At 36.7% G+C, this 72,089-nt stretch overlaps 3 protein-coding genes and 1 long non-coding RNA gene across 4 annotated transcripts; 2 read left to right on the top strand and 2 right to left on the bottom strand.

Moving 5' to 3' along the window:
• The first annotated feature begins 7,291 nt into the window (after positions 1 to 7,291).
• Positions 7,292 to 8,587, top strand: LOC114533099. The gene is made up of 3 exons (XM_028554680.1): positions 7,292 to 7,475; positions 7,610 to 7,698; positions 8,150 to 8,587. Exons 1-3 carry the CDS (start codon positions 7,329 to 7,331, stop codon positions 8,571 to 8,573), a joined length of 660 nt encoding a protein of 219 aa, XP_028410481.1. The 5' UTR covers positions 7,292 to 7,328; the 3' UTR covers positions 8,574 to 8,587.
• LOC114533098 lies at positions 8,501 to 11,151 on the bottom strand. Its single transcript, XM_028554679.1, has 7 exons — positions 11,100 to 11,151; positions 10,746 to 10,909; positions 10,376 to 10,455; positions 10,010 to 10,191; positions 9,478 to 9,776; positions 9,325 to 9,399; positions 8,501 to 9,136 (listed from the first exon to the last, which is right to left on the bottom strand). The coding sequence occupies exons 1-7, from the start codon at positions 11,110 to 11,112 to the stop codon at positions 8,777 to 8,779; spliced, it is 1,173 nt and encodes a 390-aa protein (XP_028410480.1). The 5' UTR covers positions 11,113 to 11,151; the 3' UTR covers positions 8,501 to 8,776.
• A 19,474-nt stretch (positions 11,152 to 30,625) lies between these two features.
• Positions 30,626 to 31,725, top strand: LOC114533072 (CTD kinase subunit alpha-like). The gene is made up of 2 exons (XM_028554658.1): positions 30,626 to 30,730; positions 31,102 to 31,725. The coding sequence occupies exons 1-2, from the start codon at positions 30,626 to 30,628 to the stop codon at positions 31,723 to 31,725; spliced, it is 729 nt and encodes a 242-aa protein (XP_028410459.1).
• Positions 31,726 to 47,392: 15,667 nt separating this feature from the next.
• LOC114533065 lies at positions 47,393 to 48,128 on the bottom strand. The gene is made up of 2 exons (XR_003688024.1): positions 47,940 to 48,128; positions 47,393 to 47,678 (listed from the first exon to the last, which is right to left on the bottom strand). It is a non-coding gene; the product is annotated as an uncharacterized LOC114533065 (long non-coding RNA).
• Positions 48,129 to 72,089: the final 23,961 nt, after the last annotated feature.

Below are 72,089 nucleotides of genomic sequence, written 5' to 3' on the forward strand. Positions count from 1 at the left end.
GTTCTCTTGGTATGTTCAAAGCAAGAGACAGAAGGGCAATGAATCGTATTTTCCTTTTCATACATTGGTTTTCAATCTTTGTAACCATATTTCTGTGCTTTTTTTTACATCTTACCATTTTACTTATCGGTTCAAATTCTCTCTTATTGCAGAATTTTCGAGTATAATATAGAATTTAAATCCTGTCAATTTGGGCTGCCATATTGCTTCTGACCACAGATCAGTGCTTCTGACCAGTGCTTCTGACTGATCATGCGCAGTCCAAGATTTTACGGTGCTCGGCACAGACAGAGGTTTTTGACACGGCACGGAGAGAAGTCAAGTGTAAACGTGCCTTGCCGTGCCAAAATTCAACTTGTTTGTTCTGTGACAACAAGTATTGTATTTAACCGAGTTTCTGATAAAGGGTTGTCCGATTCTGGTCCACAGCGAAATCTGAAGGATTGCAATGTTTGTCAGTTGATGGATACCAATTCTCTGGAATTGGAGGCAATTCGAAGCCGGTATATAATACTTGTTGCCAAGCTGTTGTTTGAACATTTCCCATGTTTTGCAATGTTCAGACCAGATGTCCCTGGAAGCACTGATTGTGCTTATGCAAATGATATGGCAAAGAAGTCTGAAGTTCTGACAATGCCTGTAATAATGAAAAATGAAAAGAAATATGCTGATGTTGTGTCTGGATCAGCTTGAAAATTGGACACATGAGATTTATAGAGCTGCTGGAATGTGTTCAGACCAACCTGGCTCACATGTTCCACCTGCTGTTTTAGAGAATGATCCATTAAGTGGTGTAAGGATTCCTTGCTATCGTGATCAACTTACTCGAGTTCATTTTGCTGGAGGAAGAGATCTTAGAACTGGCTGTCATTCAGCGAAGAAAAGATTAGACCACCTGTACCCTTTCTGTATTGTTGATTGGCATAGCAAGAGAAATTTCTTGAAGGTATTTTATAAGTTCATTTGATTTTTTGTGCCAATTTGTATAATTATTAAATTAAATCAAGTAATGCAAAACGTTCTGTGGAAAGTAAAAGCAGATTTCAAGGGATTGGAGTTTTATTATGTAGTAGGGTGGTATAAGTAGGGCCATATAGAAAAAAAAGGCAAAAGGGACCATTTGACCATTGAACTGCACCTTATTATATTTGCACTGTCCCTTGGCATAGTAACATTTCGTTAAACCTGGTTACACAGAACATTCTTGTCATGATAGGGTTATGAAGATGTGGGTATATGATGTATATGCCCAGATATAGTAAGAACATTTGTAACAAATCTATCATTTCGATACCCGTTCAGCTTTAGTAAAAAGTTATATTTTCGAATTGTTCATTTAAAGGATGTACATTTTAGAGCGGTTACAATTTAGAATAATACATATTATAATGATGTTTTAATTTGTTTAGACTGTATTCAAAAAACTTTACAAAAACTCGGGACGAGAAAAAGGAACCATCTGGTTTTTCAGGGAAAAGCTTAATCGAAGACATATCACAGCTGATGTCAAAACACTATGAGGACTGTGAGCAACTGTTCTTCAGTGTTGGTAAGTGTTTTGTTATCAAAGCCCTGCTGGAATTTTTTCAAATGGACGATACAAAACACAAACCAACGGCGAATTGTCCTCATAGTGTTTATGTCCCAAAAGCGGACTACCGCAAAACATACATATTGGACATTATCAACAAATTCCTGGATGAGTATGTTTTCGTTGGTGGAGATGAGGTGTCAGATAGTGTTTGGTGCTATGGGGTTAACAATGTAGTGTACAATAATAAATCAAATTTTGGTCGGCTCTCACCTTCTCTTTCTCAACATGATTAGTAATCTTCTTCTTCAAGTGTAAAGGTGATTCATCATGTAGCAAGTTGAGGTGGCATTCTAATTCTCGACCCAAGTGGCAATTTTGCATCAGTGAATAATTTGTCCAAATTATCTGGACTTAGCAATTTTAGACTAAGTCTCAAAGTAAAATTGTTTGCGACTAGCACTTCCTTTATTTTGGTTGCCATGCTAGCCATTTCCGTAAAATTTCCTGCACTTAAACCCTCACAAAATTTAATTTCTGATATAGGTTTCTTTCCAACTGCTTTGCATTCCGCAATATGTTTCCTGTACAAATGTAATATGCTATCTTTAAGCAACACATAACAATAAGGTATTATGTGGGTGATGAATGAAGTTGATAACAAATGCTAGATCTTCAAGTTGAATACAAAACCCCTTAATTCCTTTGACATTTGTTGGCGTACCTTCTGGACCACATATCAATGCGTGCTTGCGGGCTTCTGTTAGCTCGTAGTCCAAACAGGGAATTGACTTTTTCAGTTCTTTATTTTTGAAATATGGAGCTAATGCACTTTAAAGCTGTATTTGCCTGATGATCGGACATTTGGCAGAGCCGAAATTTTGTCAGCCTGATCGGTGCAAACTGGCTTCAACTTTCAGATAAATTAATTGCAGAAATGGTATTTTATTGGTATTTCATTGATTATTCTTATGTCTACTTTGTTATGACTGTATCCAACTAGCAAACTAGCCCATTTTTGCCTTTGCGTATGGCATTAGAACGTAAAACTAAGCATCATTGATTTCCCGGCCATCATTGCAGCTTGTCATTTGACATTGAACAAAGCTTGAAAATCTTTGCCAATGCTTTGGAGGCTACCCACATGTATGCATTGCATACCTATTTTTTACTTGTGAAACAGTTTTATTTTGAAAATCATTAGGATTTCATGGCTCTTGTGGTATAATAGTGTAATATAAATCATCAGGGTATTCTGGTCGGGTGATATGGATATTTTTATTAGAAAACAAGTAAGGTATGTGTCATGTGTTTCATTGTGTTTATTTTGAAAAGTGTAACTTCACTGCTCATTTTCGTCTTTTTACACAAAAGATAAGATAGTGTATATATGTTCCTTTACATCTATATTATGTGATGGAGTTCATCTCTGATCATAGCAGCCGAAACCAATCTTATTTGATTGTACGAAACATGTGCGATGGTGTCTTTTATTTGTTGAAGGCTAGGTGTACCATCTTCGATCAAGCAAGCAATTCTATCAATTTCGGGTCTATGCAGATTCAGCTCATTCACAATTTTTTCAACCGATATAGGTGCTCCGGCACAATAAGGGCCGATAATGTAGACTTCGGCTGTAGGAACTTCTTGCCCTTGCATGCACTTTATATCCGAATGACTTTTTCCAAACATATTGCTTACTTGGATCTTCTTTGGATGCTCTTTTTTTTTCATACAATCCTTTCAAACTTTTATGCTGCCGTATGAAGTAATTGAAAATACTTCATCTAGTGGCGGTGGGGCGTAGGTATACTCTGTGAATCTTTGATACGCTACAGACATTAGGAAATTACCTTTGGCCGCTTTTCTGAATTTGAAAAGTCCTCCATTACAATAGTTTGAAAAGTCCTCCATTACAAAAATATGCTTTTTGATTTCGTTGAAAAGCATATGCGCTAATTTGGGCACCTTTCCACCTGAAACATCTCCTTCTACATCATTGGTAATGGCACTGTAGATGTCAGCAGAGCTCACTGCAATGGTTTGGCGTTGACCGTTGACAACTGGGCAAACCATGATCGCTTGATTAGTTAGTCTACTCGGTGTAGACTTATTGCAAGTCGCGAAATAATGTAGAGGCAGTTTTGTTGACAACAAAGGTGTACAGAGGTACGAGCTAACCTCACAGTTACACCAAACATCAGTACATGCCAAGACATCATTAAATTGTTTGCAACTGTGTAAAAACTCTCCCACATCAGAACCAGTAAAAGCACCTGTGGCTACCATGGTTTCATAGTGCACGCCAGCGGATTTTTTCTTTACCACGGTCTGTGCGTTTCTTGCACTCGCGATCACACTAAAACAGTCAATTGCATTTCTACGTAATAACATCATAAAGAACCTGGTAAATACTCTTTACTCTTAAATAAGTAAAAACACAAAAATTACCCTCCAAGCCCCTTTTTAGCCACACTTGCTGGGTTTGTTGTATCTGTCTTTGTAGGCCTTTTGCTTTTAATGTAGTTAAAACAAGTCTCGCATCTCAACACTGACAAAGCCCCTTGATCAACATCACCACAAAAGAATCTAATGTGCTTGCACAGCAGAACAAGGTCTAGGATGTTTTTTACTTCTGGCCATTTTAGTAACATGTCAGCAACTTCTCTGCTATCAATCGAGGACACAACCACAGATGGACGTGCAGGAAGTGCTCTTTAAAAAACCTTTATCTTGCAAAGGTATGGAGGATGATATGCATGCCTGCTCTCCTGTCACTAGTGTTGATTGTAGCTTAGGCAGGCCTGAATTAGTACTGGACATGAATACCTCAGGCTCATTAGTGGTGGTGCTTGTGGGCATAATTTGTTTTCTTCTTGGCTCTGCCTCTATGTTCATCCAGGCATCCTTTACAAATTTTTTTTGTTGAGAAGTATGTCAACATCCTTTGTAGATCGTCCAGGGTGGGGTTGTGCAATGTGTCTTACTACTTACTTACTACATTCGGACATGGGGTATTGGTATGTGCACATTTTAGAAAATAATAGTCATAGATGGTAGCTACTAAACATGAAACATTGCAATATAGACTACCTTGGTAATTCAGAAACACACCTGGTCCAGTTTTACGCTTTATATGCCTCCAGTCCGACCAGTCGTTGTCACTAAAGTAACAAAAATTTATGGGTGTCAAATAACTTCACAACTATGAAAAATGTTATACAGCTAAGATTTAATGGCTACGGCTCTGGTGCCATAATTATTTTACTACACCAACTTTACCTGTCTCCTTAGAAGTTGCACTGTTTAAACATAAGTTACAAGTTACTGGAGCACCATGACCCTCTTCCACTCCTTCTGGTTGCTTTCCGCATATTGCATGCACAACGTTGTTGCACTCCAGGCATTTGTGAGCATTTGACGAAGGCTCATCACAAACATAACATTTAAACTCTGCAATAAAACAGATTACTACTCACTATAACTGATTCTTGCCTTTATTTGTGGTGCTCAGAGACTCAGAGTAGGTGCAACTGCTTGCAATGTATTAGTAATAGTTTAAATAGTCCTCAGTTTTCTTCGTTCATTAATCATTGTTCATTTACTCATTCTTTATACTTTTAAAACAGCCTTAAGGCTTAAACAGGCCGCAATTTAATACTGTGTTGCCGCATTGCCGGCATCGGGTCATATCATATGCATATCATGTGGTATTAATTGTCTTGACATAAATGGATAGCTAAGGGTTAAGGGGGATGACTAATTGCAATAAGTTGATCAAAAAGTTACAGTAAACCCTTATTATAAACACACATTCGCTTTCTGTAATTTAGAATATATGCTTGCTGGAACATTGAAAAAAGTTGGTCATTAAAGTCAGGGACGGATCTAGGATTTTTCGCACGTTAGTCAAAGTTATTGGAAGTGAAAATGGGGAGGTGGGTTAATTGCCTTCCCCTGGGATAATGAAATTTCAAAAATTACTAGAAATACATGCATGCAGCAACCCCTCGCCATTTTAAATGAAGCAAAATATTTTGTGCACTACCCAGACCTAACTTTCTACTAGCATTATGAAATAACTCGTGCAATTTTTTTAGAAACGAAGACAGTCGTAAAGGTGAAGAGAAATCACCTGTTTGCCTGCTGCATTATGTTGCAGTTTAAGTGAATGTTAAACTTTTCTATAGCTAAACCTTCAAAACATCAAAACAGTGTCAAAACAGTCCTTGTGAAACGACATACCAAGCTTGTGCTTGTCAAAATAACAATGCATTCTTACAGCAAACACTGAATAAGCAAAATATAGACACCTACCACTTCAAAGATTATAAACTACGAGTCGTTCCTGTGCTGTGATGATCTTTAAATCCTATTGTTTTTTATTTAACTCCATGATTTCATTTTATATTTTTAAAAAATACTTTGCAAAATGACAGTTAAAATCTCACGCTCTCATTCATGCTCTCTTTTTGTCTTAGCCAATCAGCAAGTTGTAGACAACCGTTCTTTCTTCGTTCAAATTTCGTGGATGCGCACAACTACCATGACCATTGAACGTCCATGACATTTGGGCAACTTTGGATTCGCCTATGATCTGTCACAACACCCGGGTGTAATTCCTAATCTCCGGGCGGGATTAGTACCCTCGCATGGCGCTTAATTCGTGACGGCTCGGGGATTAACCTATCATCTACACCCGAAATTTAAACAAAAATTGTGTGTGAAAAGAATGCATTAAAAATGTTTAAAAGTTTACTGAGCTTTCAGTTTTAATAGCAGAAACAAGTGTGTCAAAATAACGGGAATTAATAGGAAATTATATCCATGGAATAAAAACATGTAAGCCTGAATAATATTCATAACTGTTACAGCATAAGCTTGTATTGCTCCAGGCTATGCCAGATATGCCAAATATTATGTGCTTAATGCCGCTTACACTTTACAGTATCACAGTAGGGCAATATTATATATTAATGCGCTATAATTGCCATATTGGTTTGGTGGGTAATCATGATTAAGTTGTACTGTTTGACATAAACATGGATTACATGATTTTACAAATATATAAATCTTCTTTACACACCTAGATCTAGTATTATGCATAGCCTGTTTGTTAGATGTAAATTCATACAGTAAATTTTGCTTGATACCTGATACAAATAAACAATACAATAATCGACCTTATGACCGAACGATGATGGGTGAATGCAAATATATACTAATACAGAACCACGCTCAAATAAACATAGCAAATTATGGGACTATAGTTTAGACGTAAATCCATACAATAAATCTTGGGTGATACTTGATACAAATAAACAATACAATAATCAACCTTATGACCACCAAGCAACCACAGGCAAATGCAAATATATGTTAATACAGCCACCATGCTCAAATATACAGTTAACATTGCAAAATATGGGACTGTAGTTTAGATGTAAATTCATACAATAAATCTTAGGTTATACTGGATACAAATAAACAATACAATAATCGACCTTATGACCAAACGACCACATGCAAATATATGCTAATACAATATACAGTTAACATGGCAAATTATGGGACTATAGTTTATACAAACTTATAGGAGTATTTTTTTTATGAACATTGACATGAATCTTTACCTTATTGCAGTAGATTTCTCATTTTGACGAGCACACAAAGTAAAAGAATTATCCATATTACTCCATCGCTAGAAATCGCGGACATTTAAATCCCGATACATCCCTTAAGTCTATACTGGTTATTATCCCTTTCGATCCCCAGGCCTCCTTATTCTCATTTCAAAATGGCGTCCGCCGCACGAAGAGCTAATCCAGTTGATTATGTAAATTTGAACAATTTATCGTCGGAAGTTATGTATGAAAGCGGAAAGAAGCCAAAAGGAAAGTTTTTTCCAGTTGATAGACTTATTTCTCGAAAGCAAATTGATCATGTAAGTTTATTTATGCTAAATTTTATCCATTTCTAATTTGCATTTCATAATGTAGGTCTTCTACTGTTGTATAAATTCATTAAAATGTATGTTGACGGGCTAAAGATAGGCATACTTTTAAATCTATTTTAAAGACTTGGCATTATTTGGTAAAGTGGTCTGGATGGCCTTTGCCTGCATCAAGTTGGGAGCCCTACGATCATTTGAATCCAGCGCTTTTACGGTACGTACTGGTTTATTTAAATACGATACTGCCAAAAATGCATTTAGTTCTTCTCAGAAAGTACTTATACATAACATGCATCTACTCCAGAATTGCAATGCAAGTGGCAAAGAAAATTGCATCGTGTAACATAGCCTTAAAAAAAAGTTCTTTAAGCAACTATTTCTTATGTTGCTTACAAGGTGCACCTAATGTATTTTGATTTTATAAATCACAGAAAACTTTTAAAACACAAACAGCAATTATTTCAACATGGATGATCCAATGCTGTTTGCATGTAAAATTGTCAGCACAGACACAACTTTAATGTTTTTCGATAACAAGTTCTCTAATTTTGATGTTGTTTACCATTCAATAATACATGATTACACTGTACTAGTGCATTAATTCATGTAGCAAAATGCTTGCGTTCAGTAATGTATGTTGTCTTTTTCTCTTCATGCATTTTTAGGAGCTATGAAAATCCATCAAAGCCAGATCAAGGCAGAATTGAGCAAGCTAGTAGAAGTTTTTATGATGCCATAGCAAGGGCTCTTAAAGCGAAATCTGCTACTCCTGTAGATGCTCAGATTGACCTTGATTTACAAAGATGGCTTTGGAAAGGAAAGGGAGTTCAATCTGAACATCTTGGTTATAAATTGTATGAGAAACATGAGTTTTGCAATTTGAATCTACAGGAAACATGGTGGTATTACCTTGATAGCAATGGCGAGGGCAGAGCAATAAACTTTCCAATTAAAATAAAACCTCTATTATTGTGGTCACCAAAACGTTACATTGTTCAAAATGGAGAACTGATTCAAGCAAAGAGAATGCCCATTGAGAAAGCTAAAATTCATTTCTCAAGACGAGCATGTAGTGCCGAGACACTTTAAAATATAGTTGTACACTTGTACTTGTACTTAGGTGCATGCAGCACCCAAAATGGTGCTTTTTAAAAGTTCCTTCAATTTGTCAAGCTTTCGTAGTTTTGTTTTTATTTTCATTTCTTTTAGTTTTTCTTTCACTTCACATAAACTCATGCTGTCTACATCCTGTGGGGTTAATTGATCTTGATCGTTCTCGTCTTCTCTTGGATCTACACAAAGACGCGGTTTTTTCTTCTCTGCTCAAATATTTCATTTGACCAATAGGTATTGTCTTGTTTCTTGTATTGGTGTGGGATTCGTTCAAAATTCTGAAGATTATCAATTCTTCGAAGCGCCAGTATTGCCTCTTTGCAAGCATCATGCCGGTTGCTTTTGTTATGATAAATTGCCCGAACCACATCATTAATCTTTTCAATTCCTTGCCCAGTAAATGATTTCAAAGATTTTTCATCTTTGATGAATCTGGGTACATGATAAAGCAATATGTGTATATATGGTGTTATTCTAGCCTTTTCATAGCCCATCACTTTTCCACCAAGAGACAGGAATAGCTCTACCCAGTTCTTGGCCTATGAAAAATCAATGAAAAAAAACACCTTCACCATTTACATGCACATATAAAATGTCTCAGTACAGTCACACACAACAGTTATTTTAGTACAATTAATATATTGTAAATGTAAGGTACCATAGTACCTGTACTATGCACAGGGTAAACCCTACTCATGTGAGTAACACAAGACAATGTATTACTTGCCTTCCCAAAAAATCCATCTATATCTGCCTCAGAAGGCTTCCATGATGATAGTATTCCATATAGTTCACGAAATTCCTAGGAAATGAATAAATACAGTACATACATGTATATCAAGAAATAAGTTGTTGAGAAATATGTAATTTATGTACACACCTGCCATATTTCTGTAATTGTATCACAATGGTTTGGTTCGAGAATGTTTGGGAACTGTGCAGGCAGCTTTGCAAGAACTTTTTTCTTCTCATTGCCAACCATGCTTGTCCAGTCATGCATTCCACTGTCAGTCCCATCGGCGTTCTTCTTTTTCCATACACTAAAGCTTACACCACAGTTATTGATGGCTTCAACAACATTTTGTAGGTGTTTATTTTCCCTGTCTGATGGTGCTCTATTAAGGTTCTCTTCAACATCACGCTCAATTGCATCGTTTATTATGTTACGTTCTAAAATATCTGAAAAAGGAAAAGGAGTCATTACTGCCATGAAGAGTCAGCCCAAGGACATTCTCAATGTATTGTTGCCAGTTACAGTAACATGTGCAGTATGTTGTAGAATTCATTATCTGTCTGTGAGTTAGGAACAAAGAAGTCTACATTATGTTATGAGCCTGCGTTCCTTTTGGGCTGTTCCAGGAACGTCACCAGTTAATATCCACATACCAATTTACAATTGAATAGTGCCGTACCAGTTATCCTGAGAAGCAAATGAAGTTCGTCGATTCTGACATTCTGAATTGGGATACTGAGCAATGGCTTTCTGATGCAACCATAGTTCGATGAGGACTTGCAGGCCATGGTTCTGTTGCTACTAAGTGTTCTTGTATTCTTACTATTATGGTAGTAATCCTCTACTTTTGATGTATCCCACCTGCATCAGCAAAGATGCTTTCAACCCATTAGTAAATAATAAATAACAAAGTAGATTGCATCAGAGTGCATTGAATCTATGTTTCAATGCATATACAGATAAAGATTTATAAAATTTGCAAATACTGGTACGGTATGGTAATTTAAAATTAAGATACATGTATTGAACTAAATTTTGCTTGTACCTTTCATTTTTGTGGACCAAGCAGTAAATGCATGCATAATCAGATATTGCGTTGTTCATTCCAAGAACCAGAAGAAGAAACTTGGAGATATAGAAGAATGCATTATTTTTGTATGATATGTAGTTCATCCTAGAAAGGGTACAACTGCCAGTTCATGTACCGTAATAGACCTTATGCAGAATGACGTCACAAGGCGTTATGCCTGCTGAAAATTCTAGACTTAGTGTCATTCATAGTTTTGAATGTTTGATGTTTCCTGCTGTGTTGACTACTAAAACCAGAATTCCGTGCAGGCATCACAGCTTGTGACATCATTATGCACAAGGTCTATTATTGATTTTGAAGTTAGGGTGAAAGCATGTTACTGAACCTTATAATCACCAGACAGATAAAATTCCAGAGGTATTTGATGGCCATCCACCTCAATTTCACCATGCTCAACCAGATCATTGATTTCAGCAAAGATTTCTCTGCAAGAAACTTTTAGTACGTCGTAATCCTCACTTCCGGAAACTATTCCCACAGTATGGTTGCCTGTATGATGTGTACAATCAGGAATTACTGTACTGTAGGTTTTGAGACAAGAAAGAACTAATTCAAGATCTAAGGCCAATTATTCCAGTATATCTGTGTCTCAGATATTATTAACTGGACTGTTTTTATGCTTTTCAAAAACTTGATAGTTTTTATGGATGGCATGGTCTTATCAAGAGCATTCTCTTACCTTTCCAAGACATTACTTTTTCTTCATCAGAAAGGAGAGCAAATGACAGCACAATAAATTAGCTATGCGGGACATTTTTGCACCATCACCTGCAATCCTGATCTTTTGCTTTCCAACATCTCCAAGCTGTATCTACAAAGTTGATAAAAATAGTACATATATTTATCATTACAATCTATAAAATAACTAAATTTAGGCCTCACCAAAGCAAGTGCACATGTTTTCTGGCAAGAAATGGTGGTAGGAAATATTACCTTCTTTCTAATTTGTTCCCTTAGTTCTTCTTTAAAACTCATCTGAGCCCCTGGGTGTTTTCCTGGTGTGCGAGTGATATGACTGATTGAATTTAGTGTGTTTCTACACTGCTTAATTAAATAGCTCCTTGGGAGACCATCAACCAGCATTGACATTTCATGATAAGCTGTATCGCCCACACAACACTTATCCATAATATATAGTAGAGCTCTAATAGTTGTTTTATCATTCTCTGGTAACTGTTGAAAATTAGTCTTACTACTGCAACCATTCTCACAATAGTTCATTTCTGTTACTTTGCCATCCAGATCTTCAATCTTGATAGAGTCCAATTTAAACCCAAACGATTCCATGAACCAAAGTGCTTGCTCACTTCTCGACTTCAGCTCCTTTACTTTTCTTCTCTTTTGTCGTTCCCCAACTTTGCCAACTGGTTTCCCTGTGTTCTCCAGATTTGAACTACAGCTACTACACACAGTTGTTTCTTCAATAAAGTCCAGGTATTCTTTTAGCTCTTGGTTCTCCAGTAAGGCATGATCTCTCTCCATTTCAACAGTTTTTGTCTTGTCTTTCTCCTTTGAAAGATCTTGCAAAAGTTCATCACATCTGCTGTCGACATCCTGGAGTTGTTGTCGAAGATTGTTGTTTTCTTCTTCCAACTTTTCAAAGTCTTTCTGAAGACTGCTGACATTCAGTAACTCATCAAAAAAAACATGAAATGATTTTGTCTTCTCAAGAAAGTTTTTCCTGGTCAGGCCTCTTAGTCCTCTACTTTTGGTGTATGCTTGACATGCCATAACCCTTATACTTTCGTCAATTCTGTTCACACCAGGTTTGATTTTAATCGGTAATTTGGACGCACTCAGAGCCAGTAACTCTTGGTAGGAGATGTCTGGAAATTTGATTTTTAATTCCCGCCATTTTAACAAAACTTTTATCGAAATTTTTAGAACAACACATTTCCCTGACCTTTGATATCCAACGTAGCGTAAGCAAGAATAATCCTCACTAAGCTGTATTTCATATTTAAGTTTTAGTTGCTCCTGCCAAGTAAGGTTGTCTGACATTGTCTTTTTATATATAGTACAGCAAAATACAGTAGAACAAGTAAATAAATAGCAATACTCGCAATAATCGCATATTCTACTTTTTGACAAATGTGTTCGGCTCAGTGCACGGAGCAATATCAGTGGTATATAAACAAAGTTTCCTAAACGGGGAGTTACCGCTGACTAAAAGGATTGCCAGATGTAAACAAAGTACAAGAAAAGAGCTATCAAATGATATATTTTGAGCAATTTTTTGTGTGAAAAGTCATTGTCAAAGTGCAAGATTAGTATATGATGATTGTATCAAATAAATGTACCTTCGATTTTATGCAAACTACTTGGAATTAAACAAATAATCATTGCCGCCACAGATTAAGGTATGCGAACAATTGTTTTGGCTACTAATATGTGTATATTTTTTATATTTCACCCCACATTTTTAACTTCATCGATCATTAGACCGTGGCATAACTTTGTAAAAGGTGGATTTTTGCCATTTCGGAAAATTAGTTACAAATCCTGCCTGTACAGTTATTCCGTTGTTGCCCAGTTTTACGTATAGTAAATAATCATGACATTTTATGATTGGTTTTAATTATTTTTCTTATTTGCTTGATTAGTTCACGGAATTTTGTTTCAGCAGTGCACAATTTTAATTTGTTATGATTCTTTACCGATATTTGATGTAAAATTTGTATAACCATCTACATTCCTTATTAAATTTGAATGCATGAGTGGACAGGGGGACTGGGCCGAAAATGCACTCTGTATTCAAAATGTCCGCGATTTCTAGCGATGGACAAGACAACAACTGAAAGCTACTCGACATATTCGCTATTTGTGGCGTCAATTTCCTAACAAAGATCTGCATTGGGCTCTTTGGGAACCTCAAATCATTGCAATAAAATGCCATTTTGTAAAATAAAAATACGAATTTGTATAAATGGCGGGATCAAGCAGTAGAATCCAACAGATTTTCCAACAGATCAAACATGCAACAGATCAAACATCCAGAAATTTTTCAATATTTCTTATTTACTTGAGAAGGATATATTTAAGTAAAATAAAGCAGCAAACCAATAAGAAATCAATATTTTTCTTTCACCAGCCAATCCGAAAGCTTAAATTTCGCGAATGAGTCAGACTCCCGCAAAGATAAGCAAAGCGAATGAAGAACCAGTATTAGCCCTCCACCAGCCAATCAGAAACGCTTAAATTGTGCAAATGAGTCAGGCGCCCGCAAAGATGAGTCATACTTCTTCTAAGCCAATCAAATGCCTAGAATCAGAAGTCAATGAGGCAAAATGATTAAAAAGGGGTATTCGCTAATATGACTCATTTGCAGAGAGCTCAAAAGTCAGTGACCAGCAACTGCATGAAGCTTAACTTTTAACTGGACTGTTAATTAATTGCATGACTAATTTCGCTGACTGAAGTTTAAATATTTCGACCTGGACTTGTGTAATTTTTGACTTAGTGGCATGACTCATCTGACAACCCCTAGATCTGCCCCTGATCAGTCTTCCTTTTTTGTGGGATGATGCAAAGAATTTTTCTGTTCTGGACAATTTGTTGTTGCGAATTATAATAAGGTAAGCAATGTCTGGATTATTCTAATTTGCATAAGCCAGGTATATGATTATGACTCATAAACTAGCTAAAAATGAAATAGATTGAGATACTGAAATTGAAAGCTTATGTCCTCAAGACTTCAAAATGTATCTTGGTAACTCCAATTTCCCGTTAACGCTGTGATTCACTCGATCATCAGTTGTCTGACACTTTACAAAAAAAATTATATTTATTAATAATACTTTAAAAGATATAATTATCCATATCTTTATAATCAAGAACAGCTATGACTCCCGGCCTTCATTGAGCCTAAAAGAGGAAGACAGTGGTTTCATTGGTGAAACTAAAATAGACATCAATGTGCGGGCACAGTGCAGTTACGTTCTTTTTTACATGAGGATTAAGGAGTATAAAACAAATATCTGTCTGTTACCTGTCAATTTATTATAGTTTAGGTAATAATAATTTCACAATTTTGGTCACTAATAATGCTGAAAGTGGTCTACATACAATGTAAACTGTCTTACACATACACTTTCCCTCATATATAGTGTTGAGTTTCAATAGAAAATACCTAATGAATACAATGAATGCTAATGCTTTGGTTAGCTTTACTGTTGTTGACTTCATTTGACTTTATCATTGACTTAAGGGTTGATTCTACAACTGTGAAATGCGAAAATCTTGACGCGGTAACAGAATTATGCGAAAATTTTCTGTCCTCAGTGATTTCCATGGTCAAAACAAAGGTGTTAAGTTTGAAAAAAATAAAAACAATATGGTTGCGAAAGAAAAAATATCGATGCTCTTGCTTATTCTTTATTGTAGACAAAAACGTTGCCAAAGTAAAAAAAAGTCAAGTAAGTAATCAAGTCAAGAAATCATAGTAAGAAAACTGTTGTAATCATAATCATAAATTTAATCATAAAGACCATATACAAAATGGTCGGCGTTAGATCATATCGAACTAACGTACATGACGTCATAAAATTTTCAATAACCCTAACCATAATTAAGGTAAAGCCAGAGATACTATTACATAAGTATATGATCACTCCTATACTGGGTATGAGGGTAACAGACATTTACACTTTCGTGTACATTTATAAATGTATATATATAAATGTATCATCATTCATCGCCATTTTTATTTTATCATTTTTATGAACCAGCTCTAGAAAGACTTCATGTAAGACTTCTGTTATTATACTTCCGTTATTGCAAAATTTATGACTTCATGTATGTTAGTTCGATATGATCTAACGCCGACCATACAAAATGGCTTTATTCTACTTAAAACTACTGTACGATTATGCTGCAGTTCAAAATGGCAGACACGAAAATGACCAAAAGTCCCACAGGCTCAAGTGCCACAATACGCCATAATTATTATAACATAAAGTTCATATCATTCTGCCTCCCTAAGAGTTAGAACCTACTACAAAATATACTAACATAATACTATAATATAATAATAACTAAGATAATATAACTACTATAATACAATGCGAAAATCATGCTAATTAATAAAAGTTTCAAAGATTGTTCTATCGTCCATAGCGAGATGGTGATTTAGTTTGACGAGTCTAATGTCTAAGACCAAGCGCCTCGGCCACAGGAGGATGTTGATCATTGGAAGTTGGTGTTAATGATGTTTCACACATTGTTGCAGGCAATGCATCTCTTCTTTCACTACTAGGTGCATTTCTTTCCTCATTATGTGGTGCAGTTCTCTGGTTGTTTAGCGAAGGTGGGAGTAAGAGGACAAGGAGCCAAATCTGAAAATGAGATGGAAGATTCCCTTTCATTAGGGTACTCAATATGTGCATAGGTTGGATTTGCATCTAGTTAGTTCTAACAAAACGCCTGAGAAGAACTGGTCCGGGTTGCTGCAACCAAGATGGTAGTGACGATCCAAGAGACGAACGCCGTTAGAAGTTGAATAATCCACACACAGTCTCTTTTTATGTCGGTTAGAGGGATCCTTGGTTAGAGGGATCCTTAGAAACAACAACTTGCGCCCTCCATGATGACATTGCTTGGCTCGATAATTCCTTGTGCAAGAAGTTTTGAAATCTCTTGGTCAATAAACTTTTGATCTTCTTTGCTAAAGCATCTAGATTTCGTTGCTATAGGCTTAGCATCAGGTAAGAGATTACCAAATAATAGTGGCTCTTCAATTGAGGCAACTGATAATGAACAAATAGGCGGATAATTGGGAATTATCAGATCTGGTTTATTGCCCCCAAGTTCAATTATTACTTGTTTGTGTTCTCTTTGGAAATCCTGGCTCAAAATAATATCACTGCTAAGGTTTTCTAGGCTTCTCAATCGGGTGGATGAGTAGACTAGGTGAATTGATCAATTATATCAGCGAGGCACTGGCCAAGGACACAAGTCTTAATAGAAGTTAGAGCCATAGATATCTCCTGTTTTGATGGATTGATCTTAAGACCTAGTTTCTTTGCTGAAGCTTGACTAATGAAACTATCAGAGCTACCAGAGTCAATGAGTGCAAACAAAGCAATCCCACTAATGGAAACCTTTACAGAGGCTTGTGAAAGTCTTTCTGGACATGCATTTATTGTGTGCTGAGATTAGTGGATATTTTTCGCCTCATTTGGATGCTGTATTCATAAGCGTAAGTATTTCAAAGTCGTTCATTTTGTGCTTATAGAAAAAAGTTGTTGTGGCATTTGTATACAAATAGTTTATTACAAATATAGCAAATTATCAAGATTTTGTTAGGGTGTGTTGAAATTCTGTTGCGCGACACTTGATACTTAAATATTCGTACTCGATTCCACTCCAAGTTTCGAGTAATGAGTCAATTCGAGTGGTGATTTGACATGCATACTCGCGAGTAACGAGTGCTAACGAGTACTTGTTTGACTCGCGAGTACTCAATACTCGCTAGTGGATGTACCCTTCCTCGCGAGCGGTACTGTAAATATCTATACTATATCTATTAAAAATCTATACTATAAAATGTAAAAATCTCAAAAATAGATATGCCTATACAGGGTGTATAAAAAAAAGTTAGACAATTTTGAAAGTGCTCTCAATTCCACAAATCTGCTCATGAAACTTAATTTTTTATATGTATGGATGGTTTTAGTACTTGAAATATAAAAAATATTAGAAAAATCCAAAATAGTAAATTTTTCAAAGAAGGGGCAACCCCCCTGCTTGCTCAGCTAAACGTGGCTTGCGCACAGAATTGCTAAACGCTATTTTTTATTTGATTTTATGTATGAAAAGGTCAACATTTGTTTCATTTATGATGAAATTTTGGCGACATTTAACCGAATGTAATCCTCCGAATAGCCTATTAAAACGTTGCATGTTTCTTCGCTGGTGCTTTTCCTGCTTTGTTATAAACGCATAAATTTACATAATTTGCATTGAATTAATAAATTGCATTGAATTAATTAGAGCATTTCAAGCAAAGAACATTTGAAATCTCACATGTACTGGTAGTTAAATTACACTTTTACATAAAAACAGTTATTTAACATCTGAATTGTAAAAACAGGTAAATTTTACAATTCAAAAGTAACGAATTGCTCTTAGTCTTCAACGTGTCCTCCATTTCTTTCTGTGCAAACTTGCGCACGTCTAACCATGTCATAAACAGCACGGCGTATCATTTCTCGATCTTGTCTAATCACATCCATTTCTTCACGGATTCGTCGTTCAAGTTCGTCGAGATTTTCTGGTGGCGTTATGAAAACTTTGCTTTTAAGATAACCCCAAAGAAAAAAGTCAAGCGGATTAAGATCTGGGGATCTGGCAGGCCATTCCACGGGACGATTCAGTGCGATTATCCGGTTTGCAAAAAGTTCGGTTAATCGAGCAGTTACCTCTCTTCTTCTGTGAGGAGGAGCACCGTCCTGTGCCCACCATACTCGTCGAAATGGGGCATTACGCCTGTTGCGATAACGGGGCAACCGCCGTAAGGCAGGGACAATTTCGTCATTGATTAACTCCAAGTAGTCCAACCCGTCAATGTTGTTTCGAAAGAAAAAGGGACCAATAACAGTTCCATTTCCCATTAATCCAACCCAAATCGTCAACTTATGTCGGTCGTCATTTCGCTGATACTCGAAATCTATCGGTTTTTCGCCTCGTGGTTGGTATTCTCGAATGTTGAAAATCTATCGGTTTTTCGCCTCGTGGTTGGTATTCTCGAATGTTGCGGGTGTTGACCGAAGCATTCAGTGCAAATCCTGATTCGTCGCCGATGAGCAAATCGTCAAGAAAACGGTCGTTCCGATCACGTAGCCACTGGCAAAACTGTACTCGCCGCAGATTATCACCGGGAAGAAGTTGGTGGCGTTTAATCATTTGATAGGGATGGAATCTCAAATCTAAACGTGTTATGCGGTTGAAAGTTGCCGATGACAAACCAAGTCTGTTTCGACGACAGCTTAATCGCGGCCTTTCACCATTCAAAACCTCTCCATTGGCTTCCTCAATAACATTGCGTACAGCTTCAATGTTCTCAGCACTTCTTGCTGTTCTTAGACGACCCGAATTACCTCTGTTTAGGTTACGGCTCGTCCCGTTATCACGATATTTCTTAACATTGTAATAAATGATTGCACGTGAAGGCATTCGGACATCTGGATATTCGTTCCTGAAACTTTGGCCAACCAAGTTTATGTTGTTGCTACGGAGGAACTCTGACACCATAAAAGCTCTCTGCTGTGGCGTAAATTGTGGCATTGCCATTTCAAAATCTAGCGGGTGTTATACGAGAACATGCGTTTCAGAAAAAACAACTTGAACAACAAATCCATAGAAATTCCACGGAAGTTCCATGGGAGTAAAACAAATTGGCCAAATGCAAATTTATGAATTCATAATAAACCAAGAACAGCACCAACGGAGAAATATGCGACGTTTTAATAGGCTATTTGGAGGATTTACATTCGGTTAAATCCCGCCAAAACTCTATCATAAATGAGACGAATGTCGAACATTTCATACATAAAATCAAATAAAAAATAACGTTTAGCATTTCTGTGCGCAAGCCACTTTTAGCTCAGCAAAAGTTTACAACTCCCCTGCTTTGAAAAATTTACCATTTTCGATTTTTTTTATATTTTCTATATCTCAAGTACAAACATACATATACAGAGACAAACCATACATATAAAAAATTTAATTTCATGAACAGATTTGTGGAATTGAGAGCACTTTCAAAATTGTCTAACTTTTTTTGATACACCCTGTATATACAATCGACTCTTTAAACCAGCTTAAAAGCTGAAAAAGAATCGCTCTAAAAGGATGCTATATTAAATCTACTCTTGTAATCTGTTTATTGCCATCGCGGATGATAAGACATGTGTTTAAAAACTGTTCGTATTCACATTGGGAATTATTAACTCAGGATGACTTCTCAAAGAGTGGGACTGGACCATTCGCATTGGAAGTAGGTTATGAAGTTTATGATCCGTACTGTTTTCGATGCTTTTAAACAGCTTCAGACAGGCTTCCTCTCATCTAGCATGAAGAGTTTGTAGGTTGCTATACTGTAAACAATCTTGAAGATATTTGGGCAATGCATAGTAAAAGACCTCAGAACTATATTCAAGGATTGGTCTTATACAAGTGCAGTAGAAGAGCAGTATTTCTGGTATTGGGATTTTTGCTCGTTTAAGCTGGATGATAAAATATATCCTCTTGTTGGCTTTTTTGACGATATTACAGACATGCTGGTTCCACTTTAAATTGTTGCTAATTGTTAGGCCCTGGATTTTAGCGTGATAAGTTATTTCTAAGTTGCAACTGTTAATATGGATGTTTGGGAAGTCTAGTTCTTCCTTTCCAAAATAATGAATTCTCAATTCTTCACATTTGGTGCAATTGAGTTGGAAACAGTTCTCCATTGATAATTGTTGTATATAGTCCAGGGGGTGGAGTGGGTGTGTCTCTTAACTACTTCAGAGATCATTGTGTTGTCAATATATTTCCAGTAGTCCGTAGAGCATAGTTTAAGGTCATTAATTATTAAGATAAACAACCAAGGTCCCAGTTTAGTTCCTTGGGGAACTCCAGATGGGACCCCGCCCCACTCTGAGAAACAGTCACGTGACAATTTTACCCTTTGTTCTCTATTCATCAGAAAGTCAATAATCCATTTCTTTACTGAAAGTGGAATATAAAGTTGAAACACTTTTTGTGCAAGAATTCGGTGATCAATAAGATCAAATGCTTTTCGGTAATCAAGCAAACTACTCAAATTGCATCCCCTGTACCGTCTGTAGCCTTATTCCATTCATGAACCATGTTGATAAGAGCTAGAGTGGCTGAGGACTGAGGAATCCCTCCGAATTGCTGTGGATCAACAATGCTCAAGATAGCTGGCGCAATATAATTTTCAACAATGAAGTCTTTGGCAAATTTGGATAGGGTACAAGTTAATGATATTGGCCTAAGATGTTTGGTTATGTCAGTAAATGGCTTCTCTTTTGGAATGGAGGTGATATTTGCTCGCTTCCAGGCTACTGGCAGTTTTTGCTCGTTATATAAAGCATTTGATAAATTGGAAATGGGCAAAGACAAAATATTTGCTTACTCTTTTAGAATCCAGTTTGCTATATCATCTGGCCCAGGGGCTTTGCCGCTGTTCAATGATTTTAATTTACTGTATGCTGATTCCAGCGTGGTCTTCCTCATGTCAGCATGTGAGATATAATGCGTGGTGTCTATTAATGTTTGTAAATCAAGGTCATTGAGAGGATTATATTCTTTCATTGGATCCAGAAAGCTATTAAATCATATTTGCAATATCAGTTGGAGCCATCTGGTCAAGATTATGAATTTGCAACTGTGACACCAAATTGTCGATACTTGAAGATGACGTCGTTTCACAAATGCCTTTAACTTTTTTCCACCATTCTTTCAAGTTAGTCTGTTTAAGATGGCTGACTTTAAAAGTGTAATAGTTGCTAAGACATCTCTTTCTCATTCTGTTTACCTTATTACGATAAAATTTAAAGGCTGTAGTATTGCCAGTTGCAAAAGCTTTTTGGCGTTTTTGGACCAAGCACTTTAAAATCCTTGTTGATGCAGGGTCGTAATGATAAAGTTTGATCACTTTTTCTGGCATGATAAGTTTTAGTGCAGTAGATATTACTTCAGTGAATACTTTTTTTTTTCACATGTATCATGTACATCTAGAATACTCCAGTCAATTTTGCTCAAATATCTACCAAATTCCATCTTTCGAGAGTTTCTCATATCTCTTTTATAAATAAAACGATCTTTTGGGTGTGTGATCTTTCATGTGGATGAATAACAAAAGGTGGATAACTGTCAATAGAGCTTGCGCAGTAGAATTTGTGCAGATTAGTTATTACAAGATCGAGGATGGCACAGTACTCTGGGTTGGTACATTCACCAGCTTCTTAAACTTAAATTGGCGACAAAAGTACTTTAGATTGTTAAAGTCATCTGCCATGACAATTCCATATGCTGGTAACATTCCTTCCACTTTGCTAATTGATGTTGTTAGATACTGTAACATGTCTTTATCATTCGAACTTGGGGGATGGTAAATAGTTGCTATAACTAAACAATGAAAACCGCGGGGGAGGCGCCTAGGCGTTGTATGAACCCACAGAACTTCAAAGTTATCATCCTCTGGGTCGGTTAAAGGATGGAATTTGATATTATTGACCATATAGAGACAAACACCTCTGTGCATGCTCTGAGTGCGATCTCGTCTTAGTACATTATAACTAGGAATTGTGATTTGATTATCCTGAATTGTGTTCCTCATCCACGTTTCAGTTAAAAAAATTAAACCTGGGCTTATTTGTGATGTGAGAAGTCAAATTTCGTCAATTTTGGGCACAAGGGATCTCACATTGGCGTAAAGCATTCTTGGGACATTTTCATACTTTTTCATCTTTGGCGATTTAGGTAGTATCTTCGGTGAGGTGGGTATGTTGGAATTTCTATCAAAGAACTCAGTTGTAGGTAAACTGGCCACGGTGTTGCAAGGGGAACTCACGTGTTGTAACTTTGGTGAAATTATAATTGGTTTAATTAAATTCTTTTGATTGACAGATGAGGGAAAGAGGGTTGACATAACGTTTCAATTAAAAGTAAAATTATTACAGTTTAAAACCAACCCTTGCCAATGAGGGGGAGGAAAGCGATATTCTTTGATCGGTCGGGTTGTAATTCGAACAGGAATTGGCCAACTTGAGAATGATTCACTGGTTTCGTTATTCGATGGACCAGTTCCAAGTGATCCAACCACTCCTGCATTGGACGTTTGAGATTTGACAGAGATCACTGACAGAGAAACTGATTTTTCTGAAAAGTCAATAATCAGCTTATCCGATTATTAGGTGTTACTGAAGTGAAACGACCTCGAGAATGAGCAACTGCATTAGCTGTCTGTTTGTTGCGAGGTTGGCTAAAACTTACTGTTTGTCTATCATTAACACTGCTTCTACGATTCGGAGTACTCACTAAAGATTGACAAGGATTGTTTTTGGCAAATACATATATATCAATTAGTGGTGATCGAGCAAAAGGCAGTGGTTGAATATTAGTCGCAGATCTAGTTGAACTTGGGGATTCGCCAACCTTAGAATTCGCATTGGTGATTAAAGTTTTGTTCGCATTAGACAAATCATCCTTAAATACTAAGCTATTGCTCAACGCTTGAGATGTATCTCCCCTAAAAACATCATTTCCACTTTGTGTATGAATATCGCCCACGTTTTCTGCCATTTTTCAACTTCCTGATTGAAAGAGATTATCATCATTTCCACCTTGTTCATGAATATCGCCTATGTTTTGCGCAGTTGTATTAGAGCCTTTAGAAATGTTGTCAAGGGAAACAATACGTCCTGCTAAATTAGTTGATTCACATGATACAAGATTTTCATTGTTAATTGTACTGTTAGCCAATTTGGTATTCAAATTTCGATTTCCTAATTGAAAGAGTTTATCCATGATGGACTGTAGTTTGAGTTCTATTTCCCATCTTTTCTCCCTTTCTTGAGAAAGCTCCTCATTAAGATGTGTAATTTCGGATAACAAAACATCTTCAGAATTGGAAATGTTTTGCGTATTAGGCAACGACTGCAAAGCATCGACCTGTGATTGCAAAATTTCCAAACTCAATTTAACATCTTGCAGGCCGGCCAAATCCTGTTCACACAAGCTCAAACAAACACAATCTCTAACCCCACTCTGAGACAGGCTACTATTTACTAATTTCTCTTGCGAACGTCCCGGGAGTTCAGCACTAACACAATCATTAACCAGCACCATAGTGCGTAACACCGTAGAGCGTACACACGAATAATTAGGCAGGCATGTTCTAGCAGCAAGATTTAATGGCAAAGTTCTCGTGAAACAACACATTGTATGAGAACTTCAGCGTGGTGTTCACTTCATTCATTAGCTGTCTTTAGTACAAATAACTCCATAGCATCCTGTTGGCAAATTAATATTGCAATAATTGCACGATTTCTCTGAAGAGATTTGAGAATATTTCAAATATATCTTAATCAGTAAGTGAAAATGTTTGCTTTTGTTTTAAGTTTTTTTCTTTCAAAATCGTACTTTCGTGTGCTCAGGTACATTAATGCCTGGCTCCCAGTAGCATATTTAGGGAAAATAAACAAAAAATCATTAAAAAATAAGTATGGCCTTAATTATTACCATTCAAGTTTTATATGTTTTGTCTAAGTAGTTTCTAAAATTTAACCTACTTTTTGTTGTCATGGCAACGATCGCGTGATGTATATTTCGAAAAACAACACAAAAAAATATACGTTATATTCAGAGGCTCTGCAGCAGTATAATTCGTGATTGAAAGGACGCAGAATTGCCATAATCATTCATATATGATGTCAGTGTTTGTTGAATGAATCGGGAAAGTTGACAATTAGGCTTCATTTCAATATTTTATGAGGCTATATTACGATGATCGGCATCGAACGAATGTTAATTGCGTCATTAAATGTTATTTCCAAATAAATGTACGATTTTCCAATAAACATAGGAAACTTTCCCCCCTTAATGTTAATGTTTTTAGTTAATGAAATAGTGAAAAATCTGCCAAATTATCATGCTGCAAGTCGAATGCGTTTTTTGTGTGACATTAAATAATAATAGTCGCCATCATGAAATTGCGCCAGCGTAATATTGACATCAATGCAGCGGCTACACATAATAATATGGTTATTTCCATGGTGATTTAGCATTTAACAACATGGAGGCCATTTTCAAATGAATATGACTGAAAAATGTTCACTTTCTAGGGCGATATTTGTATTTTGAAAACAATATAGCGTGTTATAAAAATCATATTTGTACTAATGATAGACAAAAGTACTTATAATTAGCATGTATATATACTATTTTCTTCTGCAATAGAATTAAAAGCCCTTTATACCCGCGCGATATATGTTCGCCAAATGTACATAAACACTGCGAAGAAAGTTATGTATTTTTGGCGACAAAACGCAGGAAAATTTATATGGCTAGGTTACATAATATGTGAAGTTATCACAAGACCAGTGACGCAGTTCCGCAAGTTTTAAATTTACGCGCAAATTTCAAAACGTTCCACTGCAGTAAAGAACGCAATCGTTGGCGCAGCAAAATATATTTGCACTATTGCTATACAATCGATATTATAAATTATAGTGTAGCTCATTTATTTGAGACAATACATTTCTGAATGTCTGGGACATTCATTCATCCTTTAACGTGTGGGTTTGCACGAGGGATCGCTTGGGAAATTTCAGCTCAAATTGACGCAGATGAGAATATAAAATGCGAAGAAAATGAGACGTGAAAACTTTATCAAGCGCGATTGGTGCGGGGGAGATATGATTGCTTCTCAAACACATTTCAAAGTTGCAAGGAAAACTTCCCCCTTGACCTGAAACGTTTTGATAAACATTTCCCAACCCTACCCGTGAAATTTAGTCGGTGGAACCACAGGGAGATAGCAGAGCGGAACCAATACACTGCAACATTTAACATCAAAGCATGGAATGAGCTGTCCCAAGCGATGAAGATTGAACACACGTTTCAAAATTGTAAGCCATGCCAGCTCAAATACAGTCATATTCATGCATTATTCCCGGTAAAATCACATCGATACACAGGCTCAATGAAGGAAAACAATCCTCATGTTGTTGCAAACACGACTATTGCGATCCAACTACCCAGTAACCAACCATGTAACACCACCAACAACACTGCGAAGAAAGTTATGTAGTTTTGGCGACAAAACGCAGGAAAATTTATATGGCTAGGTTACATAATATGTGAAGTTATCACAAGACCAGTGACGCAGTTCCGCAAGTTTTAAATTTACGCGCAAATTTCAAAACGTTCCACTGCAGTAAAGAACGCAATCGTTGGCGCAGCAAAATATATTTGCACTATTGCTATACAATCGATATTATAAATTATAGTGTAGCTCATTTTATTTGAGACAATACATTTCTGAATGTCTGGGACATTCATTCATCCTTTAACGTGTGGGTTTGCATGAGGGATCGCTTGGGAAATTTCAGCTCAAATTGACGCAGATGAGAATATAAAATGCGAAGAAAATGAGACGTGAAAACTTTATCAAGCGCGATTGGTGCGGGGGAGATATGATTGCTTCTCAAACACATTTCAAAGTTGCAAGGAAAACTTCCCCCTTGACCTGAAACGTTTTGATAAACATTTCCCAACCCTACGCGTGAAATTTAGTCGGTGGAACCACAGGGAGATAGCAGAGCGGAACCAATACACTGCAACATTTAACATCAAAGCATGGAATGAACTGTCCCAAGCGATGAAGATTGAACACACGTTTCAAAATTGTAAGCCATGCCAGCTCAAATACAGTCATATTCATGCATTATTCCCGGTAAAATCACATCGATACACAGGCTCAATGAAGGAAAACAATCCTCATGTTGTTGCAAACACGACTATTGCGATCCAACTACCCAGTAACCAACCATGTAACACCACCACTTTCCGTAAAGCGAGTGAGACTGCAAAGTCATTGTACGACCAAGTAAACCCCACTTTTAAAAAGTAACAGGCCATTCCCTTGTAAATGCGCTGACAAAGGTCAAAGATCTGAACATTCAGGAAAAAAAATCAAAAGCTGAAAAGAGAAAAACAAGGAGAACTAATTACAGAAAATTCAAGGAAGCAGTGCAGAAAGAATGGGAAAATACATCTTTTATAAGGTAATGATATAAAAATATTCACATGGGTAAAAGTGTTCAACCAAGAAGCGGGGTAGTTATAGTGAGGTAAAAATATCCAGCCAGGGTATAAGTAGTGAGATACCATACCCAGCCAGGATAACTAGTCCTGCACAAATATCCTATAATATCCAGCCAGGGTATATAGAGATATCATATACCCTGAGTCTGTGATCAGGGGTAAATTACAATTAAGGTAAAAATATCCAGCCGGAGTAGCTGGTGATATTATTAGTATGAAAATATAATATTATTTAATAGATTCTTTGGAAATCGAGAATCATTAGCAGGAAGACAAAGGGAAAGGTTGACAATTGGTTTTGAAAGTAAAGAAGATGCAATAGAACGCACAAGGCAGCAGAAACAGCAAGAGAAACAGAAAAGTCCTGTTGGCAAGTTTGCTGACATGGAATGGGATAAGGAGGGATAAGATGAAGTAAACAGTTATGGAGATGACACTTTGGTCAACTGGTCTGAACTAGCAAGACAATTTCAAATCAAAAACAAAGCTGGAGAGATAGCTCAAAACGGTGGTCAAATTGCTATGGTGTGGCTAAAGTCAGAAGGTGTTAATGTGGAAAGATTTAGGAAAAGAAAGGAAGAATGTAATGAGGGCAACATAAGAAAAAAGTTAAGAAGAGGTGCAGGTGGTGAAATCACTGTTCCTGTTCCTGAAACTAATGGTAAAGTGCTGAAGAAATTGCAAGAAAAAGTTTGTCAGGCGAAATAAATGTTGGGGAGCTAATAGTGCCAAGAAAGGTAATTAAATCTCAATTATATATTAATTACAATTAATGACAAGATCAAATGCACTTTAGCTTTTGTGATTCTAACTTCTAATATTGACATATATAGAAAAGCTAGCACTGTAAATGTTAATAAGGTAGTAAATGTTGTAGATTAACCCATTAAGGGGCAATGAGTGGGTTAATACACTGTTAACAAGACGGACCAAGTAAACTTTTAAGAATCTTTCATTTTTGTTTAGTATGAGAAGCTAGTGCTCAAAGAGGATGGCTCAATCGAGAAGTCTTCCTTTTTTGTGGAAGGACGCAAATGCCCACTGGTTGAGATCAGAAGAAGAAAGCTACATGAGTTGGAGAAATTTATGCGGATTAATGATGAAAAAGATGTGAATAGCATGAGTGTGACAGAAGTTGAGAACAGGTTGACAATGCTAAAATAGAGAAAAGAAGGGTGAGGATGAAACAGATATGAGAGAGCGGCTGAAGGTAATGGAAAGAACACCGCATCTACTCGTATGGCATGACCTATCTACAGTTGCAAACCATTCCCACCTTGTCTTTATGGCAACCTGCTTGTATGACCAAGCCACATTCTATACCAACAGTGAATACGAAGCCATCACTGGAAAAAAGGTCAACATCCAGTCATTGGTTGAAGCACCCAGTCTGTACATCGTTGCAAGGTCATCATCCTGTGATGAAGATCAATTGTCTTACATAGAGACCAGACTTAGTGTTTAGAACAACTCTCAGATCCTATTACAACAACCACTGGTGTACCTGTTGCAGACAAGATGAGGTTCTTCCATGGTGACAATCCTTATCGTCAATATGAAGCTGGCCAACAGAAGGGTGGAAATTTCTACTGTGCCATCTGTGGTGCCAATGCTCATCGGGTGTATGAACTTGAATATGTGTTTCGTTGCCCACACGTATCATTGGAGGATCGACAGCAGTTGGTGTTTAAAGGCCCATGCGGTGCAGCAAATTCTTTGGCAAAGTCAAATAAACCTTTCCATGGATTAACAAAACCCAACTTGATCAGGGAGTTGAATGCCAGATCAATCTACGAAGGAAAAAAGAAGAAAGAACTAGAAGATCTCTTGAGGGATGAACTGCATGGAGTTCAAAGAGTGCCAGCCCTACTATTTACCAGTCCCAACAAAACCTTAGGGTCAATTAACTGTGCTAGTTATGAGATTCTAGGTTTTGAACCCCTCCACAACATTGGGAAGCACATCGAAAATCTATTTTGTGAGCTACCAGACCATCTGCCACCCAATGAAGCTTCTAAGTTGAAGGCTGTTCTTGAATTGAGCATTGGGGGGAAAGAAACGAAACGAACCTTTGATTACCGCTGTGCTTTGATTGTTCTTTCCAATCAGCTTCAAGGCTCAGTTAATCCAAAGGTTCAATCGTTGCTTGACACCCTTGCAGAAATTCAAGAAATAGCCTACAACTCAGAAGCCAAGAGAACACCACGAGCAGTTCTGAGACTCCATAACCTTACCTTTCATCATGCAATGTTGTGCAGGTCAGTTATCGGATTTTCCCTGAAGCAAATGTCAACTCGGAAGTTTTATGGTAACTACTTCCACAACATTACAGCGCATGCACCAATCCAGAACAGATTAATAAGTGGCCGATCTACAAACACAGAAGAACAGGAAAGAGTATTTAATAGTATTAACAGTATAACCCGAATGACATCATCTAACCATCCTGACCACATCATTGGTAATGTCTTTATCCGAGTCCAGGCTGAAAAGAAATTGAAAGCTGAACAACCTTTAACCTCTGACACACAAGAAGCTCATGTTTCCAAACTTGCATCTTCTCTACCAAATTTTGGAAACACTGTTATTTCTAAACAGATGCTAGCAAGGAATTACAGATCTTGGCAAGTTCATCTTGAAAGGATCTGTGATTTCTTATTAGCAGGTGAAGGAATTTGGTGGAGAACATGCAACAATGGTGACATTGAGTTTTTTTATGCAAAGGGAAATCCTGAAGCAGTTCCTAAAGGACCAACTTTGCATCATTTTCGCTCCAGCAACTTCAAGAAAGAAGAGGCTTATTTGAAATGCTATTGGCAAACCTGCTTGGAGAAAAAAATAAAAATGCCTATAAAAGTACTTCAGGTGGAAAATTCTGATGGTAATATGGAGACTGTCATGTGTACAACAAATCAGGAGGATGAGGAAAGTATGAAAATTGGATGTGCAGATGTCGGTGCTGTGGATGAGATTGAAGGTAGTTGTGATGTTGTGGTTGATTGTGATGCTGTGGTTGGTTGTGATGCTGTGGTTGGTTGTGATGCTGTGGTTGATTGTGATGCTGAGGAACACTCTGATGCTGCAGCTCGTTGCGATGTTGTAGTTGGTTGTGTTGACATTGTTCAAACTAGTGGTGAGGGGGAGAAAGCAGATGATTGTAATGGAAGTGGTGAGCTATATACTGTTGGACGTAATGTAAGGTTAGTTGAAGTTTCTGAAGAAAATGTTGCTTGTCTTGGGAGGAAGCCGATGAAAATGCAAATTCTGAAGCTGGTACCATGCAAACCACAAATACAGATAAAGGTACTTTCACCAACATTTGTATTTGACTGTCACATAGATCACTGTCGTCCATGTATGAACATATTTTGCTTAGGCACTTAGCATATTTCTTCTTGTTTATTAGAGAGAAAAACAGAAACACACCAAGGCCAAAAGCTGGGTTTTATCTTAGGACTGACCGATGAGGTGATTCAGTTTGACAGAGCAAGAAAAAGATTGAGGGCTTCTCCAAATAACACGACACTAATAGACACATACACAGACATCTTACCAGTCATGGAATCCAAAATATCTCAGCAACAAACCAACATAAAAGAACATTTAAAGAAAATAGAGCATCAATACTTCGAGAAAACTGGTAAACTACTAACATCAAAACAGTTGATGAAAGATCCAACATCCAAACTGCTAATGGCCAAAATGAAATACTGCAAAGCCCTGGTGTATCAGTGGCAGCTGGAAAAGAAATAATTTGAAAAGTTAAAAAAACGGCTCTTTTAAGAGCCACCAAATATATAAAAGAATCGTAAACGAAAAATCGATAGAATTCTCACCTTAATACAGCCGTCTCCTTTCCTTGTTTTTCTTTTAAATATGTTTTTACAAAAATACACGCTCGTTGATAAAAAATTATTCGTTATAAAAGCACGATTCATATATTTTACAATGCCAAACCACTGAAATCACTGTGTATAAAAAAACAGAAAGGTCGTTGCTAAGAAACAACGCTGGTCTGACATTGAACATAGTCACCCAATCAGACTGTCGAAATCTATGAAATGAATATAGATTTATCATTATTTACGAATTTATTGTGAAACAAACTTACTCTATACCAGTATTTATTTAAAAAATGTCACAAATGTTTATTTTAAATCTCATCACGATTCATTTACTTTAATAGAATAACTTCTCACTCCCGTCACCAGTCCCTTGCTGAAACGCGTATTTTCGTTGTTTCGCGCAAAATCAAACAATTGGCGCTAAAATCAATTTTGATTCAGGGACTGTGATCACAACTACTTGGTTTTTTTCTATAATACAACATATTCGAGTGCTTTTTTTGGTTTTGTTGCTAACGGCATAATGGGGAAAGCCAGCTACGAAGTAAGCCAACTGCAAAAGAATAGGCGAATGCAAAACAGCCGCAAGAAGCGCAAGAGGGAACAGCGAGCGATGGCCAAACGCGCGGTTGCTGAGGCGGCTATAGCGCAGAAAATGGAGTAAAGGACCAAAAAGCGCTGGCTGAGAAATGTTACACGAAATGGAAAAATATTTCAAAAAAGGCCGATGAATTAAGGCGTAGAATACCGGTACAAAGCCACATAAGAAAGGTACGTATAACGATTTTTCTTCATGTATAAGGGTTAAAATATATTTTATCTTTGATTTTTGAATAAAGAAATGAATTATTAAAAGTCCCATGCAGCGCCCTCAACCCTTTACAACAAAGAAAAATTTATTATATTAAGCCCCCCCCCCCAATTTCTATAATTAACAACTCCACCAATTACTATTTGTTTGATTATTTACACATTCACTTCTATTTCTAATGTTTGTAGATTTCAGTGGATGGTGCAGCAGTTGGCAATACCTTATCAACCAAAATGATTGCTGCTTCAGTAAAACAAATTAGTCCAAGCGACTTGTTACCACTGGCAGAAAATACACTGGCTACCGCCCCTGTTGGCTCTGGAACCTATGGAGAGTGTGTTCTAAAAAAATTTAAGAGGCTCGGTGTAACTGTTCTTGAAAAAAAACTGCCAACATCTGACTTGCAAGCAGTTATGAATGAAGTACAATGTATGAATACACTCACTCATGCATCTATTCCATATCTATTGGGAGTACAGATTGAAGAAAAGCCTTTCTCATTAGTCATGCAGTTTCTTGGTGAGGATACAGAATCTGTTACAATTCATAAGCTGTTACACGCAAATCAAACCATGGCAAAACCATTAACACTCACTACAAATGAGTGGATTTCAATTTTGCTCGACATTGCAGAGGCTCTTTCTCATGTCCATAACAAAGGGTTTTTGCACTGTGATGTCAAGTCAAACAATGTTCTTGTTGCAGGGAAGAAAGGTTTTTTGATAGACTTTGGTAAAAAGCTTGCCAAATTTCTAGGCCAACAGCTCGAAAGTACACTTCCTTTTACAATCATATTGCCACTGAGGTTTTAAGAGGTTTTCCTGTCAGTATATCCAGTGACATTTTTTCACTTGGGGTCATTCTATGTAGTGTTGGAAAAAAATTGCCAAATGCCTGTATGGAGTGCTTAGGAAAGCAATGTAAACATTGCAAGCCAGCAATGAGGCCATCTATGCCAGAAGTATTGAAAATCTTGAAGGAGAACTTGTAACGAGGGCACTCTGTAATTTTGCCTCTATACAAAAATGTGTTACAACATGAATAGTATGTAAATAAACATTAAAATAATAAATTAAACTAGATTTCATACTATGCATAGTGAAACTTATGTTGTCAAGACTTCGAGTCTTTAGTCAGCAGGTTGTCAAGACCTAGAGTCTTTCGGCAACCAGCGGAAACTGTGTTACAGTATGAATAGTATGTAAATAAACATTAAAATAATAAATTAAACTAGATTTCATACTGTGGGTAGTGAAAACTTATGTTGTCAAGACTTTGAGTCTTTAGTCAGCAGGTTGTCAAGACCTAGAGTCTTTCGGCAACCAGTGGAAACTGTGTTACAGTATGAATAGTATGTAAATAAACATCAAAATAATAAATTAAACTAGATTTCATACTGTGGGTAGTGAAAACTTATGTTGTCAAGACTTCGAGTCTTTAGTCAGCAGGTTGTCAAGACCTAGAGTCTTTCGGCAACCAGTGGAAACTGTGTTACAGTATGAATAGCATGTAATTAAACATTAAAATAATAAATTAAACTAGATTTCGTACTGTGGGTAGTGAAAACTTATGTTGTCAAGACTTTGAGTCTTTAGTCAGCAGGTTGTCAAGACCTAGAGTCTTTCAGCAACCAGTGGAAACTGTGTTACAGTATATAATAGTATGTAAATAAACATTAAAATAATAAATTAAACTAGATTTCATACTGTGAATAGTTGAAACTAACATTGTCAAGACTTCAAGTCCTTGGTCAGCAGGTTGGCCAATAGAAACTGTGTTTATACAGTATGGATAGCATGAGTAAAATGGTTAATTCAATTTGATGCTCTGAAGCCTTCAAACCTTATCAATATCAAACACTTATGTGCATTAAATTAAAGTTGTAATCTTTGATAATATATAGCATAGTATAATTTCCATGTAAAGCTGTAAAAATGCTTCTCTTTGTATATTTCTATCTCTATTGAGTCTATTCTTGCACTTTGGCAAAATACACTAGAAGGCCAAAACAAATGCTTTGGAAAGCTGTAAAAACGCTACCCATTTTGCATTTACTTGTGACTCGTGTCTATGTGTTATAGTTCTTTTGTTCTTACATATTTAATCTTTCGTATAAACAACGCCAGAATATGATATTTTATGATATTTATATTGATATTTGCCAGCTTTTGCAGAATATTCAAGCATCATGATTATAAAATGTGTACAAGTAAAAATTATTAGCTAATAATTTGGTATATTAGTAATAAAAGTACCGACCTTACAAACACACGCAAAGGTTCAAACCCATAAAAAGAAAACATACCGTAATATCGTATAAATATGCATATAAAATCCGTACAAAATAGTTGATAAAATCCAATCATCATTTCAGCCATATTTCTCTTTCATGCTTTTAACTAAACACGCGCCTCAAAATCGCGCATGTTTCGCGTGTGCGCTATTTTCTTAAAACGTGGACGGAGCCAGGCATTAATGTACCTGAGTGCCTTCGTAATCGTAATTTTTCTATTTATAGATCCATGAAATGATTCCTGAGTGCGAGACCAAAGCTGCCCTTAACCTTTTGTTGCATGACCCTTGAGAAGTTAATTAAAGATGAGGTAAAGTCCGTTCTGCGCATAAATTCTGCGCATCAACACATTCCATCAGTGGGGGAGCAACTTTTGGAATGTTAATGATATGCGATATTAACGCCTTGTATTACAAACGGCAGTTCGGGAGCAAAATTATTTTATTGTATGTCGCAAGGCGAAGAGGCTCGAATTGCGAGTCACGACGATAACTTATCTTATCATAAAGCTGCTAGAAAAAGCAATATTATGCTGAAAGGAATGCTCCAAGAATTTATTTGTTGAATAAGGCCCGAAATGGCAAGGCTATTTGTTGTCGCTACAGACGCCACCTTCTCGCTTGTCCTACAATTACAAATATATAACGTTTTAAATAACGGCCGGTTTATTTACAAGCTTCGCTTTATATTTTCTTCAAAATATAACAATATTTTCTTCAAAATATAATAAAAAATAAGCATATTCATCACAGATCACAGCCCGTCGAGCGAGAAGAAAATAATAAAATTATAACGACGCATATGTCATGTAAAGATTATATAACCAACGTAAACAAACATTGTTATGCGCAGAATATATGCTCAGAACGGACTTTACATCATCTTTAATCTTTGAGAACTTTTGCTCAATCAATTATATTGAAAAAGGATATCCAAAAGTGGAAGCATCAGTATCAAATATTTAGAAGATTTTTGTTGGTAACAATAGTGATCAGCATGCAAACAAATTTGAGCAAGTTTAACTTTATTTGTTAAACAAAAATATACATCAGGTGTACTGCCTTTGATTGCTCTACAGTAGCAACTTTAAGTTGTATTGTTACAAGAAATTGTGAAGAAGCACAAATGTAACAAATCATGTAATTTGTTATCAAAGTTTGGGGCAAGGTTGTCAACATGGAACAAAAGTAACAATTGTTATGCTATTTTTTGTGACATTAGTCAACAGATATATGATAATCATAGTCCATAGGTTCATATTAGCATAGTCATATTAGCAATTTTTGAGTGAAAAGTAAAAAACGCTTACTGGGGAAAGATAGGAATAGCAGTCTTCTGCCTGAAATAATGGCTAACAATAGTAACTAATAACTCTAATGCCTCAATCTTTAATGTCCCCAGGATGCATTTCATGGAGTTGAGAGGCTGGGGGCTTATTTATTTTGTGTGGATTTATTTAACTATGAAATTATTTGGCACACTGCCATACATACACAGAATGTGTTATTGTAAAGAAAACCATTACATGTTACAAAAGTACTTGTCTTTTATGCCAAGGAAGAACTTAGGGCCTGTCTACACTAGTACGTTTTCGTTTGTATGGGGTTTCGCAAGACCGAAAACGCATCGATCGATTCGTGTGATCCTGTCTTAAACTGACTTTTCGGTGAATACGCTGAGCGTATTCGAGTGTATTAGTGTGAACGGAAGGCCTAAACGCATCGAAATGTATGCATTTTCAAACGAAAACGCACTAGTGTAGACAGGGCCTTAATAACTTAAGTAATATTCTGATGGGGGTGGGAGCCATATATTGAGGAGACAAGACTGGTGTTATGGTAAATCTTTACATATAATAAACAATTAGTTTCAGCACTGTGCCACTTCGTACTATGATGCAAATCGTTTTACCATTATAAAGGTGGATACAGTTGAAAAAGGTTTTACTTCTAACTGCAAGCAGAAAATAAAAGCATTTGAAACCCCATATTGCACGGTACGCACCTTTAATTGCGTGTTAAAATATTAATCCCACATTTTACCCTATAAATACTTGCGTAGATGTTCGATTATATAGCATATAGATCTTTCTAATATTTCAACATTGTTTGGTCTCATTTTTGCAGTTGAACCTAATGAATCTTTGACTTTGTTAATTGTGAAGTTTGACTTTGAAAATATATCCGAAAATTACAAAATTTCCATTCGTTAAGATGTTCTTGCGCTTACCACGAACACGCAATAAACACGCAACTAGACCCAGACCTCTCACTGTCACCTACCTCTCGTCCATCCCCTTTAGCAACAACCCCCAAACGATTTCCTCTAACAGTTCCAACATAAAGGAATCCATTTTCTGAGAGTTTTTCAATAAGGTCCAAAGAAGTAAAAAAATTATCAGCAAAGATATTATAATTAGCATGTTTTGGAAGCTTCTCACACAGTTTTAAGACTGTACTTGCACCTAAACCTAATTTCTTTTTTTCACTGGTGTCACGTTTTCCTTGGTATACATCAAAATCATGGAGCATTCCATCCACAGCACACCTGCACCATACCTTGAATCCCCACGGGTGAGGTTTTCCTCTGACATACTGACGAATTTTGGTGAACTTCCCTTTATATGGGATCATCAACTCATCAATAGATTGATCAGGCAGGGGAGTCACTTGAAGGCATTGCTTATGGAACAATTGAAGAAATAGGCAGATTTTCTAGAGGCGATCTTTTTTTCTTCTTCAGAAACTGAATCATTGTCAACAAAATGTATTGTTGCAAGAAGCATAAGAAATCTATTCCTAGAAGTAACATCAGCGACAGCTGGATAGCTGGTATTTTTCTCCCAATACATTCTCATAGAAGGCGTTTCAACCAGACCCATTCTGAAAAATATGCCAATGATTTGCCCTATTTCTTTGAATGACGTTGCAACAGACTTCCCTCTCTTTCGCATGCTGTAAAGATTTTTTTGATCAACTATCAGCTTAAGCATTTCATTTGTGATGAAGCACTTGAAATAATGTAGTGATGTATCAATAATTTCAGTTGAATCAGTAGGTTCCGCAGGTTTGCCAGTAAATTGTTTGTTTTCACATGGCTTTTCCCTAACTATACGAGATGCAATTGGAATATTATCTATGTCATCATCATCACCTGACTCGTTTGAACTTGATTCACTTGATGTATTTTCTATGTCTTGCAAATAATGCTGTTGATTCAAATTGCTATCACCATCAGGGCTATGCGAGTCATCATCATCATCATCAGATTTATTAGCAACATCAAGCAAATCACTATTTATTTCATCCAATAAATCTACTACAGATAACAATTTATCCTGTTGACGACAAGACAACTGTAAAAAAAAATCATGTGAAAAATGCAGTAAATCATTTTACCAAAATTTTAAACTTGAATAATCATGTCACTGTGGTTTGTGCAAACATCGAAAATTTGTTTAGTCTGATTATTTGAATTAGTTTAAATGACCAAAATGAAACATTGAGTAATTTTGTATGTTGTTACAATAAAAAAATTCAAATTTTAATAAGCAATGTTTAAAAAATACACTTACATTGACGCCTTGTGACATTTTGCAACATTTGGATGATTTGAACCACAAAAGCCCAAAGGGTCACAAGTGACCCCTGATATTTTTGACAATATTATTTCAAGACATTTTGATAACAAATCCACATTTTCATCAGGCAGGTATCAAGCAGGTAGACATTAATTTAACCTAATTAAATGCAGCATCATATAATAACCTGTGCACTTTCATTGATTGTGTTCCATTACAATTGAATAGAATGTAATTTCAGTTTGGATCCGAATTAAATGTGGCACGCAACAATCGGAAAATAATTGCATGTAATGCGCTTCTTTATGAAGGGATATAAACCATACCTTATATAAAGGTATAACTCAAGCTATTTTCATTTGATCTGGTACAATACCACATTCAAAACAAAGATTAACATTATATGTTAATGGCGAGATATAAAACCTATACATTGTTTAACCAAACCCATACAAATCTTATCATAACCTGGGGCTTTACGCGATTGAAAAGTTTTAGATACATCTATAATTTCTTGTTTAGTTGTTGGTGTCAAGAAAATTGTATCAGGCATATCAAACTTTTTGCCATGATTTTGAACATTTGCTACTAAGTAGTGCCAATCCCCCACCGACGCAAAAATTGCATAATTGTTGCGTAATCAGGTATGAAAAGCAAACATGGCGGACAGACCAAGGCACGATTCGCATCCGCCAAAGCGTTTAATATATGAATCTGGTGTTTCCTCGAGTGCTGAAGTTGTAAAAAAGGTTAAAAAGGATAAAAATTTGTATGAGGTAGAAGTAACCAAAGTCGATAAGGCAGGGAATTTGGTGCGAATTCACTATAAAGGCTACAGTGAAAAGTATGACGAGTGGAGGCCATTCGGTGTTGAGCATGAATCGTATTTCCCTTTTGTGCAACAAGAGAGAATGCCAATACCTGACACAGACTCCCTCGAGCAAAGGGCGGAATTATTTAAACATAAACTGTATACAGAAGTTAAAAGGAAGCTTTATTCCATTAGACATGAAGACGTAAATGTTCGAATCGAAGTTGATGTTGATCGTGATGTTTTTATACACGTGCTTGGCAATTTGATGCAAGGGGTTAAAGAGAGGGGAAGGATTGTATACCACTTACAATCAAACAGGCTACTTGACACGGTTATTGGGCAGAAATGGGATGAAAGAATATTCAATACAAATGGTGATTTTGCTTATGTGATTGAAAAGACTATAACATTTTGGCTTAACAAGAAATTTCCAGTTGTTGAATTCAAAATATTAGGAAATGGAAAATACATTCAATCTGAGATTGAGGATACCCACCAAGCAATTTTTACATTTTTTCGAGGAGATAGGAACCGGCAACAGTACAATCAAAGACATAGCAAATAAATTTACTCTTGATGATGTAACAAGTGCAACCATTTGCAACGAAGTGAACCTATTGGGAAGTGCTTAATAAAAGTATAAGTGGCATAGCTGGCCATTATAACAGTACTGGCCATGTAATGTGAAATTTTCTATATCAACATACCAAGAAAATAAATTTCTATTGAAAGCTTAAAGAATGAGTTTCAACCATCATGCAGTGTGCTGCTATCTTCACAGTTGACAAAATATAATATCACTATTTTCTTATTCATGAAACTATAAACATGGCAGCACAAAGCATGATGTTTTAGACTTATTCTTCTTTAGCTAAGGTCAATAATTTAGCACAGTATTGAAATTAGGACATCATGAACATTTGCTATTGCTACAATCCTGGTCAAAACATTGACGACACTCTGTGTTAGTTGACACTACAGTCAGCAGTCGCGGGGTTTATTTCAAAATTCTCCCCCTTTCCCCCACAAATCAATGTTGAGTGATGTGTCATAACTCATTCAAGCATTTAGCATAGATTCAACATTGATTAGGGGGGCGAGGGAGGGAAACGAAACAGAAATATTAATATTTTGCGTAAAAAAGTACAAATCATTCAGAGTGTAGTCGATGGTTTTGGCCAGGATTGTAGCAACAATAGTTTTTGTTCTAAAGTTATTATATAATAGTAACAAAAAGGAATACAGCCAAGCGGTGGAAATATTATTACTCATTACTGTGTTTTTACATGTAATTATTTACTTGCACATTACAAAATAGGCTACCTTTCAGTAAAATATTCAAAAGTAAATCAAAGACTACAGCCAAGATTTATTACAGCCAAGTATTCCGCTTCGTTTTTATCTTGTTTTTATATCTTGTTATTCCTCGTATTTGCTTTTAATCCGCGTGAAAGTGAAGAATTTATGACTTATACATATAAATAACTACAAAATTATAAACTATGCCATGGGTTGTTTTCCAGTGCACTAGTGCAGTACGCGTACACGCACAGAAAAAAATTAATGCAATAATCCATTTATAAGTTTCTTTATGAAATAATCAAACGAATAAAAACACAGCATTTACTTCTGTCAGCTCTGTGTATGATTCTTAAATGATTTTTATGATTTTAAAAAATGTATTTGTAATACAGTGCGTATACGCACGCAACACACGCTTTACATATATTAAACGCTTTTATATCAATTAAACTAAAAAACCGTTTTCATAAAATTCAGCAGTATTTTGTCGATACTTACCAACTCTGGTCTGACTGGTCTCATCCATATCAATGCTTTTACTGCCTTTTTAGTTTACGTTTAAAGTTTTTATACGTCCTCGTCCACGCAGTACACTGACATAAAAACTCCCCTCGTGGTCTGTGAAAAAGTCGACACACGTCACAAAACGTCATAAAAATGACTACGTCATCTGACAGAAATCCTTTAAATTCTATGTGATTGAGTTTCTGTCGGCTAAACATAACTCGGCAAAGGTCTAGGCACGAGTGAGAATGGTGAGTAAGAAATAGGGAGCTGCCTGCGGCAGCAAAAATACAATTAATTGTAAAAGAAAAATTCTTAAAACAATCGAGGAGGGCATATTGACAGCAGAGATGTAGCTCGTTTATGTAACAGAATGGATGGGAGTAAGAACTACCCTCAATGAACTTTTGTCCAGAATGTGGATCTGCTGTAAACAAGGAAGAACTTCTTATACGCTATTATTTTCATCGTGGATTTAGTTACTCGTCAATTATTTCTTTTTTAAATAGCCGGCACGAGATCGAAATTTCTATTCGAACTCTGCAAAATAGGCTGTCAGAATATGGGTTGAAAAGAAGAGGTACAGATACCCCCAATGCAGTCGTTTATGAAGCAGTCCAACAAGAATTAGATGGTCCTGGATGTATGAGAGGGTATCGTGCGATGTGGCACAGTCTCCGTAAAATGACACAGCCTATGTAAAGATTTGTCATCATCTGTAATCTCCAATGGTACTGCTGGGTCCTGTAAATATTCGCTTTCTGAATCACTCCAAGGCATATTCTCATCAAAAAGCAAAGATGCATACAGCAAGTCATCATTAGCAGTAAGCCACATCATTGTATCAGATGAAGATGCATCATTACTTTGCACAACATTATTATTGGAACTAGAGCTCTTATCATGTTGTTGTGTTGCGCCATAACTTGGTGGTACACTGTTACTAGAATTGATTCTATCAAGTTGTCTTTTAGAATCTGAATCAATTTCAATGGGACATTTACCATCATCACTATAGGGAAATGAGGCCATATAATTAGCATGAATGACCTTGATTGAAATACTATATACATGATATATTATTGCTAAAATATTAACAATTTTATTTTGATTACCTGTTTTGTGGACCAATATATCCTGCAGTGTCATTTTCTTTTTGTTCCTTTTTCCTAGTAACATTAATTAAATGTTAGTTATTTAGTGTGACAGAGGGCTGCTACATACATCCATGAAGCTATAGTGATTAATCTTGTAATTATTTTAATCACCAAATTAGCCATAAGGCAATATAATTGGAAAAACCAACCTAAGTAATTCACTTTTTCATAATTTATAAACAAAGTGCTAAAAGGAGAGGGGCCTGATGGCAATTAACTAGCCTCTAAACAATAGGCAACTTCAGTTGTAACTTTTGGGGTGCATAATTGTTAATTAATTTATATATTACCAATTATATGTCATTTCAAGTCATTATAAAGACTAGCTTATTTTTTTCATATTATATAGTACACCTTTTGTCTCAGTAAAACCACACTGAATATTGCTCGACCTTTATTCTGCAAATAATGAACTTCTCAAATGATTTAGGTCACGTGTTCTACAGAAAGTTGACTATAAAACACGTGTTTTATAGCCTCCTGGCTGCACCTTGCACAGGCAGCACTTCCCCTTACCCTTATTATATATATTTTAAAATAAAAGAAATATATTTTATTAATTTACCTGACATTTTGATCACACCGATCATACTGATGGTAATCATCACTCCCAATGTCTTCTGAATTATTATTGTCGGGTTCATCAGGACATAAATATAATGTAATTCTATTATATGGTTTCCCCAAGTCTTCTTTATACTTCCTCACTGTGAATTCTTCTTCTTGTCCAGGAAGAGTTGAACAAGGTTGGCCGTCAGGGTATACTAGGTTCCAACTCAATTTGGTATCAAATGATTTATCATATGCCTCCCGTTTTGTTAGTGCCATCGTGAAACTTCTGCATAGGGGGCATCTTTTTTAATTTTTAGTGGCAATGATTTTCCCCGAACTGGAGTTGTTGTATCAGCGCTGATGTATTTCATTAATCCAATGTTTATTAAAGCAAAAGGTTCTGTATCTTTTGACTTTTTTTTAGTCTTGGACGACGTTCTGAAATGTGTCCATCTTTCTTGCCTTTTTTTTGCAGCAAACTGCTCAAAACTGAGACATTTTATGTCTTTTTTACCATCTTTTTTGGAAGAGACCTCCCCCTTTTCCACTGCTTAATGCCCACAAGTAGGGCAAAATTTATTTGTTGCCTCTGTGGGGCTGCCACATTCTGAGCAAAACATGGTTTAATATAGTCTTTTCGGTAAGCCAAAGCAAGTCGAAGTTCGCTTCACTGGTTCGCATTGGATATCTTATTATTAATAATTTATTATACATGAAGTATTACATTTGTTTTGCAAATATTGTGTTGTGTTTTATGAATTTATTGTTGTGTTTTGCAAATATTGTGTTGTGATTGGCCGATCGATATTTTTTCGAGTTTACTTGCTGTTGAGCTTAACTAAATACACCGTCGTGCTTAATGAATATTGCGTTGTGTTTGCATTTGTGGGCCACCGTACGAATCATATGTTTGTACACGTGGCCCATCGTTCTCATTCTCATAGCCCGCGATACCAGTAATGAGTATCCGCTGCGTTACGTTATGTAAGCATGATATGATAGAATTATATGGTAGAATTTTTATAATTTTAGCGTAACTAAGAATCTTATACATGTAACTAATCATAGCAGAACTTTTTATACTAGAGTAATTATCCTATATAAGGACTTTTGTTAACTTAACTATAGTAGAACCTTAAATACAGTAGTGTAATTAAGAACCTTGTACATAAAATAATATAGAACTCTTTATTCTAGAGTAATCATCCTATATAAGGTTTTTTGGATATATAATTATAGTGGATTTTTTAATATAGTAGTGTAATCAAGAATCTTTGTATACCGTAAATGATCTAATAAACGCCCCCTATCAAATAAACGCCTCGTATCTAATAAACGCCCCCCTTGAAGTGTAAGTTTGTATTAGACGCCTCTCTCTAATAAACGCCCCGAGTCTAATAGACGCCCCCCCCCCAAATCGCCTTAAGGCTTAAAGCAATTATAAAGGAAACGCTACACACAGTAACATTAAAGAATTTATTTATTTAGTGACATGTGCGGTTGTCGTGTTTAAGAGTGGTTTGCTTATAATCTCTTGTTCGATTTCAAGCTCAAAGTACGGATATCGCTCCTTAATTCTTTTGATTTCTGTATTCATTACGTCGGCAACTTTCTTTCGGTTTGTTCTAGCTTGAAAACATCCAGGAACAACAAGACCCACTTCACGTTTTCGCTTTCCACAAACTTTGACAATGAGAGAATTTGTTTCTGAGGCGGCTAGAAAACCAGCGAGCACTCTTGACAGCTCAATTGGCACATGCCCTGCTAAATCCAGATCTTCACCCTCGGGAGACTTTTTGACTTTATACACACCAACTGCATTAACATCAAATCCTTTCGCCTCTTCGCGGTTGTCTTTCTTGCAGATTAAAACTTCGTCTAGAACAGGGGCCCACATCGCCTTGTACACATGATGTCCGCGTATTGCTGCCTTGAATTTCATTTCATAGCCCATGGCAAAAGCAAAATTGTAGTTTGTCCTGGCCATACTGGAAGCCTCGGGTGCTATTTTGTTTGTTCACACAAAGCATGTATCAAAATATATCAAATGACAATTGATCACATCATATGTACGGTGCACGTGTTCACAGTCTATTATTCAGGTTACATGCGATTATTACTGAGTTAAGGTCTGTTCAGTCTTCGTGCAAAACATGTCTACTACATGCGACGAAGCTACATCGCACAAAGGGGAGAAAAAGAGAAGCTTTACTATGTCGCAAAAATATGAAGCTATAGAATACGCAGAAAAGGAATCAAACCGAGCAGCGGCCAAAAAATATAAGGTTGATGTAAAGCGTATCCGTGAATGGCGCAAAGCCAAAGGGTCAATCAAAGAATTAAAAAAAAGACACAAAGGACAAGGAAGACAAAGGCTTGACGGAGGTGGACGAAAAGTTACGGATGAAAAACTTGATGAGATTATTCTTGAATGGATTTATGGTCGAAGAGCAAATGGCCTGAGAGTTTCCCGCAAACTTATAATGGTTAAGGCAAAATACTTGTACGATGAAAGATGTCAAGATGGTGAACAAGATTTGTTTAAGGCTACCGATGGCTGGCTGCAGAAATTTATGCGGCAAAACGGGCTGTCACTAAGAAGGAAGACAACTACTGCCCAACAGGAGCCACATCGAGCTATTGATAAAATGATATCTTATATCCTTCACGTTCGCCGACTTTCGCGACAACACAACTATCAGTCTTCTTGCATTGTAGCTATGGATGAAACGCCTGTATGGGATGATATGGTGTCCGCCACGACTGTTGATAAAGTAGGAGCTGCATCCGTCAATTTGAAGACAACGGGACATGAAAAAGTTATGGTCACAGTATGTTTATCTGCCCGAGCTGACGGAACAAAATTAAAACCGTATATAGTATTTCGTGGCGCGAAGCGAGAGGTAAAGAAATTAAACGAAGATTTCAAACATAAATGCGTTATCGCTACATCATCCAATGCTGGATGAACGAAGAATTAACACTCAACTGGGCGAAAAACGTTCTGGGAGCGTTTTCCTTTCAAAGACGCCTACTGGCGTGGGATTTGTATGAATATCACATCATGCACAGCGTAAAGGAAGCGCTTGTATACGCGCATATATACAAGCGCCAGATGTAAGCTGGAACAAACCGTTCAAGGCATTAGTTACCGAGCAGTATGATGAATGGATGGCTAGCGGTGTTCAAGAATACACAGAAGCTGGAAACATGCGACCGCCACCAAGGAAGACTATTGTCAATTGGGTATTGACCGCATGGTCACGGCTCTCTGCAGATGTGATTGTAAAGTCTTTTAAGTCCTGTGCATTGAATCTCGCAGTCGATGGCTCTGAAGATTCAAATATTCATTGCTTCAAGAAAGGTCAACCTTGTGAAGCGGGATTGGAGCAGTTACAAGCGCAACTTTCCGTATTGGATGAGCCTGAACTTCCAAACCGTTTTCAGGACATAACGGACTCCGATATCGAAGAGGCAACCGAAAACATTATTAACGTGGTTGACCTGGATGACGATGAAGACATTGACATTCACGTAGATCTATGAAGGACATAGCGTTTTATATTATCTTAATTAGGTGTATATCGATTGGGCATAATAGTAAAGCCCACCCATTCTGGCAAGAGATGCCTGATGTGTTGGTGTTGTTATAAAGCATTGAATTTTCAATGGTTTTCTAAAATCTTTCTTTGATAAATATGGGGGGATTGAACTTACTCGTTGCTACAGTTACAGTAAGTGCTTAATAATTAATTAAATTGCATTTGTAGGCTCATCGTGTAGGACGAAAGTCACTAAATTTTGGGTCAGCAAGTTTGCAACATTGTCAGATATGCAGAGGAATTTTATAATATTGACTATGTTACCAGTGTGACCAACTCAAACAATAAATTTGCTTGCAGTTCAATCCCGTCAAGGCAAACCACAGCCATCAATGAGATAAATGATGGCTTGTCACCTATTTTTAGCTGCTCACCACACAAAGCAGCCAAGGTATCCTTGGGAAATACGATTCAAAATTTCATAACCTCATTTCAAAGTATAATGTCTGAACGTCTTCAAAAGCAATGATTACAACATTTGTTTCAACAATTGGTTGTTAGTTCTGGTGGAAATTCATTTTATTCATTTGAGCAACATGATTTTCGGGACACAAGTCTTTCAGCAATGAGAATGTTGTTTGATGAGGACAAGCATAATCTTGTTTACCATATCTCCAAGTGCTTCACTTGTCATCATGAACAAGCAAACACCCAAATGCCAATTGACAGGATGCCTTTTGGTTTAATTGACTATAATGTTCAGTTTTTCTCACCATCATCGTCACAGAAACTTGCTGACTGTTAATTACACAGTTATATTCTTCCACATACCAAACTTTGGGTGTTTTGTACTACTTCTGTTTAAATGAAACCCAAATATTTTTATGATCACTGAAATATGTCTCAAATACACCACCGTTAACAGTGATCTGATCATCAGTAATATTGCAATACAGATGGTCAATTAATGTGTTGTAGTCTGTTGTACTAGTTGTTATTATTATTAAGTTGATATTAATTGTTTGTAGCAATTTTCTTCAATCATAACTTTATGCAAGGGTTGTCTTTGAAAAGCAGTCATCCAATTAATATTAAAATCACCTAAGATGACAGTTTTATCACCACCATACTCGGCTAGAATATTGTTCAATGCCATAAACAAATGTATTGTAGAAACTTTTGGAGAACGAGAGATGCTTATGACAGTCCAGTGATCATTGTTGGTCACTTTCACTATAGTAAACTCGATTCCATTATTGTTGTTAATGCGAGGATAACCTTGTACAAATGGTACTTTACTGTAAACGGCTGTACCACCATATGGTCGCGTATTATCAATAAAATTTAACGAGTCATTTCTGAACAATTCTTTATATCCATCAATAATATACAACTCATCAGGGTCACATGGTAAAAATCTTGTTGCTGCAAATATTGCTATATCATTAGAACGCAAGTTGAAATCGTGTTGAACATCGTCAATGTGCTTGTGTAGTGATTGGGCATTCAAATAACAAACTTTGAAATCAGAGTAATTCATAGTGTAAAGTGGAGTGAAACAAAGTTCGAACCTTCTGTCTGTTCGTAGTTGCTGCATTTCTGCTACAACATTGGGATCAACAGTAATTTTATGCTCACGCAGGTCAGTAACATACAAACCTTCAATAGTTGTTACTCGGCTTAACGCCACATAGTGGATATGTGAAACAGCTCTCTTAGTATTTAGATTAACAACAATATGACTCTGAGTATCACCCTGTGAGCAGTGGACTGTCTTTGCAGCAGCTGGATGTAGTGGAAATTGTTTGCAAACGACTTGCACTGATTTCATTTTACCAATGTTAAATTGTATAATCACTGGTTTAATTGGTGTCCATGTGGGGTGGATTGCCTGGGTATAAAGCGACCTGTTCTCTTGTCTGGTTTGCCTGCCCACATCCTCTTGGTCAAAAAGTACCCATATAATGCCAGATGGTGCATTTTTTTATTTAATTTTACAAGCTTAACTATATTACCAGCACCATTTATCATTCCATCATCTGTTCTAATATTTGTTGCAAGGTCAGTTCTTTGACCGTCAGCAAGGCAGAGCTTAGTTGCTAATTGTTTAGTATTTTTCAGTGGTACGTAAGGAATCTGCCTCATAATTTTGTCTTGTAGTAACTCAGTAGATTGAGCTCCCACGACACTATCTTTTGCTTTGATTGTGTATTTGTTACCACAGCATGCGTTAAAAGCTTGGGTATTGTATTCGTCTACCAAAGCGTTTTAGAAAAATAGGTACGCAGGCCGTACATGTATCTGAGAATGGGTGGTGAAATGGAGGTATGCAAAACCACAGTACTAGTAGTGTCAGTATATAGGCCGTAGGATGAGCATCCAAAAGATGCAATTCCGTTGCACCCCTCGTGAAACTACATAATTTTCACATGAATCAATAGATAAAAACTTACTTTATCAGAATCCGTCGCTCCCCAAGTGAAACAGGTGCACAAATGGGAAAAAAATCCCTCCAAAGTTTGCTATATTCGCGCTTCGAAATATTCGAACCGCCATTGTTTTAGTAGCAAATACGCATGCGCTTGTCAGCCAAACTCGCACTGCGCACGCGCAGACAGGAAAAATGGATTTTCCCTGTGGGTTTTCCCCGATTTCCCGTGTAAAAATAACAAAATAAAATCACGGAATAAAAATCAAACCTTGTAATATTAACGAATAAGTACACACACAATAAATATTGTTAAAACACATTGTACATTTTGCTTGCTCATATGCTAAATCACTTCAATTTATTGGCTATTGTTTCAAAATACCGTTTTAACGTATAATTCTACTTATTAACATCTTAATTCAATAAAAATTTGTGAGGTAAAAAACCCACCTGTATCAAACAGGACGGAGAATATATAAATATACATACAACTCACACAATCAAGAAACAGGTTAAATATTTCGCTTAAATATAGCCTTGGCCAAACGCATTATCCCATGCAAGAGTAGTTGGAACATCACTAACAAAGCCTGGAGGAATAGCAGAATCATTGGATGTATTCATCTGTGCAAGGGCAGTTTCATGGCACAATACAAATGAGTGTGACATGCAATGTCCAAAGCCACTCACTAGAGAAATTACTGAGGCTGAACCTGTCAGTTGTCTAAGTGCCATGGCAAGTGCTATGCTCTTGGGTGTAAGATTCCTTCCCCCAGATGCTAAATTCACAAGGTCTTGTACAATTGATGTTAGTTTGGAACTGTTCTTGCCCTCAATTGGCACATACTCACTTAAAGTTGGCTCTGAAGAGAATCCACAAGTCCAAGCCAATACATTAAAAAGTTCACATGGAACCACTTTTTGCACATTATCTATTGTCAAATCAGATGCCAATGGTGGCCAAGGAAGATTCAGTTTTGGTATATCTTGGACCTTTTGGCGAAGAATCAATGCAGCATTGTATAGAATTTGTAACTCATTGACTTAAGAATTTCCCTCAGTTTCTGTGTTGGAATTCAGATCATCATCATCAATGGTACCGGTATAGCTCTCTTCATCAAAGTCTTCATTGTTGTTTTCTGACTTGTTTGACATATGTTCCTCAACCAATTCGGAAGAATCCAAATTTTCCACATATACAATCTCACTAACATTTCTCATTTTCGGTACATAGAACACAAGTTGGGGATAGCTTTTCATCAGTCGTTGCTTGAGTTTAAAAGCTCTATATTTAGATGCATCCACATTCTCGGTGTCCTTAGCAATGATAACAAATTTCTCCAGCAATCTTTCATGTACCTTATTTGCTTATTTGCGATGACCTCAGTCTCGATTACTTTCTTACAGAAGACATCATAAGACTTCTCGTACACTGTAGATCTTTCAGTCTCCAATTGCTTCTTTGTCTCTCTGGTGAGAAAATTTGTATGATTGCAGTAGCAAACTTTGTGATAGCGGACTTCCAGTGCTACACAGTCTTCCCCCCGGATTTGCACGAGTATCCGTTCATCATTCTTTCTCTCGGCAGCTGTACGTAGAAGACCAGCATCAATTGTTTCTGCCAACATGAGTGGGGTTCTTCTTCTCTTCTTAGTCACCTGGTGTGAACAAAACTATTAAACTTAATATCTGCTAATAACACAGTTGGATGTTTGTAGCATTAGAAACTACTTTACCCTAAGACTAAATAAACTTAATTGACCACAATTCAAGATATTTTAAAACCAAACTCGAGAATGCTGTGCTACTAGTGCACATTGCACCAGCTACTAGTGCACATTGCACTAGTATAATTATATCTATCAAAATGACCATACCTTGTCTAGTGAGAACTAAGAGGAATCTCTTCCACAAACAATACATATCTCTGGAAGTACATGCTCGTTTCTTTTAGGCAGGGTCTTATTAACGTCTGCGACTGATTGTCGTGTAATTTTTCGCCTTGGTTCCATTGGTTCCATTTTTACATGTAGTCCTTCGGTAGGAGTTACAGTTTCAGAGCTAGTGCCTTCTCCTTTTTCTTCCTTTCGCTGTTGTCTACGGATCTTCTCTTCATCACAAAATCTCTTCCAGCATTTCATATGATGGTACCATTCTAAGTTAATGCTGTCAGGGTTCTTCTCCATGTATGAATTGACAGATCCGTCATCGATGTTTTCGTAAGATTTCTTAGCTATTTCAGCTTGTTGACATTTAAGTTTGGCCCATTTGGACCTACACTGAAGAAATTTCTTAAGCCTTTGGCGTGTTACTTTGCAAAGTTGCTCCGTAACGCCATGAAAATGAATAAAACATGAGGATATTCGAGTGTTATAAATATCTTCAGCCATGATTATTTTGCATAACTCGAAGCATGTGCGTGCTTATGCGCGTGCGCAGTGCGAGTTTGGCTGACAACAGGGTTGGTAAGTTACTGAATAAATAAGCCAAACATTGTTATTGGCGGCCCTTTGATTCCTTTGTTTCAAACAAAGAAAACAAATGTTATGTTAATATATTTGGCTTATTTATTCATAAAATCTACCAACCCTGGCTGACAAGCGCATGCGCATTTGCTACTAAAACAATGGTGATTTGAATATTTCGAAGCGCGAATATAGCAAACTTTGGAGGGATTGTTTTCCCAATTGTGCACCTGTTTCGCTTGGGGAGCGACGGATTCTGATAAAGTAAGTTTTTATCTATTGATTCATGTGAAAATTATGTAGTTTCACGAGGGGTGCAACGGAATCCGTTTTCTAAGCATCTTTTGAATGCTCATCCTACGGCCTAATAGTGTCAATAGTATAGTGTTACTATTGCCTGCAATCTACGAGCCAAGAAGTAATACGGTTCTAATTTCCACGGTTTCTCAACAGGAATGGAAATTATAGACCCCTTTCGAAAAAAGTCAGAGCCGTTTGTAAAACAAATTAATAGTGGAATCTTAACAATATAGTAGCAATTTTCATGTCACGTCCACGTCGTGGATTCGGTGCTTCTTAAACTTGTTAATAAGTATCGAATAAACCGATGGTGCCAGTTCGTTTGTTTTTACCAAATCTAATACAATTGTGTGTTAATTATAAACACATTTCCACTCAGCTGTTTAAATGTTTAAAAACTTTTGATTTGGGGTAAAAAGGTATATTATGACCATGACTTTATTCATGACGCAAATATTTTTACGCACGACACAGGATATAAAGTGACACTCAAAACATGACTATGCTTTGGTTATTGTAATTAATAAAATAAAATACGAAAGATATGTCGAGCAGTGAACTCAAATTGAATATTTTCTAAATATCCCTATTTTCTTTGACCTGCATCTTATCGTTCATCTGTATTCGTCGGTATCCACCGACATCTGTCTGTATGTTCAAATTGCTTATCATCCTCTATTAGCAAAGTCAGCTGTTCATGTTTTGAAGTGAGCTCTGAAAATATCTGTTTATAGAGATCAAGCGATGCTTTGACCTCTTAAGCTGATCGGTTTCCCGCTATCTGCAGTTCTATGGATTTTCCTTTTCATGTTAGTGCTGCTTTTTGTTTCTTCTTTTGATTTTCGCCTTCTTAATGTTATCGCCGCCATTGTTTTCGGCCATGCCTTCCCTTTATTAGGCTTGCATGTAATTCCACGGTGTTTTTTTATAGATTAAATAATTCAGCCAGTTCACAACAGTCAAATATTGACGAAATCTCACAAAAATCGAATTGTAGTGACAGGTTAGCCTGAGATACTCGCAAATCGTATATCCAATGTTGGGTTTTTATTCGATCTAAAATTAATAAAGTTTACAATATATTTACAAGTTTTAAAGCAATAAATTAGGTCTGTTGCCTTACTTTGTGGCAAGTTTCCAAGGCGTGTTCAGCCAGTTGGCACAAATACATCAATTTCAACAGGTTAGCAGAACCATAAACTGTCCATTAACGTTTTAATATACATTAGTAAGAATTGTTTCAATTGTTTCAATGGTCTCAGGATGTTAAGGATGTCAAGGATGTCAAGGCTTTCAATGGTCTCGGGGGTTTTAATCGTTTCAATGGTTTCAATGCTTTCTGACATTGGTTCCAATGGTCTAAAGGGTTTCAATGGTCTCGGGGGTTTCAAATGTTCTAATGGTCTCAATGGTCCCAATGGTTTTGGAGGTCTTAGGGGTTTCAAGGGTTTCAATGGTCTTGAGGGTTTCAATGGTTTCAATGGTCCCAATGGTCTCGGGGGTTTCAAGGGTCTCAATGGTTTCAAGTGTTTCAATGGTTTCGTGGGTTTCAGTGGTTTTAATGGTCTCAAGGGTTTCAATGGTCCCAATGGTCTCAGGGGTTTCAAGGGTTTCAATGGTCTCAAATAGTTTCAAGTGTTTCAATGGTCCCAATGGTCTCAAGGGTTTCAGGGGTTTCAATGGTCTCAATTGGATGTGTTTTACAAATATATGTTATCTAATATCTACATTAAATTACAATTTTATTCGTTTCAATGGTTTCAAGGGTTTCAATGGTTTCTGACATTGGTTCCAATGGTCTAAGGGGTTTCAATGGTTTTGGGGGTTTCAAATGTTCTAATGGTCTCAATGGTTTCAATGGTCCCAATGGTCTCGGAGGTTTTAGGGATTTCAAGGGTTTCAATGGTCTTGAGGGTTTCACTGGTCTCAAGGGTTTCAATTATCTCAATGGTTTCAAGTGTTTCAATGGTCTCAAGGGTTTCAGGAGTTTCAAGGACTTCAATGGTTTCAATGGTCTCAGTGGTCTTGGGGGTTTCAAGGGTTTCAGGGGTTTCAATGGTCTCAAGGGTTTCAATGGTCCCAATGGTCGCTGGGGTTTCAAGGGTCTCAGTGGTCTCAGGGCTTTCAAGGGTTTCAATAGTCTCAGGGGTATCAATGGTCCCAATGGTCTTGGGGGTTTCAGGGGTCTCAAGGGTTTCAATGGTTCCAATGGTCTCAGGGGTTTCAATGGTCTCAATTGGATGTGTTTTACAAATATTATCTAATATCTATATTAAATTACAACTATTTACTATACTGGGTGTCCCAGAAAAAAGTACTCCGGTTTGATTCATAATAGCTTCTAAACTAGCTAAGCTATTAAACTGAAATAACTTTCACTAGATAGAGGAAAGAGTAACTTAGATTTTGATATATTACAGTTGTATTTTACTTAAAAATTTCTCAACTGAAACATGCACTATTAGCAGTAATTAAATGACACTTGACAAATTGTTTATTATGAAACAGTATTATTAGTTACAGAAAACAAGGAAGATTTATTTGTTCGGAATCGCGTGTCCCCCAACATGAATGCACTGCATAACCCGTGAGACCATTGCGTCGAAGGAGTCATGGATCATTTGTTGTTCTAGATTACGGCATGCTGATACGATTTAGTTGCGAAGCTCTTCTAAATTCTGTGGTTGCTGATCGTGTGGTACATTCCAAATTGCTGATTAAGGTATCCCCAAAGAAAAAAATCGCATATTGCATTATTTACTGCTAATAGTGCATGTTTCAGTTGAGAAAAGCTTGATTAATAAAATTATTTGATCCAGCATTTTTTGCATAATTTAGACACATCCAGAAATATGCCACCAAATTTGAACATTGATATCTTCGTAAATTTGTAAGTAATCAATAATATATCAAAATCTAGGTTAGTCTTCCCTCTATCTAGTGAAAGTTATTTCAGTTTAATAGCTTAGCTAGTTTAGAAGTTATTATGAATCAAACCGGAGTACTTTTTTCTGGGACACCCGGTAGTTACAATAATTAGAAATATGCTAGTTTAAAAAGATAGTCTAATGTGATCAGGTCATCAGGAAGAGCATTCCATAATCCATATGGACCTTAGCAGCTGCCATACTAAAAAAGCGATTATGATTATCTAATGATTTTTTTTTCAATAATCATGTCTATTTTTCTCACAATCGAAAGGCTATTTCCTTTGTAGTGCCATCTGTATGAGATTAGAGGGCAAAGGGAGCATCCTAGCTGGAGTTTTATTGGTTGTCGTTATTACGAGTATTTTTGTAACCTAAATTGAGTTATTTAAAGCATTGTGTGTGTTTCTAAATTGGATTTGCAACCATGCTAAATTGATTTGAACTGTCCAAATTTTATATAATTTTATCCGAAATTGATTGCAATTATATGAAAATCAGAGGGCCAGACCAGGAGTGGTGTAGATTTCATTTACCCTATTTGGATACCAGTCAATTTTGACACCGTAAATTTGTCTTTTACTGTGTAAATGTAATATTCTTCACATTATTAGATAAGTATGTAATATATACTAATAATACTACAAAATAATTAGTATAATATAACAACAAAGGTGATTATAGAAAACTCGGGCCTCGGATTTCGCGTTTTTGATGGACGGAAAATATAAAAGGCATTAAATTTCGCGAAATATTTCTTTTTTCATAAAAATTCTTTTTTTGGAGTTACTATTGTCACTTTTTATTTAATTAAAAAACGTGTTATCTATGCTAACATATGAGCTCTCTATCTTGTTTATCATTATTTATCAGAAAATTTATGATGTACTTAAATTTTGACGGGATATTTAATAGAGTATTTTCAAAATTAAATACAATAATTTTGACAAACATACTGTTCCTAAAAGCACAAAGATAGGAAAAAAATCTGACCAAAATTCGAGGTAAAAACTACCTTGTAGCACGCTGCTTACCTTATTTTGCATAAAACATTGTTTTATTTGAATTGCCGTAAACTTGTCGAGATATCTGTTTACGTTTATAAACAAATGTATTTTCTACAACAAATTCGTTTTTTCAAAAAATCACCTGAACCTAAAGAGATTCCAGTGTAAAGTGTCTACAAACAAAATGCACGGTCAGAGTCGTACGGGACTATTGGTAAGAGGGCAGAGATTGTTGCAAGCAATACAATAGACCTTATGCATAATGACCTAACAAGCTGTGACACCTGCAGGAAATTCTGGTCTTAGAAAAATTTTAGACCAGAAAAAAAAAGACCAGAATTCCCTGCAGGTGTGACAGCTTGATATGTCATACATAATGTCTATTTAGGTAAGTTAACAACTTATTTTAATTACAATACTCATATCATAACTTATTACCTCTTTAGATTTAATCTGCATCATTGCCAACTTTGCTCGGATAACGTTTGTGAGTGGATGTCCGGTCTTAAAGTACTCACAAATTTCCAGTAAGAAATCAAAAGATACCATCAGCTTGTCAGAAATATTGAAAAAACCTAAAATACATGTTTGCTATTGTCATACACCATGCCTTGAACACAAGATACAGGATTGAGAGGCTAACTAAGAACATCGGAACTAATAAGTTAGTCTAGCATTAGCAACAGGGGAAGGGAAAGTGTACTATTTTGCGGGCGCCTCTAGAAATTTCCAAAGTCCCGTGTTTTTTTTCTCGCTTTGCAGGTCCTGTAGTAGAGAACATGTTTAAAGCCCGTTCTCCACCAGGCGAATTTGTTCGCGCAAACAGATAAAAAGTAGGAAGCGATTCTACTTTTTCGCAGCAAATTTTTTCGCGACTTTTTTCCCAAGCTAATCACATCACTGGATTTCAGATATCGCTGAGCGTCACACAAATTAATTTGCCTAGTGGAAAACGGGCTTTAAGGCCCACACACAAAAACAGGACGCGAATTGGCAAGTGGCGTGAATTTTCAACATTTTTTTGTCAAAATCAAATAAAATTTAACCTAATTAAAATTCTTGTATGTTTGCATCAGCCTCGTTCCCAGGCTCTTGGAAGTTTTTGCGGATACAGCACTGAGCGCGCGGGGGTGCTTGGAGAGGTTACAAGGTGCGAAGAGCCTGGCAGAAAACGAATCCAAGATGGCCGACAATACGAATTGCCTTGATGCAAAAGAAGTAGAAATCGGTCATCTGTTGAATACTTTTGAAAGACCTATTCACAAATTAGTACTCTTATGTAAAATAATATGCACTAAAGATAATTACATCACTCAAAGAGCCTTTTTCCGTGAAAACGGCATTGTACAACATCTTCAAGAGCTTGTATTTTACGTTGGTACAAAGTTACCAATGCCGCATGGAACTTGTAGTATTGCTGTAAGCTGGAACTGTGCTTTTGAGCAATATTTTAGCCAAATTTGGATTATCAGCATCTAGAGCTGAAATGATGTCTTTCTCATCTTTTAATAATGTTTGTTCAAATAATTTATTTGATCTTGCATTGCTAGAATATCCTTGTCATCTTCTTTGAACAACTCCTTGATGCTGTAGGATTTCTGCCATATGACTTCATCATAAGATTGGTATAAATACCTCTATGGTGAATATTAAGACCATATAATATTTTTTGTTTACTTAATGTGTTACCCATTTTACCCAAATATTTCAACAACACAAGTTGGCACTGATCAAGAACACAATCCATCAATAGAATAAAAAAATAACAATAGAAATAACAATGAGAATTGATGTTAAAACAGTTTTCTCAATTGAGAAATGTCGTATAATCATCTATGCCATCTCTCAAAAGAAAACAAAACTATACTTAATCAATTATATATAGAATACATAGTTTCATGATTCTTTCTTTTGAGCTATTTGGGTAAACTGCTTTACTGTTCTTGTCAGTAAGTTCTTTTCATCAGGCTTCATATTAGGCAGATCCATCAGCAATAATTGTTTGACATGTGCATTTGGATCATCCACATACTGCAAAAGGTTTTGAAGCTCAGTTGCTAAGAACTCTGTCCTTATACTACACTGATGACTTGACAAGTTATATTCTATATGAATAAAAAAATGAATTTAAAGTATATATGGGAACAGCAGCATACCATGCCGTATGGTATCAAATAGATAAACTACCACAACATACATTTTTAAAACATGTATTAAAGCAATGATGATGGCATGATGTAAACTGTATCATAAACATATAACAGATATAATTTAAAAACTAGAAAAAACATGCATGGAACAATATTTATTAAATGGAGTTAATAATGGCTTAGAATAGTAAAATAACTCATTGTATGGCATGTAAAAATATATAGTGCATTAAAAAAGAAACTGCTTGCTAATCATCGTTCATAATTCATTTAATAAACTGACAATAGTTTGTAGTGAACTTATTTTAATGTGGTAGAATATGAGTAAATGTATTATCATTCAGTGTACCAGCAAATCTTTTGGGCTTTGACTCAGCTGCAGCTTTGGAATCAGGTGTTAGACTATGCTTTCCATGGTATTTGCATCATCAGTATCTGAAAATTGTCATTGTAAATAATTTTAAAAATCAAAAAAGAATTAAATTCTAAATAATTATTTCAAGTTCATATGCCTCTGAGGTTGTTGGCTGGCTGTGGTTTTGGACCGTCAGGAAATTCAAATTTAACAATACCTGTAACGTCAAGTTCTTGGAACGAGATGTTTAGTTCTTCAACATCTGAGATTACTTCTATATAAGCAACAGCAAACAATTTAGAAATAAATTTACAAATTCTAATACGCACATGTTCTTGATCAAAACAAACCATTAGTAAACATCTGGCGCGACATGTAAATCAGTCTATTTTAATATATTTAAAATACCTTCAGGCCTTTCTTCGAAAGATTCGTCAGAATCATCCATTACAACATCAACAACGTTGAATTTAAACAAAAATCCCCCAAAAAGCAGTAAAATATCTTCAAATTCCCCGATTTGTCAGATATCGGTCAAAATTTGCCAGATATTGGTCATTTTCTGCCAGGCTCTTCACGTCTCCAGCTGCGATTTCCCAACCTCCCTAAGCACCCTCCAAGCTCAGTGCTGTATCTGCGAAAACTTCCAAGAATCTGGGAACGAGGCTGTGTTTGCATGGTGTACCTACAAGCTAAATTACTTAAATTTAACCTATCATGATATTCCTGTAGATTCCTTAACAACAATACATTTTGACAGCTCTGGCATCAATAGATTCCAAATTTAGCTTCCAGAATTTAATTTATATGCTTCTGAAAACTCAAAATTGGCGTCGCGTTGCTGCTTTGCGTCCGGTCTGTGTTGACCTTTAGGCGATACTTACCAATATCGAATGGGATTGCTTGGTGCATAGCTTGGCATGCAGAGTTACTGCACATCTTAACTTTGATGGAAATAAGTTTGAACGGATTCAGATTGGTGATGAGGTAACAATTTCCCTTCTTGCCTGGATGGGACTTAGATGGAGACAGGGGAGAACCACATTTCTGGCAATCGCAACAGCATGGAACGAAAACTTCTGGCCAACCATCTGAGATGCCCTTCCAGGTGTTAACGTAATGTTCAAAGATTGTTTCGATAGTTGTCTTTTCGAATTTATATGGGAGCTGCCTTGCCAAAGCGATATCAACTGTGTAGTCCCTTGCAGATGCTTTACTGTTTATATCAGGCAATTGTTCCTCTTCAGGTAATGAAGATGGTTCAGTCTCCTTGCTTTGTTGTGCTAAGCAATACATGTGCAAATGTATCCAATTACACTTCACTTTTTTGTGCTTTCCTTTCGCCATTTAACCACAACAATCTTTGCCAGTACACGACATACCCTCTTTTGTAAGGTCAATGTGACAAAAACCAAGTGCATTGCTGGCCGTTGACTCTGCGTAAATCGCGTACTTGGTATGTGAAATCTTTACTTCAGGCGCAAAACCATTGTCTTTTGCAAACTGACATGCCCGTGAAAGCATCTCGCTAATGGTGCTGCTACATGGGTAGGTTGTCAGCGATTCATTGTTGACAGAAATCTGTTGCAAAGGAGTTGTTTTTTTATCTACTGCCTGGTTTATGTGTTGGCAGGTAAACTGTTTTATTTCTCCAGAACTAACATGCATTGCATGTTTATCTTTGCAGTTGTTATTCAAACACATCCAATTATCACTTTCATCCTTCCTAACAAAACACCTGTTTCCACGTTTAGTTGTTGCAATTGAGACAATTGATTGGGTTACAGTGACTGCGCTAAAAATTTTTACCTCAGTTTCGGTTCTTTTTTCTGACGTATGTGATCCACCAAAAAATTCACCACAACTCGAACACTCTTTGGGCTTATATCGATTAAAATACTCTGCACTGCATTTCGGGCATTGCCCTCTGCCACGTTTTCTTCCCTTTGAATCCATATCCAAATATTACAATTTATAAAAATCTAATACGATCACTACTCAATGACAAAATTGTATTAAATGCTCTTACTATAAGTTTGACAGTTGATCAAGTAATCATAATGTTTAAGCTATTGTTCAATTTAGTAACCCCTTGTCAGCTCTTTTGACTTTCCTTAAAGTTTTGATTGGACGAACAATAGAACGCCATAGTTGTTTTTACTTTTGCCAACACACACACATTTTGGTTTTAATTTAAAATTGCATGCTTTGTTCATCGCAGGAGAATTGTGATACCAGCCAGTGCGTTTGATTGAAAACCAAAATTTTTTTAAAAAAAAAGCGTCGGTGGCGGCCTGTTCAACATAAGTGATGCTAAGGAGAGGGATATTACAATTACCTTAAAGAAGATTAAGGTAATAAGATTAATGGGTGTAGTGTCTTGAGGTACTTTAACACAGTGGATACATCCCATATGTTTTGATAGCGAGGGTCATGCAGAAAAAACGCTTCTGAGTGGGCGGCACACAATCGGATGGTTCCCAAACATGAACCCTTCAAAGGGACTGATGACAAGAGATAAAGCTGACCTGGCAGTGTTTAATCCACTGTAAGAAAGTTTCTGGGTTTCATAGAGGTGCCCGAGAAAGTTTACGCATTGTGTGACAGTACACTTCCCACTGTCGCAAGTACATAGTATATTGCTTCTTTGTCCCATCCCGCCAGGATTGTAGGATGATGTTCACAGCTGTTTCTGAAAGGTCTCTATCTTTGAGTAACTGCCAGACACCTGGCAAAGTAGTAGTTGTAATGATGTGTTCAATGGATGGATCCGTTCTGGTTTGGCTGGTAGATATAGTAGCTTGTGCTGTCTAGGCAAAATGATAGGTTGTGCAATTAGCATATTAGTTAAATAAGGCCACCAAGATTGGGTTGGCCAGTGTGGTACAACAATTATTCCTGAGGCTTTATCCTCACGAATCTTACGAAGGGTCTTCAAAATTATCCTGAGTGGGGGAAAAGCATAGAAGTGGAGGCCATACCAGGATATGGTAAAGGCATTAACCGCCTGTGCTCCCGGGTCTGGGTGATAGGAAACATAATGTGTGCATTTCGTATTCAGGCGTGATGTAAAAAGGTCTATGTTAGGAGTGAAGTTACATAGCTGTATTGCTGTCTCATATATATTAGGGTCTAAAGCCCACTCTAGATCCCAGCTGAATTTTCTAGATTCTTGATCAGCAATAACATTTGCTACCCCTGGGATATGTGCAGCTGTCACCCATACCTTATTCTGTATGCACCAGGCCCAAATCTCACACACAATATTATTTAACTTAACTTAATGACAAGTGCCCATTTGATTAATGCAAGACACTGCCATGGTGTTATCTATCAAAACTTTCACATGTTTATGGGCCACCCTATCAGCAAATGACTGTAGGCTTAATAGTACTGCTCTGATTTCAAAAAAATTGATTTGTTCAGAAGCCTCATGAGAAGTCCACTGACCTCTAGCAGGGGAGTCTAGTAGGGAGCACCCCCATCCTGTTTTAGATGCATCTGTTGTCATGGTCAGAAGAGGTTCCCCATGACTTACATTATATGTGGTTTCAATGTTGTGGACCCACCAAGAAAGGTCATGATTTGCACAACTGGATAGGTGCATAGGTTTGTCATAATTGCCCTGTGTACACTGAAGAGCATTAGTCTTATTCATATCTAATGAACGTTAATGAAGTGGTCCATACATAATCCCAGGCATGCTAGATGTTAGTAAACCCAAAACCTGGGACACCTCTCTGATGGTAGGTGATGATTTTCCCAAAAGAGTGGCACAAGCCTCTCTTACCTTGCATGCTTTTTCAGTTGTGAGTGAAATAGTCAATTTGAGTTCAGTTGAAAACCCCAAAACACAATCTTTTGAGTCGGGTATACCAGAGATTTTTCAGGGTGAACAATTAACCCCAGTTTTATAAAAAGTGCCACTGTATCTTTTATGTTGTCAATGCAGTGGTCATAATCCTTGCCTTGGAGGTACGAATCATCAATGTACCCAACAGACAGGTAGCCTGTTTGTCTTAGAGTGCAATAAACAGGCTTAAGTAGTTTTGTAAATTTTCTAGGGCAACACGCTAAACCATTAGGGTAGCACGTAAATTGATATAGGCAGCCATTCCACTGAAATTTTAGATATTTTTGATATTCTTTATTAACTGGGACACTGTAATAGGCATCTTTGAGATCTATTGATGCCATGTAACAACCTGGGGTCATCATTGATATGGCAGTTCAGATAGATTCCATCTTAAAATTATGGTAATGGACATGTTCATTAAGTTTCTTCAAATTTAATATCATTCAATATGACCCATCTCGCTTATCACAGAGGAAAATCGGTGAAATGAAATCATCTGATTCATGCTGAGGTGGAATAATAACCCCTTTTTCTAGTAATGACAGTATTTCTTTATGTCAACAAAGTCACCTTTAGATCTTTTCCAAACTGGTTGAAAAGGAACGGTCTGTTGTACAGGGGTATCAATAAATGGGATTAATTCCCCAGAAACGGATTGTAAAATTTCTGAATCCCCCGTTAGTTCTCTCCACGCATCTATACAGTGGGCGATTCAACTACCTTTGAATGGGCAAACTTGACGCTTAAAATAATTGGGAGATGCGGGATAAAGTTGGTAAACTGACTCACCTCTGAGGATTGAAGTTTTTCTATTATACTGTCGGTTTCTTTGGCTGGTTGTCTGGTCATTTGTAGGGCTTCCTTTGATTGTAATTGCGCCTCAAGAGGCGCTTGCGCGAAAAAATGGCCCTTTTGGCGTGATCCAGCATTTTGATAGCTTGCTTGCCCTGAAACGTTAGGGCTACTAGCTGTAGCTCCAATCTTATTTGTAGCCTTAATGCGATTAAGTGCAGTTTGGAGGTCATCACCAAACAAATATTTTGTCACTGGGACGGTGCTCGAACATAATGTGGTATAATCTTTATGCAAGTTTGGCTTTATGCTTTCCTGCCGACGCTGTGTTAACTCATGAGCGATATGGCCAAGAAGCGCAATTGCTTCAATATTCGTCTTTACGACATTGGCCAGACAAAGTTTGGAGCCAGACTTTGCTAGCAACAAATGCTCCGTATTTTTTACTAGAATATGGCGACCTTCGTCACTTGCTCTTGCATGCGGGAGAGCTTTAAGTCATTTAACCTTGCAAACTGATTAAATTTTGCCCAAATTTCAGGGTTGACTTGAGTGACCACCAACCTGTCGCAGTTTGCTGGTTGGTTGTAATTGTCGAGCTTTTCTTTGAGCTGGTCATCACTTAATCATTGCAACCAGCGTTGGTTTGCATTATTTGCAAGTTTTTCCGAAACTGGGTCGTCAGTTCGTTGCTATTGGTTAAGACTCTGTTCTATTTCAGTAAGCAAAAGTTCAGCTTCACTTTGACAATCCTTCGCTGCTTCGGATTCAGCTGTACTAGATTCTAGTAGCATTTGCACATCAGTTGTGGCGTTAGTGACTGATTCAGACTGTGGGTGGTAAATGGCTAATTTAGCCTTTTTGGCAGATTCTGCCGAAATTAAATTGTCTCTGTACTAAAATTGTATTACCATTTTGAACAGGTAATACAATTTTAGTACAGAGAATGCTGTAAATGATGCTCTTTGTTCTTTGATCTTTTGCCAGAAAACAGACACTGACAAATTCCTTTTATGTGGATTTTCCCTCTCCAATATAATGTTCTTTTTCAGTTTTAAACATTTGTAGGCATAAAAGCAAGATGCAAGGATGCAATTATGAAACTAATTCAAGATATGGCTGTGGAAAAGGGCAATGATGGCCCAGATTTATATGAGAAATTAAACACATGCCTGATGGAAAGACTGACGAGGGATTTAGACCAATTTGGCAGTGAAATACCATTGATGCAACCAAACAATGTGGTTTTCACAAGCTAATTATTACGTACGCTTTACGTTCATGTACCTATTAGCTTTGCAGACACTTGCCATTAGGGCAGTTTTCCACTAGGTCAAATTTTCTTTTGTATTGTGAGAATTCGACTGTAGCAGAATCCCTTGACCAGTCACAATGGAAAAGAAAACCAAGTCAAAAATTTCATTCAAATGCAGCCTAGAGGTTGGTCATGCAATATCAAATTTATAACTAATTATCATTTTTTTCAGGTTATGAAATGGCTCAATCCATTAACGACTGTTCCCGTTAACCAACAATATGGCCCAGCAATAGGAATAAAATCGTCTGTTCTAGGCATGTTTATCAATCTAAAAAGCAAGGTATGTTGTCATAAGATAGCCTTGTGTACATTAAGTGCACCTAATGACCTTGATCGTGAACCCATATGAAATGAAAGCGATCACACAACACTTCGCAATAAATTGAAATCCCCTAAGAATAAAGAACATACCTGTTTTACATTTTTATTTTTAATACGAATTTGTATACTGTTTAATGTACCATCTGTCACACAGGATGTTTCAGCATTTCTCAAGAGTGTGTCAGATAAAACATCAAGCACATCAATGATGTTTGCCGTTCAGGATGACTGTACTATAACAGACATAAAAAACAAAACAAGGAGAAGTGCAAAATGGCGAAAGGTTGGAAAATTCCAATTGCAGTGATAAAACCAGAAGCACTGCACATAATGGTAAATATGTCATATATGCTATAATGCTCTTTAGTACACAAATAGTGAATAATATAGTGTTTGGGATGTCATCTCAAGGGAAACTTACAAGAATCTTAAATGAAAATGGAAAATATCTTTGATTCCCTGCATATCATTTATTATGAGCAGATAAATTCAATCTTGAATGGCCAATTCATGAAAGTGAAGATTCTGGGGATAATGCAACATCTGATCAGGCAATAACTGAAGAAGAAGAGGAGGAATTAAATAATGTAAAAGAAAGGCTGATTAATCTAGAAAAAGGTATTAATATTTTATCATAAAACTTGTATGAGTGCAGAGATGATTTTAGTTCTTGCCTTCTGTCCACATATACCATATTACATCCAAATGAGATGGACTTGAACCATGTCTTCCATAGTTCTATAATTAGTTGTAATAAATTATTAATATAATTCATTATCATTTCTCAACATGTTATGGATGAGATCTTGTAGTGTGTTTGTAGTGTGTTACACACATACTTTTAGTTCGAAATAATACAGCATTGTGCTTATTGCGCTATTGTGTAGCTAATTGCCTTCAGGCTACACTGCCTTGGTAGCCTTTGCGTGACACTATAGGTCACACATTTAATCTATGTTTTACTGTCATATAGTAAAGACGTTTAATTACGCGCAAATAATTCACCAAAATTTATCTACGACAATTGGAGTACAAGTGTAAACCAAAGTATGTAAGTTTAATAGTTATTCATTATATTCTTTATTGTTTATAGTTAGTTTGTTAATGACATTGACATTGTGTTTTGCTGCATCGTTTGAGCAATTTAGCTTAGTAGTTTTTACTGTCATATTTTAGTTCGAACCTACACTTGCCACATCTATATATACATCTGTGTCTATTAATCAACCTAAGATTTAGCTACAATTCTACGCATCTACAGTATACTATATATGCCTAACCTATGAGTTACACATTGTGCTACACCGATTCAAATATCTCGCTACTTTGACAGGTTGCGTGACTTGTACAAAGCCCCTTGTTCTAATTGATTAAAATTTACTATTTGTACGTTTGTTGTTGAGTTCGAATATTCTATCTCACTTGTATCTGCATCTAACCTGTGAATCTTGTATTCTGCGACCTTGTATTCTGATTTGCGTTACTTCGGTATTGTGATTGCGACCACTATCTAATACAAACAATGTGTTGCTAAAAATTGAAAAAGGGCATTGTCCTATTATATCTGCGTTGGTATGCGAAGAATGTGCCTGGGGTGATGTGTCAGATTGCGTGCAAACCCAAACTGCGAACACTTTATTATCACAAGATTAATTACGTTCAGCTGTATCTGTCAACGCGAGGCTATTGCCTCTCTTTATCATCAGTCAACACACCACAATTAAAAAAAGGACGTTATTAATTATCACCATTAATGGCCCAAGGAAGCGATTTACAGACATTGCGTGATCTCACAGAAAGGACAATAAGAAATAATGACATACAGCCAGATTATTCGGTAAGCAACATTGGTTTAGAAAACTACTCACGTTTATCATTGTGCTCGCGCGCTAGTTCAAGATCGTCCACACATAGTTCTGCCAGTGCAAAGGTTAGAGCCAAAAAGCTGTTATTGAAGCCGAAATAGCCTTGATTCAGCGTTTTTGTGCGATCGAAGAGGAATAACTCAGTTTGCAACAAAGGAAAAGACAATTGGGGCTGCAAACTAACTTGGCTAAAGCTGAAGCAGAAGAACGGGCTTATGCAGAACAAGAGGAACTGGAAACGTTTTATACCATAGAAAAAACCAGACCAGACTAGCCTAATTAACCATGAAGCAGAATGAAGCCGATTCGAGCAATCAGTGCTGGCAACAAAATAATTGGATGATAAACTGAAGGCAGAAAACGCACATGCAAATGAAGCGATCCAAAGAATCTCTTTGGCCCAAATCCAAACAGAGGAAAGGCATAGTGTTAAGTCAGAATTACCACACTCCTTGCCAACAACCCTAATCCCCAGAATGTACCGTGGAACGATTACACCCCACACAACGCTCAGCCTGTTGGGAACGGTGGAGATATATTTTTAAAATTGCTTGAGTCTCAAGACCGTCAGAGTCACATGTTTAATCAACTCCTCCAGCAGCAACAAGCCAGCATCCTCTTCGACGGTGATCCTACCAAGTACTGCGACTTCATACAATCGTTTGAGAACTTAATCGAGATGAAAACCAGTAGTTCCAGTTCTAGATTGTATTATTTGGTACAGTATACAACCAAAGAAAAACGGCGAAGGATATCGTGAAGCCAGAAAACTGTTGTCGGAACGGTTTGGTCAACCCTATATGATTGCCTGTGCCTTGATTGATAAGATCGCGAATGGGCCCACAATCAAAGCTGATGACGGCACGGGTCTTCAGAAACTGTCCGTTCAGTTGACTAGCTGTAGTAATACTCTTACAGTAATCGGTTATGTGAGCAAGCTTCAAAATCCAGACACCTTGAAAAAAATTGTGCATCGCCTGCTGGTGAGCCTCAGGGTAAAGTGGTGAGAGTTAGTTGACATCATCATTCAAAAGGGAGATCGGGAACTTACCGTCAAAGATCTAACAGACTTTGTTGTCGCAAGAGCTAGAGTAGCGAACCATCCTATCTTCGAAAAGATAGACAACAATGGCAAGAATCCAGGGAATGTGAACAACCAAAGACCGCAAAACAAAGCAAGGAACTATGCGACAGATGGTTTCCAACGCAACAACAGAGATGGACCTAAGCAAGGTTTAAAGTGTCCTTCTTGTGAATCAAACCACTGGTTATCGCAATGCCAAGCCTTCAAGAAGTTGACTGTTGAAGATCGGCATAAACTAGTTCGCAGAAAGAACCTCTGCAACAATTGTTTAGTCAGCGGACATTTTGTTAAAGATTGCCTAAAGGGAAGCTTCTGTCGTGTGTGTGACTGCAAGGAGAAGCATTCAACACTCTTGCACCCGAAGCGGACGAGGGAAGCCTTGGACCCAAAGAAGGACAAGCCAGAGAATACTCCCGATTCTCCGCCAAAAATAGAGGCGGGAAAGGAAGAAGTTGTCAACAAGGAACTAATTAATGGCTATGTTAAAATCAAAAGAGAAAGTCAACCTGTTATTAAAGGTTTGTCTACCACTGGTCTAGCAGTCGTTCCTGTTAAAGTAAAAGCCAAAGGCACAAACAAGACGATTGAAACATACGCATTTTTGGACAATGGCTCGAACACGTCATTTTGTACCGAGCCGCTATTGGAGCAAATCGAAATCGACCTTAAAGCCACGGCCCTGTCTCTGACAACCATGGAGAGCGTAAGTAAAGGCAGTCGGATGTTCGTCCGTGAATTTAAAGGTTTTTGATCTCAATGAAAGGAACTTTGTTGAGCTATTGAATGTTTTCTCAAGGCCGCGTCTGCTTGAATCGAAAGACTGCATAGCTAATGAAGGCAACGTTAAACGTTAGCTGCATCTAACTGGGATTGAAATCCAAGAGGTCAACGCGGAGGTTAGATTGTTGATTGGGAAGCGATGTATCTGAAGTCTTGCAGCCCCTAGAGGTGAGAAAGGGCAACAATGGTGGTCCATTTGCTACACATACTATCTTTGGATGGGTTCTAAACGGACCATTGGGCAGAAGAGTAAATCAGCCACCCACATCAAATTTCGCTGATGCAAACCCAACATTGGAGCTGAAAAGCAGTTTGAGAAGTTTTGTAACATGGAATTCAATGATTCGGTGTATAATCCCAAAACATCCCTGTCCCAAAATGATCGAAAGGCAATGAGAATAATGGAAACCAGCGTTAAGCTCAAGAATTATCACTATGAAATAGCGCTTCCGTGGAAGAACTATCCGCCTTGTTTAGAGAACAATAAACCAGTTGCTGAACACCATTTGAGTCTGCTTAAGAAGCGACTGCGACGTGATCCAACACTGTTGTCAAAGTATGCAGCATTTATGGAAGATCTCCTGAGCAAAGGGTATGCCCAACGTGTGCAAGACAGGGCCTCTCAATACGTATTGGTATCTTCCGCACCATCCTGTTTTCCACCCTATGAAACCCGACAAGACCAGAGTGGTGTTCGACTGTTCAGCCAAATATCGGGGAACATCCTTAAATGACCATCTTCTAGGCAGGACTTGACAAATTCCCTCGTGGGAGTTCTCACTTGTTTTCGCGAAGAAAGGGTCACCCTACGGGTTACACATCGTGCTATACCGATTCAAATATCTCGCTACTTCGACACGTTGCGTGACTTGTACAAAGGCCGTTGTTCTAATTGATTAAAATTTATTAGTTGCACGTTCGTTGTTGAGTTCGAATACTCTATCTCACTAGTATCTGCATCTAACCTGCGACTCTTGTATTCTGCGACTGGGAGTTACACATACTGCAGGTAATTAATTTATTATTTTTATTTAGATTTTGTAAACACCTTGTGTGGTAGCACCAATGAGCCAGAAATAGAAAATGAGCCTGCCACTGTAAGTGGCTTGGTTAACAATTTTTTGAATACTCTAATTTCAAGCAGGAAAAACATGTATAGAAAAAAATTAATTAAAACATGAAAAAACAAACATGGAATCCTCACTACTCTTAGCACATTCAATTGAATTAATTACCTTATTATCTAAATATCTAATTATTATTATTATTATTATTTAAGAATATTTAAATACAGGATAAATACTTCAGTGAATCATTCACTGCTATCAATGTATGTCCTGCAATAATTTACAAAGTATAAAAATTAATTATAAAAATATGTGAGAGATAAATTTAAAAAGTACTACTACAATTTATATACTAAAATGCTCTTTCACCTTTCGTTTAAATAACATAAAACTTTCAATTTCTCTGATATCACGGGGCAATTTATTAAATTCAATTGCCTCATTATAATAAAATGCATGTTTGGTGGATTCTAATCGTACTTTCGGGATCCTAACACTTATTCCATTGTTTCGCGTATCCTTTACATGCTGTAAGCGTTCAAAGTAATCGTCAAAGTTACTACACAAATTTCTATCAATACACTGCCTCACCAGTATACATAACTGTTGTTTTGCAAAATAGATCACATCAGGTAATCGTAGATGTACCAGACCATCTGATTTTATTATTTTTGCCGCTCGTTCTTGAAAAGTTGCAACTTGTGAGGCTTCCGTAGCATTCAAATTCAAAGTAACAATACTAGAATATGTTAATAGTGGCAAGATCATTCTCTTGTATATCGATTCCGCTGCATCCATAGATAAAAAAGCTCGAATTTTCTTTAACAATCGCAATGTACTTGAAGCTTTTTTGAACGCCTGCCCAAAATGCTCCTTAAGGTTTACCGTCTGATCAACCAAGACTCCAAGATATCTATACATAGTTGTATAATTTATCAATTCATCATTGAGGTAAATCATTAAGGATTTATTCTTGATTTTTCGGCTAGTACCTAACAACATAGACTCGGTTTTGCCTTTTGAGAGATTTATAACCAAGTCATTATCGTCCAACCATTTTGCAACCACCTGCATTTCACTTGACAGTTTACTTTCTATTTCCTGAGTTTCACCTCCAGCTATGAATAATACCATATCATCTGCATACTTTATAATATTGGCACTATTGAGACCATCGTCTATATCATTAATGTACAATATGAATAGCAGGGGTCCCAGAATTGAACCTTGCGGTACTCCTGATGTTACTTGAAATTTTTCTGATAATGAACCGTCAAAACTCAAAAACTGTGATCGATTGAATAAATAGTTAGTGAACCATTCAAGCTCCAATGAATTTATACCAAATCTTGCCAATTTATTAAGAAGATTAGAATGTGAAACAGTATCAAAGGCTTTGGATAAATCAATAAAAATTGCACCTGTTAATAAGCCCTGTTCCATGTTTCGTCTGATATTATCCACGAAGAGAGTCACAGCCGGTTGTGTTGAACGTTTTGGTCGAAAACCAAATTGAGACTCTTTTATCATATGATTTGTCTCTAAATAATTTATGAGCTGTTCATGAACTACCCTTTCCACTATTTTCGTGACCGCCGGTAATACAGAAATAGGGCGATAATTATCTAAGTTATTTATCGACCCCTTTTTATGGACTGGGATCACTTTTGCTTCTTTCCAATCAGTTGGAACTTCCCCGGTACTTAAACTCATGTTTATTATATATGTCAAAGGTTTCTTCACGACAGACGAACAGTCCTTTAATATCCCAGGAGGGATATTATCAATACCAGCAGCTTTTGATCTCTTTAATTTATTCAATTTCTTCTCTACATATTGCTCAGTAACTGATTTAAACTGGAAAGTCAATCCGTTAGCTTGTGCATGCACTCTTTTTCTTTCTCGATTACTCCATACAAAATCTTTCAAAGGAAAAGATTTCTGTTTTAACTTCTGTATGACTGTCGAGAAGAATGTCCCAAATGCATTTGATATACACCTGGCCTTTGTGATTGTTTTGCCATCAATTTGAAACGATCGCCCAGGAGCAGCACAATTCTTTGACTTGTTGGGAAAAATGTCCTTTATTGTCTTCCAGAATGCTTTTGTATTCCTAGAGTTTTCCTTTAATAAATCTTTATAATAATGGTTTTTGTTCTGTTTGACTAAATTATTTACTCGATTCCGCTGCCTTTTGTATTTACTCCAATCGTTTTCAGCATTTGTTTTCCTTGCTTTCTTTAAGAACCAATCTCGTTTAACCATTTCTCGCTTCGTTTCATTTCTTAACCATGGACACGCTCGGCCACGTAATTTCTTTCTAATGACAGGGGCATACTTGTTAACCGCGTAGTGAAAAATATTCTTAAAGTTTTCCCACGCTGATTCAACTGTTGTCGAATTATATACTGAATCAAAATCAGTCTGATTAAGGTCAGAACATAGTTCTTCATGGTTGTAGTTTTTATAATTACGAGTCTCGATGGTTCGGGCTTTAAATGCTTGATTGTTCACTTTACGAACACAGCCAATCATTTCATGGTCACTTAAACTTGCAGATATTACCACAGACTTATTAATATTCTGGGGGTTATTCGTACAAATAACATCAATTAATGTTGTCGAGTCCTTTGTGATCCTTGTGGGACTTTCCACCATTTGTTCTAAGCCATTCAAACCAATTATAGAATTGGTACTTATTATATTATCATGTCTCACTTTTAAATCTATATAGTCCTTCTTTATTGCTAAACACAGCAAAATGGTGGACAACACTAACACCAAATAGAAAAGAAGTATTTCAAAAGACAAAATCTAGTATAGGTAAATTCTGTTTAGTGTTAATACAACCCTGCTTGACAATTCCTATCCAATACTTAGGAGTTGAGATAATTTGAAATGCTTCCTTATAGGGTGTCCAAGCTGGGATAAAACTTTCGACCTTTGAAGAAGAAACAGACCCTAACCCAAAAATTACAAAAGGCAAGTGATTTACATGTATTAAAAAGCAATATAAAAATAAAACAAAATTTTCATATGCAATATATATTTTGCAATCTGACAGCTTTTAAATATTTACAATAATAAATAACCGTTCTTCACTTGTACACACACTTAGATAAGGCCATGAAACGGCTGTTTGCAGAGAGGACAGTCGGAGTTCAAACAAGAAGAGGTACAATATGCAAATGATATTATCAACTATATGTAAAAGCTTATATACTGGTAATGTAAAATTAATAAAGTAGAATTTTTACTCAAAAAATACTTTGCAGTCAGGCAGAACATTTCAACAAGCTCCCCAACAACAGAGCATTGCCAAGCATATGGCCTAGTAAGTCTAACAAAAGATTGGTCTAATCAGTGGGTACAGTGTGATGGCTGTGATAAATGGTTTCTTTTGTAAGTAGCAATATGATATTGAAATATTAATTTCACAAAATACAATCAAGACACTCATCGTAACTCTATGGAATAGTCCTCCAAATTAAAGCAAATATTTTTCGAACATATATTGCTTCGGAGAGAGACCCAATTAAAAATTGTTACCCCACACTAGTCAACGTGCCGAAAAAATATTTTAGACAATAGCCTGCGTAGCAGGCGTTTTTAAATGGGGGGAGGGGGAGGAAGAGGGAGGAGAGCGCAAGGAATGTTGAAGAAAAGGGGGGAGGGAGGGAAGGGAACACCTGCTCTGATGGCCTAGGTATTTGCTTTTCTACGGCCAGTGGCTGCCATAAAAATCTGATTGGCTGACACAGTTCATTAGTATTCAGGGGTTTCCTGATAGTATCAATCACAAGGCAATACAGCGGGTTTTGAAGACGAGCAAATAGACAATCTTCTTTCAAGAGCTGTTGAAGAACTTGGGAACGCGACTGGTCGTTCTTTCACATTAAAACGGGAGCAAGATATCGCAGTTGGAGATCTTCTGTCAGGAAAAGATGTTCTGGCCATCTTACCTACAGGGTTTGGTAAGAGTTTGATATATCAAACCTTCATGCGAGTGTATGACTTCAAATTCGCAGGAGAAGCATCTATTCTTGTGATATTGCCTTATATAGCATTATTAGAGACCAGCTAGATGACATGAAAAGACAAGGTTACTCTGCTGTTCATACATCGGCAACATCTCTTGAAGATCTTCGCAAATGCGAGAAAGCAATCGTCTAGAGACCTAATCAAAGATCCAAGTTCTCCCCATTTACCAAAATGTTGTTGCTATCTTTGTTGATGAATCACACACAGTAGAAACATGGACTGGCAAGAGGAAATAAAAAACAAGATATTGTTGATATTGCTTTATACTAGTTCAAAGCGTATGGAAGTTTAGAATATATTTTACGTGTACATGAAGTTTAGAATATATTTTAAGTGTACATGAGTAATATCTCTTTAGATTTTGACTTGCTTCTTGAAAGAATGATATCAAGGCATAAAAAAAGATTGTTATATACTTATTTATTTATTACTTTAACTAGATTATTATTTCATTTAGAAAACACAAAACAAAAAACAATCATGCATTCAGAGATGCTTATGGTGAACTGGCTGTTCTCCATTCTTTATGCAGAAAAGGTAAAAATCACTAAATCATGGCATACATATCAGTTCTGTTTTCACAAAAAGTGTTGGTTATGTTGTGATATTATTTAAAGGTTATAAATAAAATTTCCTTCTAAGTTGTTCAGTTTAAATTATGTGTTATATTATT

The sequence above is a fragment of the Dendronephthya gigantea genome, unplaced genomic scaffold (genome assembly GCF_004324835.1).
Source record: "Dendronephthya gigantea isolate DGI-Jeju-01 unplaced genomic scaffold, DenGig_1.0 000085F, whole genome shotgun sequence".
NCBI classification, from domain to species: Eukaryota; Metazoa; Cnidaria; class Anthozoa; order Malacalcyonacea; family Nephtheidae; genus Dendronephthya; species Dendronephthya gigantea.

Bases quoted from the DNA above. Each gene is read 5' to 3' on its own strand.
- LOC114533098 (XM_028554679.1), bottom strand. The intron at 9,400-9,477 runs GTGTGTACATAA...TTCATTTCCTAG, and splicing joins CAATTACAGAAATATGGCAG to GAATTTCGTGAACTATATGG. The intron at 9,137-9,324 runs GCAAGTAATACA...GATTTTTCATAG, and splicing joins TAGATGGATTTTTTGGGAAG to GCCAAGAACTGGGTAGAGCT.
- LOC114533099 (XM_028554680.1), top strand. From the start codon at position 7,329: ATGGCGTCCGCCGCACGAAGAGCTAATCCAGTTGATTATGTAAATTTG. The intron at 7,476-7,609 runs GTAAGTTTATTT...TCTATTTTAAAG, and splicing joins CTCGAAAGCAAATTGATCAT to ACTTGGCATTATTTGGTAAA. The intron at 7,699-8,149 runs GTACGTACTGGT...ATGCATTTTTAG, and splicing joins TTGAATCCAGCGCTTTTACG to GAGCTATGAAAATCCATCAA.
- LOC114533072 (XM_028554658.1), top strand. From the start codon at position 30,626: ATGGGGAAAGCCAGCTACGAAGTAAGCCAACTGCAAAAGAATAGGCGA. The intron at 30,731-31,101 runs GTTGCTGAGGCG...TAATGTTTGTAG, and splicing joins GAGCGATGGCCAAACGCGCG to ATTTCAGTGGATGGTGCAGC.